At 39.2% G+C, this 72,089-nt stretch overlaps 3 protein-coding genes and 1 long non-coding RNA gene across 10 annotated transcripts in view; 2 read left to right on the top strand and 2 right to left on the bottom strand.

Annotated features, from left to right (window-relative positions):
• LOC112610657 overlaps positions 1-13,581 on the top strand; it is a 37,673-nt gene extending 24,092 nt beyond the window's left edge. Inside the window, exons 4-5 of the long non-coding RNA XR_003116463.1 lie at positions 7,365-7,443; positions 12,333-13,581. This is a non-coding gene — a long non-coding RNA (uncharacterized LOC112610657). The remainder of the gene's footprint in view (positions 1-7,364; positions 7,444-12,332) is intronic.
• Positions 13,582-36,984: 23,403 nt separating this feature from the next.
• Positions 36,985-43,463, bottom strand: KCNRG (potassium channel regulator). Its single transcript, XM_025364052.1, is given in 3 exon segments — positions 36,985-37,702; positions 41,847-41,935; positions 41,938-43,463. Coding segments are annotated over 3 exon segments (819 nt in total). The 5' UTR covers positions 42,427-43,463; the 3' UTR covers positions 36,985-37,461.
• Positions 43,464-44,594: 1,131 nt separating this feature from the next.
• Positions 44,595-61,180, bottom strand: TRIM13 (tripartite motif containing 13). 7 transcript variants are annotated; one of them, XM_025364045.1, is made up of 4 exons: positions 60,684-60,863; positions 60,139-60,234; positions 56,235-56,348; positions 44,595-45,830 (listed from the first exon to the last, which is right to left on the bottom strand). In XM_025364045.1, exons 3-4 carry the CDS (start codon positions 56,235-56,237, stop codon positions 44,604-44,606), a joined length of 1,230 nt encoding a protein of 409 aa, XP_025219830.1. In that variant the 5' UTR covers positions 56,238-56,348; positions 60,139-60,234; positions 60,684-60,863; the 3' UTR covers positions 44,595-44,603. The 7 variants fall into 7 exon arrangements, with proteins under 7 accessions (XP_025219830.1, XP_025219834.1, XP_025219831.1 ...); XM_025364049.1 differs by lacking the exons at positions 56,235-56,348; positions 60,684-60,863 and adding an exon at positions 61,073-61,180; XM_025364046.1 differs by lacking the exon at positions 56,235-56,348 and having other exon boundaries at positions 60,684-60,883.
• LOC112610655 lies at positions 60,487-61,954 on the top strand. Its single transcript, XM_025364053.1, has 2 exons — positions 60,487-60,826; positions 61,471-61,954. Exons 1-2 carry the CDS (start codon positions 60,603-60,605, stop codon positions 61,649-61,651), a joined length of 405 nt encoding a protein of 134 aa, XP_025219838.1. The 5' UTR covers positions 60,487-60,602; the 3' UTR covers positions 61,652-61,954.
• The last annotated feature ends 10,135 nt before the right edge of the window (positions 61,955-72,089 follow it).

Raw genomic sequence — 72,089 nt, 5'->3', positions numbered from 1 at the left:
GGGACACCAAGCTGGGATCATCATTTGAGGCCAGGAGTTTGAGACCAACCTGGCCAACATGATGAAACCACGTCTGTAAAAATACAAACCTTAGCTGGGCATGGTGGCACAGACCTGTAGTCCCAGCTACTTGGGAGGCTGAGGTGGAAGGATAGCTTGAGCCTGGGAGGAGGAGGTTGCAGTGAGCTGAGATCATGCTACTGTACTCCAGCCTAGGTGACAAAAGAACACTCTGTCTCTAAAAAAATAATAATAATACCGTGTTTAGTGAAATTGTCATGCAATTTAGTTTAGACCCCATAACTCAGGCCTTTACATAAAGATATTAAAGAATAGCTATTTATAAATTTTCCATCTGGTATAATACTAACATACTGTGTATTATTCCACTGTCATTGAGCAAGGATAGTCATTCTGTGTCCCAGGCACTGTATATACACAGTTCCTTAGAGCTTCAAGTGCAGAATAGAATTAAGGCATATTTGGAGAAAGTAATTACCATTACAGATTGTGTTGATGCTGGATTGAAAGTAAAATTAAATGTTCAGAAAACCTAAAGTAACGTAGTGCCATATAAGGACATGTCTAAACAACAAACTAGTAAAACCATATTGACGGCATGTATTAGTATCTGAATATCCCTATCGTGTGAGTAGAAATAGTCTAAACTTATAGGCTCAAGGAAATTTTAAATGTAAAATAGTCCCAGTTTGAAGGCATAGTACAAAACCTACTTTTGCAGCCCCCAAGTCAAAGGTAAGTAGAAAGGAAAAATCAAACCGTACCACACTGGGAGGAGATTATTATTGTTAATAAACACAAGAAAAGAAAGAGGTATATCTTCTCTATTGCCTGGAATTGTTCCACTAAATCTTTCAATTTGTTATACATTTAAATGAAGAATTTTCATTTTTTTTCTGGAGTATTGCAATAAATATTTTAATAGTTTAAATGTATCAGGCTTTCAAATATAAATCAGATAGTTAGAAATAAAAGGAAAATAGATAAGGAAAAAAATCTTCCACCATGGTTGTTTACTAAACATCAGTGATAAAATTGCAGCGTTGTTACAGATAGTAACAATCTTTAAGAGATAAAATTATGCTGAGATAAATTGTTGCACATTTGCTGATAGGAATCATGCAACAGAGAGGAAGATTAAAGATGCAGGAGAATATCTAAAGGAATATCCTTAAGTAAGCAAGTGAGGATAAAAGAGAAGGAATTTGTCTTATGAACAGTGATGGTTCATTGATAATAGAAAGAAGGAAAAGTTGTATGCGCACAGATACATGTTAGATCGATTTGGTGGGAACTGAGGAAATCTCTGATGGTTTCTGTTTTGTCAATGAAAGTAAGAGTGAAAGGGAAGGTGTTGGAAGTTTGAAAGAAGAGAGGGGACACAGCTGTCTGATGTTTTTCTAGGAGAATTAGAGAATGAATGGACCAAGATTGCCAGAAAGCCCTTAAACCAATTTTAGATATAAAAGATAATAGTAAAAGAAAAGTTATCTCTGTTCACAGATGACACAATCATGTATGTAGAAAACCGTTAAGATTCCACCGAAAACGGTTAGAACTAATGAGTTTAACAAAGATGTATGATACAAAATCACACAAAAATCAATTGTGTGTCTGTTCACTAACAATGAACAATTCAAAAAGGAAATTAAAACAATTCCATTTACAAAACATCAAAAATAATAAAATACATGGGGATAAACATAACCAAGGAGGTAAAAGACTTGTGTACAGCAACTACAAAAAAAAAAAATTGCTGAAAGAAATTAAAAACAATAAATAAATGGAAAGGCATCCCACATTTATGGGTTGGAAGACTTAATATTGTTAAAATGACAGTACTACCCAAAATGATCTACAGGTTGAATGCAATTCCTATCAAAATCCTAAATTTCATTTAACAGAAATGGGAAAATTTATTCTCACATTCATATGGAATCTCCAAGGACATGAAATAACCAAAACTAATTTTAAAAATAGAGTTGGAGGTCTCACTACCTGATTTCAAAACCTCCTTCAAAGCCACGGTAATCAAAACATTATGTTGCTAGCATACAGTTAGACATATAAATTCATGAAAATAGACCCAAGGGCCCACAAATAAACCCTTGCATATATGTTCAAGTAATTTTCACCAAAGGTACCAAGAAGTGCCAGAGATCCCCATTCAGCAAAGAAAGGACTGTCTTCAACAATTGGTATTGGGAAAACTGAATATCCACACGAGAAAAGAACAAAGTTGGAACCTTGCCGTACACCATATACAAAAAGTAACTAAAAATTAATTTCTAAATCAAAGACCTAAGCATAAGAGTTAAAAATACGAAACTCTTAGAAGAAAACAAAGGGCAAAACCTTCAAGACATTGGATTTGGCAGTGATTTCTCAGATATGACACCAAAAGCACAGACAAAACAAGTAGATCAATTGGACTTTATCAAAGTAAAACTTCTGGCCAGGCACTGTGGCTCACACCTGTAATCCCAGCACTTTGGGAGGCCGAGGCGTATGAATCACAGAGTCAGGAGTTCGAGACCAGCCTGGCCAACACGGTGAAACAACACAAAAATTGGCCAGGTATGGTGGTGGGCACCTGTAGTCCCAGCTACTCGGGAGGCTGAGGCAGGCGAATCACTTGACACTGGGAGGCAGAGGTTGCAGTGAGCCAAGATCGCGCCACTGCATTCCAGCCTGGGCAACAGAACGAGACTCCATCTAAAAAAAAAAAAGAAAATTTAAACTTCTGTGCATCAAAGGACACTATCAATGTGAAAAGTCAGTCTATAGAATCAGAGAAAATATTTGCAAATCATGTATCTAATAAGAGATTAATATCCAGAATGTATAAACTCAATAAAAAGTAAACAACCCAATCAAAAAATGGGCAAAGGACTTAAATAGACATTTCTCCAAAGAAGGTATACAATTAAGAAACACAAGATGCTCAACATCACTATTCATTAGGGAAATGGAAGTGGACAATGAGATACCACTTCATTTTCACTAGAATGGCTATTATCAAAAACAAAACCAGAAAATACATGTTGGCAAGGATGGGAGAAGTTGTAAATTGCTGGTGAGAATATAAGTGTAGCCACTGTAAAACACAGTATGGTGGTTTCTCAAAAATATTAAAAGAATTACTGTATGATCCAGCAATTCCACTTGGGCATATACCCAAAATAATTGAAAGAAGGATTTCAAAGAGATATTTGTACACCATGTTCATGGCAGCATTATTCATAATAGCCAAAGACAGAAACAACCTAAATGCCTATCATGACATGAATGGACAAACAAAATGTATACACACACAATGGAAAACTATTCAACTGTAAAGAGGAAAACTTTGTTGCATGCTACAACCTGGATGAACCTTGAAAAAGTTATGCTAAATGAAGTAAGCCAGACACAAAAGGACAGATACTGTATGATTCCACTTACATGAGATAACTAGAATAGGCAAATTCATAGAAACAGTAGAATGGTGATTTCCTGAGGCTGAGGGGTAGAGGAGATGGGTGGGCAGTTAGTGTTTAAGCAATATCACTTGGAGAAGATGAAAAAGTTCTGGAGATGGAGGGTTGCACAACAGGGCAAACATATGTATACCACAGAAGTATACACTTATAGCTGGTTAAAATGGTGACTTTTATATATATTGAACCACAATTTTAAAAATACAATTGACCCTTGAACAATGTGAGGATTAGAGGTGCCAGCCCCCGTGCAGTTGAAAATCTATGTATAACTTTTGGCTTCCCTGAAACTCAACTACAGATAGCCTACTGTTGACCAGAAGCCTTACCGATAACATAAAGTCAATAACACATATGCTATATGTTATGTGTATTATATATCATATTAAAGTAAGCTGGAGAAAATATATTTACTTTTAATTATATAGAAGTGCATCATCATACAGGCCTTCATCTTCACTGTTCACATTGAGCAGGCTGAGGAAGAAAAGGGGTTGGTTTTGCTGTTTCTGGAGTGGAAGAGGTGGAGGAGGTGGGAGAAGAGGCAGGAAAGGCCAGGCACATTTGATGTAACTTTACAGAAATACATCGTAATTTCTGCCTGACTTTTTTGCTCTTTTTATTTTTCTAAAAAATGTTTTTATATATTACCAATCCTCTGTCCACCCTTTGCTTTAGTTTTAGTGCCCATATTATAGACGGGTCCATGTCATAAAAGAAATCAAAAGTAGTCTTGAATAATTGCAGCCCTTCTGCCAGACTCTCTAATGTCAGTGCCAGTAGTGTATGTCTGGCACTGCTTCTATGTTGTCTTCCTCATCATCTGGCACTAGTTCAGAACCAATCATTTCCATCAAGTTGTCTGTTAATTTATCTGGTGTGGTATCTGTTAGCTATTGAATTTCTCAAAGATCCATATCTTGAAACCTTTCACCCCCCCCCGCCCCCCTGCACCATACCTTTTTTTTGTCATATCCACAGTCTCTTTCATGATTTCCTTGATTGTCTCTGTCACAAATCCTGTGAAGTCATATATATCATCTGGACACAGTTTTCTCCAGGAATGTGTTTAAGACTTGATGGCTTTCACAACTTTTTCTGTAACAACAGTGGCATAATCAGTGGTATAATTCTTCCAGACTTTCATGTTACTCTGTCAGGGTTCTCTTCCACAGCATTGATAGACATTTCCACAGAGTGCAATGTATAATGAGCTGTAAAAGTCCTTATGACCCTAATACAGAGGATGAAATATAGAGACATTGTGGGGGCACATAGACCACCTCAGTGCTTTTGGTGTTGAACTTGTGGTTCTGGGTGGCCAGGAGTATTGTCCAATATCAAAAGAACTTAAAAGGCAGACCCTTATTGGCAAGGTACTTCCTGACTTTGGGAACAAAGCATTGATGGAAGCATTCCAGAAAAAGCATTCTCATTGTCCATACCTTCTTGTACAACCAAAAGACTGGCTGCTGGTGTTTTTTCCCTTTGAGGCTCAGGAATTAGCAGCTTTATGGCTAAGGACAGCAAACTGACGGCATTTGCACAAAACAGTAGAGTTTGCTTATCTCTTCCTGCCTTAAATCCTGGTGCTTTTTTTTCTTCCTTACTAATAAATGTCCTTTGTGGCATTTTCTTCTGGAATAGGGCACATTTATCAGCATTAAAATCCCATCGTGGGCTCAGCGTGGTGGCTCACACCTGTAATCCCAGCACTTTGGGAGGCCAAGGTGGGCGGATCACGAGGTCAGGAGATCAAGACCATCCTGGCTAACATGGTGAAACCCTGTCTCTACCAAAAACACAAAAAATTAGCCAGGCATAGTGGCAGGTGCCTGTAGTCCCAGCTACTCGGGAGGCTAAGGCAGGAGAATGGCGTGAACCAGGGAGGCGGAGCTTGCAGTGAGCTGAGATGGCCTCACTGCACTCCAACCTGGGCAACAGAGCAAGACTCCGTCTGAAAAAAGAAAAAAAAAAAAAATCCAGAAAAACCTATCCTTTCTCCCCAGTGATTTTCTTAGTGGTGTCTGGGAACTCTGCTGCCTCAAAGCTGCTTCTCCTGTTATGTTGACATTTTTAGAACAACACCTCTTTCTGAAACTCAAACCATCCTTTGTTGGCACTAAATTCTTCAGCTTAAGATCCTTCACTTTAAGTTGTCTTATAATGACTACTCTTTCTGAAAAGACACTGTCTATCTGGTATACTACCAACTAGTGTAATAACTGGGACAGTGCCTTGCACATAGTAGGTATTCAATAAAATATTTGTTAAATAATTTACAGGCACCTTTTATGTTTGAAAAAAATTATATTTAAGTTTTTATCTGGAAAATGTACGTGATGAGAGGGACCCTGAAGGACAATTCCTTAACATAATTGATAAATACAAATATACGTTATATATTTCTCAAGTGAATGCAAACGGATTTATCTTGGTTACATGTTAAAACTTGTGCAGGCCAGGACAGGCGCAGTGGCTCACGCCTGTAATCCCAGCACTTTGGGAGGCCAAGGCAGGTGGATCACCTGAGCTCAGGAGTTCAAGACCAGCCCGACTAACGTGGTGAAACCCCGTCCGTCTCAAGGAAAAAAAAAAAAAAAAATGTGCAGGCCAGACATGGTGGCTCTTGCCTGTAATTTTAGGACTTTGGGAGGCCAAGGCAGGAGGATTGCTTGAGGCCAGGAGTTCAAGACCATCCTAGGCAACATAACAAGACCCTGTCTCTACAATAAAATAAAAATGTAAAGAGCTGTGCGTGGTGGTGTGCACTTGCAGTCCCAGCTACTTGAGAGGCTGAGGTGGACACATCACTTAAGCCCAAGAAGTCAAGGCAGCAGTGAGCTACGATCATGGCACTGTACCCCAACCTGGGCAACAGAGTACTCTGAGATGAGAAATAAAACAAATCCTGTAGCTCTTGATCTTCCTATTCCCTACGTATTTCCGGTCCATTTACCAGGTAAGGAAGTATACTCCTAAAGTTTCCACTTACTCAGATGTAGAAATGAGGTTTGGTTTTTTTTCCTCTAAAAGGTACAGAAACTGCTCTCTTTAAAAAATAAAAAAATAAAATGTTGTGCAGAAACTTGAGACAATAAGGAGCAGAGTTATATGTGAAATCCAGGTTGCTTAGATAGGAGATTAGCTACATATATTTTTTATTAATGGGAAAAATACTCAGAAAAAATTCATATGGAATGTGACCCTGTGCTTTGTATAGATAATTAGATATTAGAATGGAAGAACAAATTTTAGGGCTTTGGTTGTGTACATTGCCTTACTGTTCTGTAACAGATGTATTCTAACTTCAGCATAGTCATTTTAATGATGAGAGCATGGGGCAAAAAAGATTATCTAGGCTTGAGTGGTGGCACCACTAGAGTGGTGGCAATTTTCTAATATCTTTTAGAAAGAAGGAATTTCATTTCTACATCTGAGTAAGTGGAAACTAGGAGTGTCTTCCTTACCTGGTAAATGGGCCAGAAATAGGGAATAGGAAGATCAAGAGCTACAGAATTTATTTCTCATCTCAGGGTACCAAATTAACTCATTATCCCAAGGATTCATATTTTAGAATTACTGTATCAAATGATATCCAACTCTAAGGGAACTTCTAATATGGAGATCAATGTTGAAATAAAATATTTAGATTATTAATAAATTATTTAAGGGAGAATTGGTTTGTTTAGAGCTTTTTTTTCTTAACTAGAATTAAAATATCTTAATTAGATGTTTAATAAAATTAACATTTTATTTAGAATTAAAGTATTTTTCTTTAAAAGTGCATTTGCATTTTGCTAGCTTAAGTTTATTGAAACTGAGCTCTTGTATGTCATTTCATGTTTTTCTCTTGGTATGAAGTCTTACCTATTTGATGAAGATGTCTTTTGAAAGGTGTACTGCAAGGAACAAAATGTTTGTAAATTCTGCTTTTACCAAGGTAAAGATCAAATTTTATAAATTTACTTTTTTGTTTATACAAGGAAAAATAACTTCATATATTGAATATATTCAAAAGTTTAAACATTTAATTGTATTGCCCTGTTAAGCTGTCATGGCAGATAAATGCTTTTCTTTTCCTCATTTTATTCTTTGTGTTTCCTAATCTATAGCACTGTGCTGGACACAGAATGGACTTCAGTTAAGTTTTTGGTATAGAAATGTTTTATTATTCTACTTAAAATCTCCTTTAAAATAATTAATGCGTATTACATCAATGTTGTAATGTTTAAACATAGATTTTTTTACATGCATTCTTTTTTTTCTGAAAGAAAATATTTTTTATATTCTTTAGGCATGAATGTGTGTTTAAAAAAAACAAAACCTTGGAGTAAAGTAGCAGCACATAATGGTTTGTGGATTTTGAAAAGGTGCAGGCCATATTGTGCTGCCTCAAAAATACAAGGATCTGATCTTCTGAAGAAAATATGTTTCTTTTTATTCATAGCTCTTATGATAACAATGTCAGCAGTGCCTTAGCAGCACGTAAATATTGGCGTTAAGATTCTAAAATTATCTCCAGTATTAACTGTGCTGCTGAAGTAAGGTTGACCATACTCTACAGTTGCATTTTAATGTATATTAATATTACTGTGTTTTCAGTTTTATTGATAGTGTCTTTTCAGTATTATTGATAATCCTGTTATTTTTAGTATGATTCCATGAAAATAATACTAATTTTTCAGATGTATTGTCTCTTAAAATAGTATAATTGCAATTTTATAAGTGTATTGAATGCCATCAAGAGTTTTTTAAAAGAGCTTATGCAGCATTAGAGGAATTTATTTTAATGTACATTTATATTCAACATAGACATTAATTCAGATTTTTTTACTTGGGATAAAACAAATTCTAGTTTTCCCTTTGTTTTGAAATTACTTTTAAAATATGTCTTTATAGATAAATATAAAATATATTAAGCATTTTGAACAGAGCTTAGAAGACAATATTTAGTACTGTTTCTGAATATTTCTTTATATCTGAAGGGGAAAAGCCGTCAAAATATGTGAATTAAATACCTGAAATTCTGGTTCTCAAAATGCCACACTTAACCATAACTTTAAAGGTAGGAAAACCTAACAAGTGACCAACCCACTCATTGGATAGCTGAGGAAACACAAAACTCAAATAATTTGCTACACATGGCAGATTCGGGTGTTAGTCCTATGTCTTCTAACTTTATAACAGTATACTGGTTTTTTTCATGTTTTTATTAAAATGTTTTCTTAAGTCCTTAGCCAAAGATTTTTGTTTGACAAGTCAAAAATACGGTCTTGTTTACTTTACTTTTTTATATTCAAGATTTAACTCAGAGTAAGACCAAATTATGATTGTAGTTAATTTTATAGATATAAATATGTAAATAATTTTTTTAATTGTTTATGTTTTTTAAAATTTCTATTAAAAGTAAAAGTAGATGGCTGGGCGTGGTAGCTCACACCTGTAATCCCAGCACTTTGGGAGGCCGAGGCAGGCGGATCAGGAGGTCAGGAGATCGAGATTATCATGGCTAACACAGTGAAACCCTGTCTCTACTAAAAATAGAAAAAAATTAGCCGGGCATGGTGGCGGGCGCCTATAGTCCCAGCTACTTGGGAGGCTGAAGCAGGAGAATGGCGTGAACCCAGGAGGCGGAGCTTGCAGTGAACCGAGATCACACCACTGCACTCCAGCCTAGGTGAGAGAGGGAGACGCCCTCTCAACAACAAAAAAAAGAAAAGAAAAGCAGAGCTGGGCACAGTGGCTCATGCCTGTAATTCCAGCACTTTGGGAGTCCGAAGCGGGTGGATGATCTGGGGTCAGGAGTTCGAGACCAACCTGACCAACATGGTGAAACCCCGTCTCTACTAAAATTACAAAACATTAGCCAGGCATGGTGGCACATGCCTATAGTCCTAGCTACTCGGGAGACTGAGGCAGGAGAATTGCTTGAACCCGGGAGGCGGAAGTTGCAATGAGCGGAGATCATGCCATTACAATCCAGCCTGGACAACAAGAGTGAAACTCGGTCTCAAAAAAATAAATAAATAAATAATTTAAAATAAATAAATAAAAATTTAAGAATTAAAAAATAAATAAAAATAGAGACAGGGTCTCACTATGCTGCCCAGACTGGTTTCAAACTCCTGGGCTCAAGCAATCTTGCTTTAAAGCTGCCCACTGTGCTGGGATTACAGGCATGAGCCACCACCCCTGGCCTAATTTAATTAAAATCTGAACAAAAGGCAGGGCATGGTGGCTCATGCCTGTAATCTTAGGCCAAGGCACGTGGATCGTGTGAGGTCAGGAGTTCGAGACCATCCTAGGCAATGTGGTGAAACTCTATCTCTACTAAAAGTAAAAAATTAGCCAGGTGTGATGGCGGGCACCTGTAATCCCAGCTACTTGGGAGGCTGAGGCAGGAGAATCACTTGAACCCAGGAGTCGGAGGTTGCAGTAAGTGGAGATCGCACCACTGCACTCCAGCTTAGGCAACAGAGCGAGACTCCATCTCAACAGCAATAACAACAAAAATCTGAACAAAAATGCTCATTTATGTTCTTCTCCTTATCTGTGGTGTTTTAAAGTCATTAAACTTATGATTAAAAGTCATTAAATGATGTTTAGGAGAAGATGAGTATATTTGTGTAGTGTATTATAACTCTGATGTTATTTTGTACAAGGAGTGTCTTAGAGTTTTCAGTTGTAACCATGCAGAAAATCTACAAAATAAAAGCAGTTGTTAATTAGTCCTTTACAATCAGAATTGTCTATTTTGGAAATTTATGAAGTACTTCAGATTTAATTTAAGAAATTGTATTTGAGCCAGGTACGGTGGCTCACACCTGTTATCCCAGCATTTTAGGAGCCTGAGGCAGGTGGATCACGAGGTCAAGAGTTCGAGACCAGCCTGACCAACATGGCAAAACCCCATCTCAACTAAAAATACAAAAATTAGCTGGGTGTGGTGTGGCGTGCGCCTATAATCCCAGCTACTCAGGAGGCTGAGTCAGGAGAATCACCTTAACCCAGGAGGCGGAGGTTGCAGTGAGCCGAGATCACACCACTGTACTCATTGCACTCCAGCCTGGGTGACAGAGTGAGACTCTGTCTCAACAACAGCAAAAAAAGAAATTGTATTCGAAAGGTAAAGAACCTTTTTGTTTACATTCTAATTTGAAGATAAAATATTATATAAAAACTCTCAGTTTTTATCCAGCAACATTTTGTTCCCAATATACGATACATAGTGGATAGACTAAATGCCAGCATTTACATGGAAACACTGTCTTGGTGCTTTTAAAAATCATTTATCAAGCTCTTAACTTGTTTTCTTTATTTCCTTTCAACCATTGCATGAAAGACTTCACCAAATATATAATTTTTGATTCCACTAAAAATATTCCAGGACCTAACACAAATGCTTAGAATATTTATTGAATGAGACCAGGCGCAGTGGCTCACGCCTGTAATCTCCCAGCACTCTGGGAGGCCCAGGCGGGCAGATCACGAGGTTAGGAGATCGAGACCATCCTGGCTAACACAGTGAAAACCTTGTCTCTACTAAAAAATACAAAAAATTAGCCAGGCATGGTGGTGGGCGCCTGTAGTCCCAGCTACTGGGGAGGCTGAGGCAGTAGAATGGCGTGAACCTGGGAGGCGGAGCTTGCAGTGAGCCAAGATCGCGCCACTGCACTCCAGCCTGGGCGATAAAGGAAGACTCCGTCTCAAAAAAAAAAAAAAAAAAACAAGAATATTTATTGAATGAATTACAAAGTTTATCCAATACTGCCTAATATTTTTCAGAACAACTCAGGAGTTAGGTATTGTTTGTTTCTTTTTCTTTGTATTCCTAAATGTATCTGAAGTCAGGTTTTAGAAAATTATATTCAATCTGTCTTCTAAATGACAAGAAAACATTTGCATTTTACATTCTCAGATGACTCTTTACATCTTTAAGTGCTCTTAAGCATGAAGAAGGATCATTTGGAGCTTTTATAGCTAAATGAAAACTTTTCTTGTTTTTAATCCTGACGGTAGATTTAAGGAAAATTGAAATATTTGAGAAGTAAGGAAAAATGCTTCATTAAAACTTATTGAAGTAGTATATACATTCCAGTCTCTTCTTAGAGAAGAAGAGGTGGCCTGTCGATACCTAATGAAAAATAACATTTAGGAAACTCTCAACAGTACTAGATGTTTTATTTGTAGAGTTGTAATTTTGAAACACATAAGGAGCCAACAGTAAAATGAAAGTTTATACCTTTCAGTGTTAATCTTATTTTGGCTTTTTGTTTTGCAAAACAAACTGCACATAGTTATATGGGGGTATATATTAAGTTTTCATTTTTTCTTATTTGGAAAAAAATACTAATATTTTTCATTTAAGTTTCTTTTTTAATTGATACCAAAGAGTTCCAATATTGAACATCTTAAGTCTGTTATTTGGAGTATGGATTGATTTTGGAACTTACTCAGAGGACTACAGGAGAGTATCCAGGAGGTAGCAAGAAATGTATTTCAGTTACTCTGTTTGCATTTTGTATTCAAGTATAAATCTCTCAAGATCACACAGATTAATATGTGATAGTAGATTTGAAAACTTAGCCTAGCTGTAGACTAAGTTCCATATTTAACATTAAAGATTTTCTTCAGTTAGTTATGGATCTTTTTGGTAAATTCAGAGTTACAGGTGTTTTTAAGCCGCTAAGTGTCATTACTGGTACATGCATCAGTTAGCCCTACTTGGATTAGCAAGATTATACTTTCATAAATTATTCTTTCTCTAAATATATTTATATATTTAGAAGTTGACATTCTAAATCAAATTGTATTTTTTTCCTTTTGCAGGTGGATAATTACTGTACCTTCCTCATGAAAAAAGTTTTATTTAAAGTGTTATTTCTCATTGAATACTATCAAAAAGGAAAAAAAAAATGACCTAAACTTTTGAGATAGATTTGGCTCTAGTAAGTATTCAGATATATCACTTGCATATCTGGGAGAAGAAATAAGAGACTATCATCAATACATTCCCATCTACTAAAAAATTTTATTTTACACATGTCAAGGGATTACTTCCATTTTATTACTAACAGCTTGAACCCTTTTAATGAAGACCTAACTCCTCCACCAGAAATTTAAGTTTATGTTCTTTCTTTGTTTACTTATAAAATACATCTCAGGTATTTTGAATGTCTTTTTTTTTTTAAAGCCTATATGCAATGAAAACTATATTGGCAAAATAAATGTTTAAACCTTTTACGTTAAAATTACTGTGAAAGATGACAAGTTAGCTGCTGTTTTTGTCTACATTATACTGAAATTAAATGTTTATAATTTATATTTGGGGTTTATTTATTTATAAATCATGGAATTTATGCAAAAACATGAGTAGTACAGATTCTCCTCCAATTCTGTAGGACTTTAAATAATGTGATATTTTTCTTATAATTGGACCTTTGTGTTTTGAAGAAATGCCAACTGCTTGAAGAATCTCCTTGTTATTTGTATTATTTGCTATAGGGTTAGATGTTGAGAAATTCTGCTGACAAAAAATTTTAAGCCAGTTTTACACTAAATATTCCTCAGTCTGATTTTTTATTGGATATATTCTGTATCTTTTGTAATTTGTAACTTTTATCCACTTAGCACGAATGATTCTATTAAAGAAAATCTTTAGCAAGTGGTAGAAACATCAAATCGCACCATAGTTTGCCTGTTTCCACATTTTATTATCTTATAATCTTCGGGCATGCTTACACTTATGGAGCTAACATTTTGAGAGATACAGGTTCTCATAGTACCAAGAAAACTTTTTTCCTCTTTGGACTGAATACCTGTGATTATAACTATGTGGTAGTTTAAGTTTCCTTGTGATTAGTCAAAAATACCATTTTAGTATGAAGCAATGAAGTCTATTATTTGTTGTCCCATAATTGAGAAAGTTTAAATGTACCTTGTATTAAGAGTTTGTAAATTTTAGCTTAGTCTACACAGATTTTTATGTCAATTTGTTTATATTTTTATTAATGTCATTTCTGGAAGTGTGAAAATGTTAATGTTCGACAAACAACATTAAAAATAGATTTGAAACATTTATATGTAGAGAGGTACACATTTATTTACTGTTTAGGTACTGAAGATTGTCACTGAATAAAAAAGATATATCCCAGCCCCCGTGGAGCTTGCTAATCTTGTGGGTAGGGGAGTGAGTGATGGAATGAATGGACAGAAAATCTGGTAGGTACTATATTTGGTATGGCAGAGAGTGACCAAAGTTCTGTGGAGAAAATAAGGCAGGGAAAGTGGGAATGATGTAATAAAAGTGTTTGTAAGGCAGAAGAGAGATATTTTTAAATAGTATGGTCAGGAAATACCCTACAGAGATGTCATTTGAACAAAGACCTAGAAATAATGAGGGAACAAACCCATGTAGGTACCTGGGAGAAGACCCTTCTGAGCAGAGGAAATAACAAATACAGAGACCCTGAGGCTGAAGTATTTTGTGTGTGTACATGGAACAGCAAAGAGGCGCATGTGGCTGTGATCAAATGTAAACAGGAAGAATAGTAGCTAATAGGATCAGAGAGTTGATAGGGGCCATATCTTGTAGCTGTTTAAGCTTTTAGCTTGAGCTACAGATTCAGGTTTTCATACTTTGAGTAAGAGTCTCACTCTGTTGCCCAGGCTAGAGTGCAGTGGTGCAATCTCAGCTCACTGCAACCTCCGCCTCCTGGGTCCAAGCAATTCTCCTGCATCAGCCCCCCGAGTAGCTGGGATTACAGGCACCCACCACCATTCCCGGCTAATTTTTTTGTATTTTTAGTAGAGACGGGATTTCACCATATTGGCCAGGTTGGTCTCTAAAACTCCTGACCTCGTGATTCGCCCACCTCGGCCTCCCAAAGTGCTGGAATTACATGCATGAGCCACCATGCCCAGCCCAGTTTTTCATACTTCTTTAAGACAATCTTGACAGGTGTATGTGCCTTATCCTATTTGACGTCTGCAGATAGAACAGAATATTTTTATGACTCTGATTTGAGACCCCCCCACCATCAGACCACTTAGAATACAAACAGAAGGTCAGGCGCGGTGGCTCAAGCCTGTAATCCCAGCACTTTGGGAGGCCGAGACGGGTGGATCACGAGGTCAGGAGATCAAGACCATCCTGGCTAACATGGTGAAACCCCGTCTCTACTAAAAAAAAAAAAAAAATACAAAAAACTAGCTGGGCGAGGTGGCAGGCGCCTGTAGTCCCAGCTACTTGGGAAGCTGAGGCAAAAGAATGGCGTGAACCCGGGAGGCGGAGCTTGCAGTGAGCTGAGGTCTGGCCACTGCACTCCAGCCTGGGCAACACAGCAAGACTCCGTCACAAAAAAAAAAAAAAAATACAAACAATGTTTAAATGGGTGGTTAATAGGTATATGTGTGATGATCAGGACTGCAAATTTTGCATTGTTTGCTTTGAAATTGTTTTCTGCGTGATCAATTTAGGTGGATCCAAAACTAATGACCCCAAGAAACACACTGAATTTGCTCATGTTTGTCATATACCCAAATGAACCACAGTGTCTTTGATTCCTTCATCCTTGAAATTTCTACTATAATTAAGTACTTCGTTGTTTTTCACTTATTTCTATTTAGCAGCATTTTAACTGGTTCTTTTCCTCTAGCTGTTTTGGTGGTGGTTGTTATTTGTTTTTTGTTTTTGTTTTTTTGAGATGGAGTCTTGCTCGGTTGCTCAAGCTGCAGTGCAGTGGCACTATCTCAGCTCACCGCAACCTCCACTTCCCGGGTTCAAGCAATTCTCCTGCCTCAGCCTCCTGCAGATCTGGGATTACAGGCATCTGCCACCACGCCCAGCTAATTTTTGTATTTTTAGTAGAGACAGGGTTTCACTATGTTAGCCAGGCTGGTCTCAAACTCCTGACCTCGTAATCCACCCACTTCAGCCTCCCAAAGTGCTGGGATTACAGGTGTGAGCCACCACGCCTGGTCACCTCTAGCTGTTTTAAACTAACAAGTTCATCTTCTATATAGTATATACTACTATTTTAATCTTCCTAATTTTTTTCCCTATAGTATAAAATTTAAATTTCTAACTTTGATATGTTGTGGTCTTGTCCCAACATTTTCTATGTTGTTTAATTTTTCTTCAAATTAACTAGTTCTAATCCATTTTTCTTTCTCTTTGCCTTTATTTATGCCATTTAATTATTCCAGTTCTCCCCCAACTAATGCCTGCACTTTTTTTTTTTTTTGATAAGGCAGAATTTCTCATGTGCACTGTTTCTTGACCTTAACAGTCTAACATTAACCATCCTTCCCATGGTATGACCTGAGGTATATAACACTTCTATCATTGTTTCTCATTTATTCATGTAGGTTAACCTTTTAAATGTATTAGCAATATGGAAAAAAAAAGTTAAATTTAAGAAACTTCAGAACAGTAGCCTAAACATCAGGTCCTGAGGTTCAGATATTAATTTTATACTGACAAGTTATATAGTTGACTTTTTAAATTCTTCAAATGGTTATGTATGAACCAGTTATGTTATATCCTTAAGATTTATGAACATAAAAGAATAATTATCTCAGTTTTCCAATACTGTAAAAGCAGTTAACAGATCCACTTTTTAAAGAAGTAATCCATGTGTGTGTTATAGTATTGTTTATAAAGCATTCAGTAATAAAAGGCTGATTAAATAACGTTCAGTAGGATACTGTGCAGTTATTTAAAATATCAAGTGAATATTTAATGAGCTAAAAAGTTGTTCATTATTGAATAAGTAAAAGATCATCAAATAGTTGAATAGATTCACCAGAATAATTCATATGCTAAACTGTTTTGCTGGTTTACTCTGGGTGAGAGGTAAATCTTATTGGGGCAAGAGGGATCTTCTTGATTATAAATAAGCATGTATGATTTTTGTGATGGGCAAAGTGTTTTTTGAAAAGGAGAGAGAGAAATCCTTGAAAAATAAAAGTGATTATTTGAAGCAACCTTACCTCCACATGCGTACTTTGGAAATCTATAAAAGGGAGGCCTACTGTGTTCAGGAACTTTAGACATGATAATGAATTAACTGTCATGGAAGAAAACTTTCAAAATCAGATGAGTTTAAAATCAGTTTCAGAGGAACAGCTTGCTCTTAGGTTCTCAAAGCAATATTGAAAAGGAATTCAAGAATTACTTCTTGAGTTTGTGGTTGAGAGATTTCACTGTCCTTTCCCCACTCTTCAAGCCCCCCAGACCTCGAGAAAAGGTAAGTGTAAGAAAAGGGGTATTTAAATCTCTTTTAATTTGAAACTGTATTAGTAAACAAACTAGAGAAATACAAATCTGGTTTATTTTATACTGATAAAGATTTGATAATGCAATGAAACTTTCATATCTAAAAATTTAGCATTTTTCTGTTAAGTTTAATTTTTCTTATAAATTAAAGTACTATATAGACATAGAAACCTCAGGAAGAGCAAAAAAAATTGTATTTAAAAATCATTTTTATCATCCAAAGTCAGTTGTTATTAGCCTTATATATACCCTTCTAGTTGGATATTTCTATTAGTGAATTTATTTCTTAATCCAATTCATTACTGTGCCAGGGACTAGAAAGATTATATTTACCTCTAGAGAAGAGGTTTAGTGCTGTGCTTCTGGCTCAGAAATATTTTCCTTAAATTTGAATTTTATCTAAAAATTACCAACGTTATATATATTCCATAGTATTGTAATGTAAAAATGCCTAAGATTAGAATTTTTCCTCAAGATCGAGGATACAGGAAGATGCATCTTGTTTACTCTGGCTTCCTCCTCTACCATAGCCACATGTCATCCCCAAGGATACCTTTTCATAGTGGAAAAAAAAATTTGAGGCAAGGGAGGTCATGAAGTATTCTGAGCAGGAGGGTAAGAAAAATAACTTCTGAAATACGTGTACTGGTCAGAATTTGCTTAAAGAGAGAAATCTGGCCATGGTGGCTCACGCCTATAATCCCAGCACTTTAGGAGGCTGAGGCCAGCAGGTCACCAGAGTTCAAGAGTTCAAGACCAGCCTCGGCAACATGGCAACACCCCATCTCTACTAAAAATACAAAAATTAGCCAGGTGTGGTGGTGCACGCCTGCAGTCCCAGCTACATGGTGGGGGGCTGAGGCAGGAGAATTGCTTGAACCTGGGAAGTGAAGGTTGCAGTGGGCCAAGGTGGCACTGCTGCCCTCCAGCCTGGGTGACAGAGCAAGACCCTGCCTCAAAAAAAAAAAAAAAGACCTGTATATCAAATTATGAGTTTGTTTCTTGTTTTGTACCTCAATAGTTACATTTATCAAAAAGCTGAGCTGTTATAAAATTGTGGAATTCACATTGGATATTCAAAAAACATTTCTTACTATTAATGACAGCCAATAGTTACGGACATTTCATTTTAAACATATGGTTATAAAATGTAAACATGACACGAATAAACAATAAATGTTTGGCCTATCTAGTATAATAAGTTTTTCTCAGAATGTGACCCATTTATGATGTAAGCGAAAATGATATGTCTTAATCCATTTGTCTCACACACTAATTTTATAATTTAAAAGAGCAATAGTAGTTTCATTCAGAAAGGCCAAGTTTAAGGCCAGGCACAGTGGCTCACACCTGTAGTCCCAGCATTTTGGATCACGAGGTCAGGAGTTCAAGATCAGCCTGGCCAAGATGGCGAAACCCCGACTCTACTAAAAATACAAAAATGTCAGGCGCATGTAATCCCAGCTACTCAGCAGGCTGAGACAGGAGAATCGCTTGAACCCGGGGAGTGGAGGGTGCAGTAAGGCGAGATCCTGCCACTGCACACCAGCCTGGACAACAAAGTGAGACTCCATCTGAAAAAAAATGTTTAGAACCAGAGAAACAGCTGGGCTAACAGAATAAACTACATTATTTTGGAGGTCTAAAAGTCTGGCTATTTTGGAGGGGGGGTGTTTGTTGCCAAAACAGGCCTATGGTTCAGATTTGAAGTCAAACCCTCTGTTACGCCACTTTTGTCAGCATTTTAATGGGTGCTGGGCAAAAGCGAAACTCCGTCTCAAAAAAAGACAAAATGACTCAAATAGTTAAGCTGTTATGCCATTTTTGAATTAATGATTTTTAGATGTGTTCAGATACCTCCAAAACCCGAGGAATTTGGAGCTTTTCCTTTTTGTTTGGGTTTTGAGTTTTTTTCTTTTTTTTTTTGCGGCAGGTTCTTGCTGTATTGGCAGTGCAGTGGCACAATCATGGCTTACTACAGCCTCGATCTCCCAGGCTCAAGTGATTTTCCCCACCCAGCCTCCTGAGTAGTTGGAACTACAGGCATGCACCACCACACCCGGCTAATTTTTTAAATTTTTTGTTAGTGATGTGGTCTCGCTTTGTTGCCCAGGATGTGGTCTCACTTTGTCGCCCAGGCATGTCTACTTCTGGGTTCAAGCAGTCCTCCCGCCTCAACCTGCCAAAGTGCTGATATTACAGCATTAGCCACCATGCCTGGCCTGAATTTGGAGCTTTAAGAATTGATAACTTGTTTTTTCTAGAAAGTTCTACATAGGTATAACCTCAGGAAAAATTTGTAATGATTTTAAAATACTCCTTATATTCTATTAAGAAACCAAGTCCCTTTGATGTTTCTTTTCAATAATGCCAGATGGTCCTGATTTCTGTATACTCAAGTTGGAGAATTTAATTTGGAGTTTATAGGTAAAGGTTCAGCAAATTTCAAAGCTAGCATGCAAATTAGTTATTTATTTGGGTTAAACTGCTATTGGCTGATAAACATTTGTTTCCCCAGACCATTGTTAATTGGCAGTCTTGGTATGTAGCTCGTATCAGGCCACATGTAGAGTATGTAGATGAATGTGAACCAACTAGAGTGGATTCAGAGAATGGAAACTATGAGGTGTTTGAATGTCGTGAGGAGTGGCTAGAGGTACTGAGAAGCCTGCTTGAAAAAGGAAAAAAAAAAAATCTTGAGACTTGTTTATTCTTTATTGCACAAGAGGGCAAAACTGGGCAAATCAAGTTTCAGGGAGGCAAATACTCCAAAGCAAGGGTTTTCTACTAATAGTGGATGTGTACATTATAGAAATGACTGCCTTACAGGACCTTAAAATTGGTAAAATAGGAAAAACACTGTTAGTCAAGATAATAAGGCATCTTTTGAAGTGAAGCAAATCACCATATCAGCTTGAACAAATCCTAGCTTTAAAAATGTAAGGCAGAGCCGCACGCTGTGGCTCTCGCCTGTAATACCAGTATTTTGGGAGGCCGAGGTGGGTGCATCAGGAGGTCAGGATTTTGAGACCAGCTTGACCAACATGGTGAAACTCCGTCTCTACTAAAGATACAAAAAAAAATCAGGTGGGCGTGGTGGCGCGCACCTGTAATCCCAGCTACTCAGCAGGCTGAGGCAGGAGAATCACTTGGACCTGGGAGGCAGAGGTTGCAGTGAGCTGTGATCGCGCGGCTGCACTCCAGCCCAGGCGACAGAGTGAGACTCCATCTCAGGAAAAAAAAAAAAAAAAATTGTAAGGCATTAGTGCTAACAAAAGATGATTTTTGACTAAAGGAAATGGTAAGAAAGTTGGATTTTGTTTAAATTTTAGAATAGTTTTTACTAGAAATAAGCAGAGTTTTAACAGAACTGACAGTATTGAGACCTATAAAACAAAAATATTGGCCAGGCACACAGGATCACGCCTGTAATCCCAGCACTTTGAGAGGCTGAGGCGGGCAGATCATTTGAGGTCAGGAGTTCAAGATCAGCCTGACCAACATAGTGAAACCTTGTCTCTACTAAAAATACAAAAAATTAGCCGGGTGTGGTGGCTCATGCCTGTAATCTCAGGTACTTAGGAGGCTGAGACAGAAGAATAGCTTGAACCCGGGAGGCGGAGGTTGCAGTGAGCAGAGATCGCTCCACTGCACTCCAGCCTGGGTGACAGAGCGAGACTTCGTCTCAAGTATATATATATATATATAATGAAAATACTAGGGCTAGGGACATAATTTTTAAATATCTCTAAAAGTTTTTGTAAGTTGGCGCTTGTCTTCAAGAAGAAGATTTCTTGGAGGCAGTAGGAAACCCAGTATAGAACTGGATTATTAAGTAGTCATTTCCATCTTAAGACCATAAAAGCAAATAAAGGTGAAGAATCTGGATAAACTGGAAGGAATCAATTCCACAAGGATATATAATCATAAACTTTTGATTTGGGGAGAATTGAGTTAATAATATCAAAAGAGGATTTTTTGATGTTTATATTCTAGGACGCTTAGACATTAGTGAGACTACAGAGCCATAGCTTAGGTTTAGAAGTACTACCCTTGGAATTCTTTTTCTGTAGTTAAATAGGAATTTAGCTTCAATTAGAGGTGTGTGTGTGTGTATATGTGTGTGTGTGTGTTTCCCACTACCAGGCACATGCTAAGTTATTGATTAAAAGGAGTGTTCCCAGTAAGTCAGTCTTACTCTGAAATTGACAGTGGGTCAGTTGATGCTGGCATTATATATATGCAGAAAATACTCATTCTGTACTGTCTTTGCCAGTCTTTTGAACCTAAATTATTGTTGAGAGTTGATTAAACAATATCACTTGGTTGAAAAGATTGTTTTTAGTGCATCCTTTAATGCAGGCTCTTCAGTTTTCAAGTACTTTTTAGACTACCTTGGTTCTCTTCCAAATTATAAGATTATGGATATGAGAAAGAATTGTAAATGAACATCAGCCCTGACACATTTGTTAATATTTATTTGCCCCTCTGGAAAATAGGCCAGTAAATTTTTATTATTTTATGTGATTATTATAGTGAAAAGGACCCAAACCATCAAATAAAAACATTTTAATACCTACCTGAAAGGGTTGTTGATTTTTCTAAAGTGTATATGGAAAACTCAAAGTTTATGTGCTATTATTAGCGGTAGAAATAGAACTGCTAACACATTTAGTATTTATCCTTTGCCAGCAACTTTCACATTTATAAGCCCATTTAGTCCTCACAACCACCCTCTGAGAGAGGTCCATTGTTATCCATATGTTATAGGTAAGGAAACCAAGTCACAGAAAAATAGCATGCCTCATGTCACATAACCAGCAAGCAAGGGAGTCCAGATTCAAGCTCAGATGCTTTGACTTCGAAGTTCATGCTTTTAGGAATTATATCTACAGCTTCTATCCTATAACCAATAAGAGGCAGAGGAGACAAAACTACATAAATAAATGCTCAAAATGATAGTGATGCCTTCCTTTTAGGTAGTACTTTTAGTTTCCAAAGTGCTTTTAGTCTTGCTTTATTGTCTTGTTTAATGCTAATGTCTTGTTTAATGCTAGTTTAATGCTTCTTTTATGCCCAGGTCTTCACACATTGTACTGACTGCTTCCATTGAAATAGAAATCAGAGATAGTATGATAGGCTTTTGCGCACTTGTTTTAGAAGGGAAAAAAATATTAGAGACGAATAACACTGACATTTTTACAACTTATTTTTTGTAATGTCTTAAAGATAGGTTTGTATGTGAAAATACTAAGTACAAGTTATCTTCTCATATTCTCTATTGGTCCCACCACCAGGGAGTCATGCAATGAGAAATATATTTGAGTAACATTGGAGATGAGGTGTATATGTGTTCATGTCATGTGTGTATTTGTGATACATGGATGTACATACAGACAAATGAATTTAATAGAGTCCTTAATGTAATGGCATAGTTCCCTGAGAAAACTATGTTCACCCTACTGTCCAGAGTAAGTCTACACAATGTACAGGTCATACTTGGTTGTTTTTAAAGTAAAGCACCAGGCCAGGCACCGTGGCTCACACCTGTAATCCCAGCACTTTGGGAGTCTGAGGTGGGTGGATCACCTGAGGTCAGGAGTTTGAGACCAGCCTGACCAACATGGTGAAACCTTGTCTCTACTAAAAATAAAAAAATTAGCCGGGCATGGTGGTCTGTGCCTGTAATCCCAGCTACTGAGGAGGCTGACGCTGGAGAATCGCTTGAACTGGGGAGGTAGACATTGCACTGAGCCAAGATCATGCCACCACACTCCAGCCTGGGCAACAGAGTGGGACTCTGTCTAAAAAATATGTATATATAAATATATATATATATGCACCAAATGTCAGTTAAGGACACTGTCCCTCTTTGGATGCTTACCAGAATCTAGAAGAGAAAATACACCTTTTGCAACTAAAAGGCTGCAAACTAAATAATCCAAATTCTAGACATACAATTTTCTTAATATTTCATATCAATTTAAAGATTTGGGCTTATGGCAAGGCTTAATAACATCACTAATTTCATTCTACCTCTTGTAGAGCAATCATGGTAGTGTAGCAAATTCCTATTCATCCTTCATTTTCTTAGGTATTACGTCAGAAGGGCAACCCCACCTCCCACACATACACTTGTGTTAAAAATTAATAACTGCCGGCTGGGCACGGTGGCTCACGCCTGTAATCCCAGCACTTTGGGAGGCCAAGGCAGGAGAATCACCTAAGGTCAGGAGTTCAAGACCAGCCTGGCCAACCTGGTGAAACCCTGTCCCTACTAAAAATAAAAAAATTAGCCAGGCACGGTGGCGCATGCCTGTAATCTCAGCTACTTGGGAGGCTGAAGCACAAGAATCACTTGAACCCAGGAGGCAGTTCTCGCAGTGAGCTGAAACCATGCCATTGCACTTCACCCTGGGCAACAAGAGCGAAAGTCCGTCTCAAAAAAAAAAAAAACAAAAAAAAAAACTGCCTTTTCTCTACTATCACGCTTAAAACAGTCTCATTATTGCTTATGTTAAATCATCACATTATTTACATGCTTCTATATTTCCCTGCTATTAGCCTGTAAGGCTACTAGGCTTGAGCCCAGAGACTCTCTTAGTGAACTCAGGTCATTTGGTGACTAGTATAGTAAATAGAGCTGGTTACCTCATATTCAGTAATATGTTAATTCTCTGATTAAAAAATACATTGATACCAATATTGGTATGGGTACTCAGAAATTATATTTTCAGTAGAATTCTCCCAGCCTCAATTAGATCAAATTTATAGATCATCAACATCACAGTTTCATTAAAGGATCAGAGAGGAAAAAAATGAGAAGCATGAAATGGTACTTGCCAAGTACAATAATGTAGTTTCGCATCTAAGATAAGTCTTTGTAAGGGCTCTATTTCTCATTGAGATAATGTGTCAGCAGAGGAATAAATTTTACGCTTCTTTTACCTCTTTGGTAACAAGGACAAGAGAAACCTTGACAATATGTCTGATGTAAATCTTAAGTCTCTTAGCTGACTAAACTGGATTCCCAGATGTTCTTTCTGAGATGTTGCAAGAAAGCACTACAGAGGTCCGGAATTCCAGTTAGTTTTGCTACTAGCTCAAGATACAGGATTTTTTGAAGTATTAAGTTGTAATACTTTCTAAAAGTATTTAATTGCTGTTTTTTTCATTTCATCATTCATCTGGTTGACCCTATGGTTTCTCTACAGTTTATTCTTTAAGACAACTTCAAAATCCAAGGCAACCTTGCTTAGGCTGATGAATTCAAATTAGCTTGTATGTTAGAATCCAATAAGAACAGGAGTTAATAACTTCCTCGTTCTACCTCATTAAGAAACTATTTCATTTGTATCTGTCCCGCCTGAATTGTAAGGCGTGACCCCTTTTCCTAGCATTGCATTTGTGTCTTTCCCAGCATCTGAATTCTACCTGCCCACCCAGACCCACAGTACTGTGCCTCTGGATCTTGCCTACCTAAATCCGTATCTTTAAAATGCTTTGCCCTGAAATCATCTGGCTTTTGGACTACACTGGAAAATCGTCTGGCTTCTGGACGACTTTGTGTAGGGATCCAAGCATATTTCCAAATTAGGCCTTCTATGGAGAGAACTCCTTTTTTAAAAAGTAGTTGAGAATTCCCTTTTTGTTTATTTTGATTTTTTTTTTTTTTTTTTTTTTTTTTTTTTTTTTTTTTTTTTTTGAGACAGAGTCTTGCTCTGTCACTCAGGCTGGAGTGCAGTGGCCTGATCTTGGCTCGCTGCAATCTCCGCCTCCCAGGTTATTCGATTCTCCTGCGTCAGCCTCCTGAGTAGCTGAGATTACAGGCACACACCACTATGCCCAGCTAATTTTTGTACTTTTAGTAGAGATGGGTTTCGCCATGTTGGCCAGGCTGGCCTCGAGCTCCTGACCTCGTGATCCACCCGCCTCAGCCTCCCGAAGTGCTGGGATTACAGACATGAGACACTGTGCCCAGCCTAGTATTATAATCTTTTATATAAAATTGTGCTGCTTAATTTTCATTTTAATGTATTAATTTAGAATGTATAATTTTACAATTTGTGGTATCTATTTTAACTAAACATAATTTTCTTCCATATATAAAGAAAACATTAAAATGAAAATGTCTGACACAGTAGATAATATCTGTTTGAATTAATAATGATTTAATCTGACTTATTTAGCATGGCAGTTTTAAAAGATAAATCAGACTTTTAAGAATCCTATTTCCAATAAACAAAATCTTAGGGCCTTCTCTGTTTTTCAAACTATTTACTTTTCATATTCAGTATTTTTGTATTTAGTTTCTCTCAGTTGAAAAGATAAAAGTTCTCATAGAAATTATAAAGTCAATTTTTTGGATTAAATAATCCTTTTTATAATCTTTCAATTATCTTACTTGCTCTTATGGGGGAAAATGCTTTAACATGCATGTCTAAAGAAATAACTTAGGATTCATTGAAGAATTCATACAAGAATTAAGAATAATATGCAAAATGAAGTAAAATTATAAATTAGAAGTGAAAACATTCATTAAATTAATTTGATGATTCTTATGTTGAGAATCTATAAGTTATTTTCTGCATTGTCCTCATTTTTAAAGTCTCAAACAATGGTCAGTTATGTGTGTACAGCTATTCATTCATCCAATATGTCTCTGTTCAGAGGCACTTGCCTCTGTTACTAGTCTCTTCAGTGTCATCGGGATGCATTTTATTAAGATAACAATTGAGCATGTACAAGAAGCTAAAGCTTACCCACAGGTTTAGAAGGCCATGACATGAATCAGAATAAAAGATTATAATGTGTTATAATAAAATTCATGTTCGTGAATATTGTGATAAAGAAGTATTTAGGTAGCTTGGTAACTTTGCCAGAGAAATGACAGTGTAAACAGAAGCTTAAACTCTTCCTGTCCCAGAAAAGTTAATTGTGGTCATATTCAAATACTTGAAAATTGGCTTTGCCATTGCTTAGTTGAAAGACCTTAAGTTATTGTCTTTCTCCAAGCCTTTAAATTTTAAATAAGATATTGAACTTGGCTTTATCTTGTCCCAGATTTTTATAATCCTAGAAGAGAGTCAGCCTTCAATATATTCATTTGTGAAATATTTAGCACACTGGTGTATTACTTAAAACAGCAGATGGGCAAAATTAAATATAATCTCATAGATTTATGTGGAAAATTCAGTATCATCTTAGAATTCTGGAAATTCTGTTTAACTTTACCATTATAGAAATTGTTAGATTTCATTACTCTTACCCTTTGTCAGATCGACACTTTGACTGTGTGAGACATGATTAACAAAAAGGAAAACTACCCCCACTGGAAGTTGTTAAAGGAAAGGCAATGTAAATGAAAAAAAAGAAGAAGAATTTCTAAAAGTTTTATCAGACAAAAATTTAATTGAATCAATGGGGCAATCTGGAGTTCTGGATGATTCTGTTAACTGAAGTTTACAATCATTTTAATTTTATTTTTATTCATTTATTTACTTATTTATTTTGAGACAGTCTCACATTGTTACCAGGCTGGAATGCAGTGGTGCGATCTCAGCTTACTGCAACCTCTGCCTCCTGGGATCAAGCGATTCTCATGCCTCAGCTTCCTGAGTAGCTGGGATTACATGCATGCGCCACCACACCAAGCTAATTTGTTTGTTTATTTGTTTGTTTGAGACGGAGTCTTGCTCTGTCGCCCAGGCTGGACTGCAGTGGTGTGATCTTGGCTCACTGCAAGCTCCGTCTCCTGGGTTCATGCCATTCTCCTGCCTCAGCCTCCCAAGTAGCTGGGACTACAGGCATCCGCCACCACACTCAGCTAATTTTTTGTATTTTTAGTAGAGACTAGGTTTCACTGTGTTAGCCAGGATGGTCTCGATCTCCTGACCTTGTGATCTGCCCGCCTCAGCCTCCCAAAGTGCTGGGATTACGGGCGTGAGCCACTGCGCCCGGCTGTTTTTTTGTATTTTTATAGAGATGGAGTTTCACCATGTTGGCCAGGCTGGTCTTGAACTCCTGACCTCAGGTGACCCGCCTGCCTCAGCCCTCCAAAGTGCTGGGATTACAGGCATCAGCCACTGCACCTGGCCTAGTTTTTAAAAAATTTTTATTTAACACCTATAAAGCTTCTGGAGTATAATTATTTTAAACCTTGTTTGAATATTTTCTAAAACGTTAATAAAAATGGCACAATTTCAATATATTTTCTTGCCTTAATAAAGTGTATGCTGAATATCATTACATTTTATAAATAAACATGTACCTTATTATCAAGTCTTATGTAATACAGTAATGTCTCCCATTTTCCACGTATTTAGTTACACAGTCAACTGAAGTCTGGAAATATTAAATGGAAAAACTCCAGAAATAAACAATGCTTAAGTTTTAAATTGTGTGTCATTCTGAGTAGCATGATGAAATCTTGCACCATCTTGCCTAGGACAGCAGTCATCTCTTTGTCCATTGTATCTATGCTATAGACACTATCTGCCTGTTGGTTACTTAGTAGCCATCATGGTTATCAGATTCACTATTCCAGGATCACAGTACTTGTGTTCAAGTAATCCTTATTTAATTCATAATGGCCCCAAGCCGCAAGAGTATTTGATGCCTGCATTTTTTTTATTGTTTTATTTTAGTATTATTCTTGTTAATCTTACTGTGCCTAATTTACAAATAAAACTTTATCTCATATATGTATAGGAAAGCACATAGCATATATATATAAAGTTTCATACTATCCACAGTTTCAGGCATTCACTGGTGGTCTTGGAAGGTATCTCCTGTGGATAAGGGTGAACTACTACTGTATTCTGTAATGTAGGTATAGAGGTTTTAAAAATTGTGCTGACTGTGTTTTAAGTCAAGGATGTTTGATCGCAATTTTTCCTAAGATTGACTTTTTTTTTTTTTGGAAGTAGAGTGCTAGTGACTAATGCAAGTTAACTAAAGCTTCAACTTGAATAATCTTCACTTCCTTTAAGCAAAATTTCACTTCATTCCAAACTGAACAAAATTACGTTGTATTTATGATTTCACTACACATTTGAAAGATGCATACTCCAAAGGATTCAAATTACAAACCTTTTCCATTATAGGCCTAGTGGTTGTTAGCAGGCTATGTATTTGTAAATCTCTACTACTGCCAGAAATTGTTTGGTTCAGAGGGGATTGGGTTATCAAGAATGACTGCTGCTTTTGTTCATGGCTGTGTTGTGTATAAGTGATAGAGTTGGACAGTTTTATTCATATGCAAATCTTTTTTTTTTTTTTTTTTTTTTTTTGAGATGGAGTCTCATTCTGTCGCTGAGGCTGGAGTGCAGTGGCACTATCTCGGCTCACTGCAAGCTCCGCCTCCTGGGTTCACGCCATTCTCCTGCCTCAGCCTCCTGAGTAGCTGGGACTACAGGCGCCCGCCACCTCGCCCGGCTAATTTTTTTTTTTCTGTTTTTAGTAGAGACGGGGTTTCACCATGTTAGCCAGGATGGTCTCGATCTCCTGACCTTGTGATCTGCCTGCCTCAGCCTCCCAAAGTGCTGGGATTACAGGCGTGAGCTACTGCGCCCAGCCGCAAATCTACTTTTTAATAGCATGATGATCTGAGGTGATAATTTGAGGTTTCAAGTTCTGAAAAGAAGAATGAATATAGTTTTATTTAATCTAAAATAGTTATTGTTAAAATACTACTTTTAAATGCCTTAAGCATTTTCTGCTTGCATTTTTAAAGTGACATTATCTTTATTATTAAGGGCCTATTCTAGGCCCAGTACTTCACTATAGTCTATAAAAGATAGTCCCTGTCAGCAAAGAACTGTAACCTATATGGGAGTATTATGCTAACATACAAGAAACAAGCAGAGAATAATGGAATGTAAACTCTGGCTTGCTAACTTAAGTGTGGTAGAAGCTTGAAGGAAATGTGGACTTAAACTTATCAGAGAAGACTTATAAGAGGATATGAAAGGCAAGATGGGCTGAAAAAGTGGTTAAGATTGATTATGTGAAATGAAGGAATGATAACTTGCAAGTGCAGAAAACAACATGAACCAAGACATGATGAAGTAGCAAGGAGTAAAGTATATACAGTAGAATGAAGGCAAAGAGTAGGTACTAGGGAATTGAGTAGGGAAATGAGTATAACCATGTTTGAGATTGTTTTCCTTCCTTTGCATAAGGTACCCTCATTTCTAATCAAAGAAAACAAGGGTAGTCAGATTGCCTGCAGCCCTTCGAGAGCCATGGTGTGTTGCTTTGAAGAAAAAAAAAAAACTTGTAGGAAATACTGGAAGGAAACCTAGGCATAAATAAGTTTACCCTAAATAATTGGGGGTCTGTGGCTTTTAACTCAGCAAATCAGGTGAGAAATCTTGAGAGGAAAGGGTTAACTAGGCAAAATGCTATATCTAGGATATTTTTTGCCTTAAGTAAGATTGACTTTACCACTATGAGAGTAATTGTGAATGAATACCATAATACTGTTGTTAAGCCAAAGAGAAATAATACTTTTTCAAACCTCACTCAGATTTTCATACGAGCCTTAGCTCAAGTTATTTACTCCTAGAATGTCCTTTCCCTCATCTTCAATTGTCTAAAACTTAAGCTGTTTCAGCCCTACATGAAATTTTTCCAGTTCACTTTTCCTCCTCAGCCAAAAATACCATTTCTCTCATTTAAACTTCCATACCTGACTTAGAACAAATACATGCTGTCTTATGGGAAGGGGCCATCTTATTCTTTATTGTGTATTCTGCAAGTCTAGCCTAGTGTCTTAAAACATAGTGGGTGTAAAATAAGTGACCATTGATTGCTGAAAATCAGCAGTAATACCTTTATGGTAAAGTGGTAGAAAGGCTGCATACCTGCTAAATACAGAAATATGCAGGTTATTTTCTGATAATTTAGGAGTGCTCTCTACCTTTTACTACTTCACTGATCAAAGCTCTTCTCATTCTATGTCAGCTATTAACATTCATTCCTCAGGTCTCAGGTACCTTAAAATGTCTTTTTTTTTTTTTTTCCCCCAGCAAAACCAGAAACATGTGGGTAGGGGTATGAATAATCAGGCCTGTGAAATTTTGATATCCTTTGGGGGGTCATTAGTGATCCAATTGATCATTTCTAACCTTTCCAATGAAGTGTGAAATTCTATAAAGTTTAACTGTTGTTTTTTGGCCTTTATTTGTGTATCTCTGAGGAGATAGGACGTGGTGGTAGAATAAAGAATCCTTACATTTAAAAATACTTTTCAAGAAACACCATTACCATAATCACAGAAACAAAAGCATTGAGGATCTGCTATAATTCTTTAAGGTAGCTCTAAAATTAATGGAATGTTTTTGAATGCCTAAACTTACTGGAGCCACCTTATTGAGTGATATAGGCTTTCTCATAAACTTTCTTGGACAATTTTGTAGGAGACCAAATGCCTTTCCTCCTCCTCCCAGCTCTGCCCTTCAAAAAGAAACCAAGTCACACCAAAACTTTCAAAAAAATCTAAGAAGGCAAAGAAAGTTGTGCATCAAATAAGTACCATTTGTTTACTGCTATGACATTTAAATCATTTATAATAAGGATATATTTTTATGTACCCTTATACAGCATTTATATAAAATTTATAGGACATTTCTGTCTGTTTTCCAGAACCCAGTGTATACATTACATTGATTGAAAAGCCTGTTGCTGTTGGTTTTGTTTTGGCTTTGAGGGTGGTTGACATATTTGTTATATTTACCTTTTAACCAAAAGTCAGGAATTCAACCAGCAATTAAATAATAATTCCTGTGGTAAAGCACTTTCCCTTCTGTATTGATTTTCTTTATGACCTGTTTTCCAGGTGTAAATTTTGATACCACCATTGCCGCCCTCCCCTCAAAAAAGGTGAGAACTGACTAAACTACTGGTACTTAGACCATGTACAGAAGGAACTGAAAATGGAAACAGAAACACGTCTGTACAGAGCAGAGTGTCAGACAATAGCTCACTTTAGTAGAGGGCAATAAATGCCACATGAGATGATCACCTCAGCAGAAAACTGTAAGTAACGGGGACTTGCAGGAGAATTGAACAGTTGTTTCTGCTGACTCAGTAAAAATGTCTTCATTTTATAATTTGTGGCCTGCATGCTTGTAAATTAAGATGCATTGAGTTGTCAAGTAATGGACTTGTCTGGTTTGTAGGTAGGAATTTAAGCCAAAATTGAATGCAACATTCCCCCAGAAGTAACCTGAGATCTGTGCCATAAAGCCTAAGGCAAAGGTTACATGAATTTGGATTACTAGGTTAGAACTAGGCTATTGAGCCTTTGCCTAGAAAACCAATTAGAGGATTTTAGTCTTCATATAGCAGGGAATAGGGAGGCATTATAGCCTATTGATTTGTTTGTAATTAAGTGTGGCAATACTATATATAGAAATGTCTAAGAAATAAAGTATGGTAGCAAGGAAACTGGGCATGTGACTATTGTAGTAATCTAGGGGTGAAGAAAACCTGAACAGCAATAGTGGCATGAGAATGGAGGTGAAAGAATAAATTTAAGATATTTCAAAGGAAAAAAATTGTTGAATATCATGATGGGTTGGATAAAAGGGAGGTGTAAAAGATTATACATTTTCTGTAATGGAAGACAATGGAGTTATCACTGAAAGAAAGGAGATAGTTAAGAAACTAGTTTAAGGCTGGGTGCGGTGGCTCATGCCTGTAATCTTAACACTTGGGGAAGCAGAGGTGGGTGAATCACTTGAGGTCAGGAGTTCAAGACCAGCCTGGCCAACATGGTGAAACCCCACCTCTACTAAAAATACAAAAATCAGTCAGATGTGGTGGCTCATGCCTGTAATCCCAGCTACTCAGGAGACTGAGGCAGGAGAATCACTTGAACCTGGGCAGTGGAGACTGCAGTGAGGCAAGATCATGCCACTGCACTCAAGCCTGGGTGATAGAGTGACTCTGTCAAAAAAAAGAAAAGAAAAGAAACTAGTTTAAGAGGGGGAAAATGTGTTCCATTTCTGCAATATATTTAAGGTGATATTTAGACATTAAGCTTGAAACGTCTTCATTTAAGGTCGCTGGATATACAGAACTGGAATTCTATGTAAAAGTCAGGCTGGAGAGGTAAATTTGGCCGTTACATAAGGCTGATAAGGGTAGAAAAGCTCACTGAAGCTCTTTATGAAGGACAGTGGGTCCCTTTTAAAAAAATATATGAACACATTTATGTAAATAAACTAGCATTAGGTATGTAATCTTAAACATTTCTAGAATTGAATAAGAACTCTCCCTTTTTTCCTTAGAGTGTCGTATCTCAAGCCTGTGCCTGTTAGAAAACCCCTACACTTACATCAATTATGAGAGTCAATGACTGAAATGTGTTAATACTCTTGAATCTTTCCTTCTCTTAATAAAACCAAGATCTTTCCCAGTTTTAGGCTAAGGGAATGAAATTGAGAACTTAAACTCAAATAATTCAGTCAGTTAAAACTTTATAAAATTGACATTGCTTTAATTTCTCAAATGGAAAGCAAGTAATTGAATTGGGGGAAGTGTGCTAGTCTCCAGTTTCAAGAAACAGTACGGCACAAAGACCTGGCATTCTAGCTGAAGAGCTGAAATAATAAACAGAAATTTGAAAACCAGGAAGACAAGTTTTCCAAGAGTGCAACTGTGGCATTTCAAAGGAGATTTAACAAGAAATTCCGGAAGATGGCCAAAAATAGGTTTAGATAATTGAGATTCTCTATTTGAATACTTGTTTTTGATGGAGAAACACACTTAAGAGGAAATGAAGGTTCTGTCTAAGATCTGAAACTTTTTCTCACCCTAAAGCAGGTTTGCTTCTGAAGAAAACTATTAGCAAAAAAAAAAAAAAAAAATCAAATAGGAATTCAGTGCTGCTTAGATTGTAGGAGTTTAAAAAGTGACCAACGCAACCTTTTTAGAAAATTAATTGAAAGCAAATATTTTTGTTTTCTAGGAGCAAAACCTTGTTTTCTAGGATTCCTATTCGTAAAATTAAAGTATCACTCTGTTTATCCAGTTATTACTTGCCATGAAAAATAGCCTTCCAGCATCAGACAGAAATACGATGTTACTCTACATCTTTAATTGTTTTTTATTCCAGTCATAAAACAGCTTCTGAAATTGATTTTTAATATGGTCTATTTTAATGATATGTAAGGAAACATAAAATGTTAATCTGTGTTTTCAAATTAGCCTTGTAAAACCTCAGTAATATGTCTTCTGGATATATCAGGATCTTTTGGACCATTTTACCTTAATTCTTGAACCACTTGATTAATCCAAATTCAGTAAACTTATGACCTCAAATTGAGTTACCCAGAACTAGGAATATTTCTGTATTTCATCCTACTTACATCTGATTTACATGCCTGGTCTGCTAACTTCTCCTTTCTTTTCATGACTCCTAAGTTATGGAGGTAAGTGAAGATTTACTATCAATTATAGTCATGTGACACTCATTTTGAACTTATATTCTTTTAGTTTTTTTAATTGCTAAGCATTCTGGTAGCATTACATTATTCTCAGTAAATTAAGTATATCCCAATTTTAACTGGACTATTTTACTATGCTTAAACATACAATTTTGTGTAATTTGCAACAAGTTTATATCCCTATATTCATCTATATTTTCATCTCCTTTCCATATGGCATTACGCAAGTAAACTTCTTTTTTTCTTTTTTTTTTAATGGAGTCTCATTTCTTCGCCCAGGCTGGAGGGCAATGGTATAATCTCAGCTTACTGCAACCTCTGCCTCCCAGATTCAAGCAATTCTCCTGCCTCAGCCTCCCCAGTAGCTGAAATTACAGGTGCCTCCCACCACACCTGGCTAATTTTTGTATTTTTAGTAGAGACGGGGTTTCACCATGTTAGTCAGGTTGGTCTCGAACTCCTGACCTCAAGTGATCCGCCCACCTTGGCCTCCCAAAGTGCTGGGATTACAGGCGCAAGCCACTGCACCTGGCCCCAAGTAAACTTCTAATTGAAAATACTCTGGGGTACTTTCTGTAATCTGTAACTTGAGTCAACTCTTTCAGATTGTATTATTTAAATTATCCTCATCCGTCTTTGAATCTACTATAAATCTTGTTTTTCCAAGCATCTATTTACTGAGACTGTAGTTTACAAATGTTTCAGTTCAGCTCACTTGAGCTTGTTAGATGCCCAGCACAGTGGGGGAGTATGAAGACCACTATAGCACAGTGTCAGTCTTCATCTTAAAATAACTCATGGAACCTTAAACATTGCAGCCAGATTTCCTCAGGGTCTCTTATTACAAAAAGGGTAGACCAGGTGCAGTGGCACACGCCTGTAATCCCAACACTTTAGGAGAGTGAGATGGAAGGATTGCTTGCGCCCAGAAGTTTAAGACTAGCCTGGGCAACATAGTAAGACTTCATATTTACAAAAAAATTTAAATATTAGCCAGGCATGGTGGCATGCATTTGCAGTCCAAAGTACTCAGGAGGCTGAGGCTAGAAGATGGCTTGGGCTCTGGATTTTGAGGTTACAGTGAACCATCATAGCACCACTGCACTCTAGCTGGGTGACAGGGTGAAATCCTGCTTTAAAAAAAAGCGTAAAACAAATCTCTCCTATTTGGCCTCATACGCGTGAACCTGAAGAAATTCACATTCTTTCCAGAAGTGTTGTGAGATGATGAATAATAATATGAAATGAAACAGTTATTTGGTATGTTTTACCCTACTGATAAAAAGCCATTTGTTTAATAAAAAGCCATTTGCTTTAATGATTTCTGGATTTTGAGGTGTTGGTGTGAAATCTGAAGGTGCAGAAGACTACTTACCTAAAAGCCTTGTGTGGTTAGACAAGTCTTAAGCACATTTTAGTTTTGGGAGGAAGGTCCTATTTATTTTGCTATCTGTTTAGTTCTGTTTTCATTCTGTGCCATGCTTAATACCGATTTTCCATTTTCACCCATATAAGATTTTAGCCTTTTATCCATGAAAATATTTTTATGATTGGATCTCATAGTTTAGTTAAATATTAAGGTATTTTAGATGATGATGATTTTTGATACAATTTGTACTTTTCATTTACAATAGGCCCAACAGAAATCCTTTTTTTTTTTTGAGACAGAGTCCCATTCTGTCACCTAGGTTGGAGTGCAATGGCATGCTCTCGGCAGAGGCTGCAGCCTCTGCCTTCTGGGCTCAAGCAATTCTCCTGCCTCAGCCTCCTGAGTAGCTGGGGACTATAGGCACATACCACCATGCCCAGCCAATTTTTGTAATTTTTGGTGGAGACGGGGTTCCATCATGTTGGCCAGGCTGGTCTCCTGACCTCAGGTGATCCACCCACCACAGCCTCCCAGAGTGCTGGGATTACAGATGTGAGCCACCTCACCCAGCCAGAAATCCTAATAAGTCTTGAGGTATAGTTCTACAGCAAAGCCAGTGATTGTGATTTTTGTTGTTGATTTTTTTTTTTTTTAAATAGAGAGATGGGGGTCTCACTCTGTTGCCCAAGCTGATCTCGAACTCCTGGGCTCAAGGGTCCTTCTGCCTTGGACTCTCAAAATGCTGGGATTATAACCACCAAGCCCAGCCCAGTACTTATGTTTTTTACTAGGTCATCGATATTCCAGAAATCTAAGTATTTTTAGTAATTTTTAAATGTCCTATCTTTATTTCTGAGCATTTGTTTAAAAATGCTAAGTCTGATGCCACATTGCTGTCTCCCATGAGTCTTTTGGTTCCAAGAAGGTAATAAAATTTCATAAATGTATTTTTGAAAATTTCCTCACAGTAGCTTCTACATTGCTAAACTTGCCATTACAGTCAACTTCCCTAGCACAGAGGAAAAATAGCGGTAGAATATAGAAGATTGAGTGCTCTTAGCAAATCCTTTATTACCCCAGCATAGTCTCTAGTGGTGTAATTCTCTATTGATGTGAACATTTCTATTATTTGTGATAGAGAATCAGTACAAAAGTTTATAAAGCAATGAAGTTTATCACTTGTAAATGGTATAAATGACAAATTAGAAACAGATTATGATTTCCTAAACCATATATTTCTCAAGCTGCTTTCTTGTGACCATTTTATACTACTTCAGGCTCCTGATTTCAAATACATTTTAAAAGCAACCTAAATAGGCCAGGCACAGTGGCTCACGCCTGTAATCCCAGCACTTTGGGAGGCTGAGGCGGGCGGATCACCTGAGGTCAGGAGTTCGAGACCAGCCTAGGCAACATGGTGAAACACCATCTCTACCAAAAATACAGAAAATTAGCTGGGCACGATGGCACGCACCTGTAATCCCAGCTACTCAGGAGGCTGAGATGGGAGGATCACTTGAGCCTGGGACATTGAGGTTGCAATGAGCTGAAATTGCACTATTGCACTCCAACCTGGGTAACAGAGTGAGACCCTGTCTCAAAAAAAAAAAAAAAAAANAGGGAGAACTTCTAATCACTTATAAGGTAAATTATTGAGGTTCAAGAATCATAAGCTAAAATCTTGGTGCCTTGGCTAGGCATGGTGGCTCACACTTGTAATCCCAGTGCTCTGGGAGGCCAAAGTGGGAGAATCACTTAAGGCCAGGAGTTTGAGACCACCCCGGACAACATGTGAGACCTCGTCTCTACAAAAAATAAAAAATAATTACCCTGGCATGGTGGTATGCGCCTGTAGTCCCAGCTACTTGGGAGGCTGAGGTGGGAGGATCACTTGAGCCCAAGAGTTTGAGACTGCAATGAGTTATGGTTACACCAGAACTCACTACAGCTTCCAACTCTTGCACTCCGACCTGGTAACAGAGTATTATATAAAGATTATTAAATAAATAAAATATTTGGTGCCTTGCCAGAAATGAAACTGTGATTGATAAAAACATGCTGGGGCTGGGCATGGTGGCTCACGCCTGTAATCCCAGCACTTCCGGAGGCCGAGGCGGGCAGATCACGAGGTCAAGAGATTGAAACCATCCTGGCCAACATGGTGAAACCCCGTCCCTACTAAAACTATAAAAATTAGCTGGGTGTGGTTTTGCATGCCTGTAATTCCAGCTACTCAGGAGACTGAGGTAGGAGAATCACTTGTACCCAGGAGGTGGGGGTTGCAGTGAGCTGAGATCGCACCTTTGCACTCCAGCTTGGGCGACAAGAGCGAAACTCCATCTAAAAAAAAAAAAAAAAAAAAGCTGAAACAAACAAACATAAGTGGGAAAATACGGGAGGCCCAACTATTTTCTTGTTTACATATAATATTTCTACATATTTATTGGGTACATGTGGTATTTTGTTACATGCATAGAATGTATAATGATCAAGTCAGGGTACTTAGGGTATCCATCAGTTTGAGAGCAATTTTATTTTTTTTTTTTAGACAGTCTTGCTCTGTCACCCAAGCTAGTGTGCAGTGGTGCAATCTTGGCTCATAAGCATTCATGAAGAAGAGTAAAGGAAAGATGTATTGAAGGTAGAACATATACCAAAGCACCAAGTACATGGAGTTGTCTAGAGAGCAGCAAGCATTATGGCTTAAGCACAGTTGGGGCCTGGTTGCCCAGAGGTGGCATGGTAGCAGATGAAGCCAAGAGTTAGGCTGAGTATAGATTTGGCTAACATGTATGCCCTAAATATGTAATGAAACAAGAAAAATGACAATTTCTCTTTAAAAGAGAATAGACAACTTCATTTCTTTATCTGAGATTGCTCTGGTATGATGATAGTCTCTGGTTTTGGTGTTTCGTTCATGATGAGCGCTTTAGGGCTTTTTATCTTTTCAAAGCTATAGCATTCAGTTTTGTCTTCAGAGGATACTGTTCTAGTGCTGACCAAATGAAAGCCTTCCTTTAATAAAGTATCAATCAATAAGCCGAGGACATTTGTTCCATTGGCCAATTTTCAGTTATCAGGTTTTATAGAAACATACCTAGGACACACAAAAAGAAGCTTAATTATAAAGCATCCCTTTAATAACTAGCAAAACTATACACATAAATTTGACTTACAACCTCAAAGGCATCATACCTTCTCAAGACAGATTTTTTTTTTTTTGAAATTTCATTTACAAATCCAAATCAGTAATTTCCTTTTTTTTTTTCCTTTTTTTGACATGGAGTCTCAATCTGTCACCCAGACTGGAGTGTAGTGGTGTGATCTTGGCTCACAGCAACCTCCGCCTCCCAACCTCTGCCTCCCAGGTTCAGGTGATTCTCCTGCCTCAGCCTCCTAAGCAGGTGGGATTACAGGCACACACGGCCATATCCTGCTAATTTTTGTATTTTCAGTAGAGATAGAGTTTCACCATGTTGGCCAGGCTGGTCTCAAACTCTTGACCTCAAGTGATCTACCCCCCTCAGCCTCCCAAAGTGCTGGGATTACACGCATGAGCCACTATGCCAGGCTGCCAAATCAGTAATCAGGTGCTGAAAATCGAGACCCTGCTGTGATTTTTGAAAGTCATTTCAATTCCATATTTAGAGGTAAATGAACACTCATCAATTTGAGAGATTATTTTCTAAAGAAAACATTTGATCAAACAATTAAATTGTCTTATTTTATATAACTATTTCCAATTTTGTTTTGAATTTGCTACTAATTAGTTGATTGAATCAAATATTTCAATGAATGCTATGCACTTACAATTTCCCCTCCAGATTTAATCTTATCAGTTATTAGCACTGACATTATGGATTTTCCTTTGTGACTTACTCCTATCAAATCTACCTTTTTTTTAAGTGAAAATTTGCAGATACGAAATGTCAAGATTTTATTGTCACTTTTTATGCAATAACTCTCCATTGTCAAAGAGCACAACTTGGGGTCAAAAGCCTCTGGAGTGGAAAGAGCAAAATCTTCTATTCACTAAGGTGCTCCACAGAACAAATGCAGTACACAGAACCAATTCAAGAAAAATGCACGAGGAGGCAGAGCTTGCAGTGAGCTGAGATCGCGCCACTGCACTCCAGCCTGGGCGACAGAGCGAGACTCTGTCTCAAAAAAAAAAAAAGGAAAAGAAAAATGCACATGAACTTTTCAGATTAGCTATCTGTTGGCTTTAATAATGTCAGCATAGGCTGGGCACAGTGCCTCACACCTGTAATCCCAGCATTTTGGGAGGCCGAGGCCGGTGGATCACCTGAGGTTGGGAGTTTGAGACCAGCCTGACCAACATGGTGAAACCCCATCTCGACTGAAAATACAAAAAGTAGCCAGGGGGGTGGTGCATGCATGTAATCCCAGCTATTTGGGAGGCTGAGGCAGGAGAATCGCTTGAACCCCAGAGACGGAGGTTGTGGTGAGCCAAGATCACGCCATTGCACACCAGCTTGGGCAACAATAGTGAAACTCCATCTCAATAATAATAATGATGATGTCAGCATAACATATCTGCATGGACACAGCTTTATGACTCCTTCCTTACCTGCCATCAAAGATGTTTTCATAAAACTCTTTGTGTCCTCTCACCATTAGTTTATGAGACGTGAAGAAAAAGCTAACTTAGATTAGTTCAGGCAGAAACCTAAACCATCTGTAGTTTTAAATGGATAAAATGATCCTTGGGGACATCCCTAACCTTCTTCTAATGATCACACTTGAAGTAGAGTGGTTTTTGTAGTTCACATTTAGAAACTCATTCTAAGCAAAGAAACCAATAGTAAAATCTAAGAATTACCAAACTACAATGCACATCTCAAAAAATGTTTATTATGTTTGATACAACAGATTCTCAATATTAGCAAATCATTCCACTTACCCCCAAGCCCCAGATCTTGACTGTATAGTCTAGAAATATTTGTCAAAGAAAAAAATGTTACAGAACATCTCATAAAAGAATTAAGATACAAATAGTATATACAGATAGTAGATAGTAATAAAGCGGAATGTACTTGCAAGAAATCACCTAGCTAAAATACTTGATTCCCTATGAGGACAAATTGAAAAATAAAAGATTTCAAGCACACAAAGAAAGTACAGAATAGAAGAAACCAAAGGAAAATAGAAAGTCTAAACTTATTTTTTAAATTTAAAAGCAACTACACTTTTCCATTTGAGCCAGTTCAAAAAGTCAGATAAAGACTCTAGAATCCTATGACCAACTATAACTTGAGCTTGATAACACAAATAGCCATCTGAAAGATGCAAGCCAAGTATTTCTAGTACTATGACCTTGAGAGATAATAACTGAGCAACCTGCTAGATTAACCTTGAGTGGTAAATCATATTGATAGAACAAACTGAATAAGGTGAATGATACACCAGACAATTAGGCACCAATTAGGCTCACTTCTCCATTTTCCAAACCAACCAAAAATATCTGAATAGACAGATTCAGAGCAGGGAGTGAGCAAAAAATAAAAATGATTGCTAATTAGGCAATTATATACTAAAAGTGGGCCTTTTAAGGCCAGAGTTTTCATCCCAATTACCAGAGATCTCCATAATGTCACTGTATTCAGATTGGCTATCTCTACTTTTAAATTGGCACTGTCTAAAAATTCACAAACATTTATGGAATGGAAAATATTTTGAGCTCCAAACAATTGAATACCATTTGGTGATGCAAGAAAATGCTAATTTTTAAAATAGCTTCTGATTTTGGAATTATGGAAGTCTAAATATGTTTTCTCACTTTAAAATGGAAAAAACTTTTGTGCTGTTTCTAAAACACAAACATTTAACATAAAAAGGGCACTCTGTACACACAGGAACATCCCAGTTTTAGTTTCTAATCATGTTTTTCAAGATAACAATTACTTTCTCCAAATGCATGGTTTTTAAAGAGTATTTCGTATTTCCAGGACATCTTCTTTTGACCTAGTGTGTTTCTTCTTAAAAATCAATGACACTTTTTTCTCTAGGTTTCTGACTTTTTGAAGCATGATCCCCAAAGAGGTCATAATCACTCAAATTTTAAAAACCAAAAAATGTTTCATTTTTGTTAAAGTATCCCATCAATTAAAATAAAGTTGTACAGAGGTTTGAGATAAAGATAAGGTATTAGATTTTCTTCACAATCAGCCTACTAGCTTGACTGGCTCTCTTTTCCCAAAATGACATTTCAACCTCTTTGGAAGGACAGGAAGTTATAAAATGTAAATACTTAAGAACTGTCATACTCGGTTATACTACCTAGTATCCTCCAGTTGGTAAGCAAGACCAAGGGGTGTGTTGTTAAGACAGAGAGACACTGGTATCCTTCCTGTTGACTACTGCTGAAGTTAAGAAAATATCTTAAAATATGTCTACCTTTACCAAAAAAAAAAAAAAAAAAGTATATTTTAAATGCTACCAATAAAGAACACATGCAGGCTTTTCTTTTCCTCCTAAAAACTAAAGCCAGCTTTCACAGTTGGTAAAATAATGGTAGGACAGCATTAAGACATTTTACGGGGGGAAAAAATGTTTGTGACAGCAGAGTGGAAATCAGCGTTAGGATCCAGCCAAGAACAACAGAGGGAGTAAGTGAAGAATTGACTCAGGAGCAACTAACCTTAACATACTGACAGCCTATCCCAATATTTTGAGTTAAGAGCCAAGGCTGTAACAGGATACCAAATTTGCCAGGAGATATATCTGTCTTTAAGGGTGTTTAAAAATACAGTCAGCTGAAGGAAAAACAGTAGTTGAATCATAAGAACTGAAAGAACAAATTATATAGTATGTAAGGAACTCAAGAGAAACCAGTGAGCGAGCCTTTACTTTATATGAACCACTGAAAGAATCTCTTAAAAATAAGGCAATTCTTTTGTAAGTCAAATTCATTATCAATGGAACATAATCTATTAAATTATTTTCTCCTATGATTTGAATGTCCATAGTCTCTGTTTTTTTTTGGGCAGTCTTCATTTATTCCTTTTGTCCCACCTAATAATAGCCCCTTTCACTCTAACAAGTATCCCAGTTTAGAAAATAATTATTTGGTCATTCTACCCAACTCCACTGGTTACCCCAAAACATTATTTTGAATAATCGTGTTTTCCAGGAGAAGTTACAGGCCTGAGGAACTTCAAGTTTTTACAGAAAACATCACAAACTGGTATACAAGAGAAACACTGCAAAGTACAAAATACCTGACTCCAGTTTGGTTATCAGTACTGCTGTCAGAACCACACTGGAAAACCAGGTCATGGTAAGAAGGTCTTTGTGGAGGCAGTGGAAGTTTAAGGTCATCTGAGGAGGGAAAGAGTTACTACTCCAGGTCAGCGCTGAAGGTTGTTCTGTAAACACTGTAATCCTCCCAGTTAGCATCTCAATTGTTTTGCTGCAAAAGCCAAACACCCTGAAAAAAGCTTGAGTGTTCCGGCTTAGGAAATGCACCTCCACAAGAGCAGGTCTTGGCTGTAGCAGGTATGGGTTTAAGAGATCAACTAGAGAACGAAGTTCATAGAAAAGAGCCTCTCTCTGAAGCCTAAGATAGTCTGAAAAGTCAGTGGGTAATAAAAGCTGGTGAGTTCTCAAAAAATCTAAGATGAAACTAAATAAAACACCATCTCTGTCTACAAAAATCTGGCCACCAACCATCTTGAATTCTTGGTCTCTGCCATCTAACATGCATGCCAACCGAGAAGCAGGAAACTGCTTTATCGTAGAAAACCTGGTCGTGAATATCTTCCCTCCCACATTCAAAGTGACCAGTTCCTGACTACTCATTCTTCCCTCACTTCAAACTAGAGGTGACCATCAGCCACACTTAGGAACTATCAACCTATAACCTTAAATGTTGCTAGTTATACATGATTATACAACGGAGAAGAGGGAAGAATAACAAAAACCAGAGACTTAGATTCCCAGGAAACTACTGTAAGGTAAATAGCGTATCCATGGCTGTGTTTGCAAATTTGAGTTGCCTGGGAACTTGCAGTATACAAAATGAAAAAGCAACAGATGAGGAACTAAATAGTTTTAAGGAAAACTGCCAATATATCTGAAGACAGACATCAAATAGATCCCTTTCCTGTCTTACATTTAAAAAATTCTCCATGAAAACCTGATAAATGTAACACTATATAGATTTTTTTTTTTTTTAATTACTGGGAGGGAAAAAGCACTTCTCCCTCCCCATACCTGTCTAGCACGCAGAGGCTAGACTTACACGTTTTTCTTAATTTCTTATGATCTCCTTAGCAATTTAGTGGCTAAATCATGAATTACATGTTAGGAACGCGACAGCCATTACCTCGCCTGGCAAGCTCAATTTGACTGTTCTCATGGCTAGAAAGAAATCATTTCTTCTGTGCTTTAAATTTGGTTGCGACCTTTTATCCTGTCCCCATTTTCATTACCTCCTCTCAACCAAATTAAAGGAAGAGTGAGGTAAAGATCTCTATTTTCAGAAAGTCTATTCCACTTAATGGGCTTTCAAGGAGTATCTTACTCTATGCCAGAAATAAGGCAGACTAGAGAGCAGTTATAAGGTTACTTCTTTGTTATATGAATTCTAAGCAAGGTGAGTTTTATTATTCCATGAGAGGATATCTTTATCTCCTGTGAGCAGACAGAACAGCGTTAGTGTTCAGCTGGTTACTTTGTAATAACTGACAGACTGTTTTATCTGTTGTCAAATTAGCAACTACACTAAACATTCTTTCTGTAAGCAAGTGGATTAGTTTGGTTGTACACTTGCCATCTTTGGAACAAAACAACACATAGCTGCAAGAAAAAAAGGTAGTCTTCCCATTTCCTGCTCTTGCCATGTGTTTCAGAGAGAGAGAGATGTTTTCGTTTTTGTTTTTGTTTTTTGGTCGAGACTGGGTCTCGCTATGTTTACTAAGCTGGTTTCGAACTGGAACTCCTAGCCTCAAATAATCCTCCCTCATCACTGTCCCGGAATGCTGAGATTATAGACATGAGCCACCATGCCCAGCCACCTGATCCTTTTTAACATATCTATGCTTTTGCTTGCATAGCCACGTAACATTTCTAGTTGATCATCTTTGGTGAAAACTACAAAAACAAAGGAGAAAAGGGCAGACTGAAAGCTCCTCTCTCCTAAAAATGTAAACTTATCACAAGAAAATGCCAGGTTTTGTATGTACCATTCACATTTTGGTGATAATTAACTCTGTAGAAAATTTTGGAAATCTAACTCAGTACCCTCAGTTGTCTCCCACGCGTGCGTGTGTGGGAAATCTTCTACACTATCTTTCCTTTTTTAGAGCATGTTCACTGTCAAAAAGGTGCTTTAAGAGTAGTCTTTGGCTGGGCACAGTGGCTCACACCTATAATCCCAGCACTTTGGGAGGCCGAGGCAGGCGGATCACGACGTCAGATCAAGACCATCCTGGCTCAGTGAAACCCTATCTCAACTAAAAATACAAAAAATTAGCTGGGCGTGGTGGCACGTGCCTGTAGTCCCAGCTACTCAGGAGGCTAAGGCAGGAGAAACGCTTGAACCTGGGAGATTGAGGCTGCAATGAGCCGAGATCGCACCACTGCACTCCAACCTGGGCAACAGAGCAAGACTCCATCTCAAAAAAAAAAAGTGGTCTTCACTGCATGCTTGATGACAGTCACTATTATACTACCTATACCTCCATTAATACAATATTAGATCATATGATCTCTCACCTATTTTTATCACAGCATAAATACAACCAATATTTGGGGTGGATGCTTATTTCGAAAGCACTCTTTAAACAAAAAAGGGTTCAGGCCTATACTAAATTTCACTTTTATCTTTATGCTACCTAACATGTATAGGAGATTATTTTTGGAAGGAATACTTTTGGAGGAAAATATGTGACTAGAATCGTTGACCAAATCTGAATGACCACTCTCTATTCTCTAACAATTTCTAACAAAAGAGAACTGCATAATTGAAACAGATTTTATAATAGTTTATATTTGCACACAAATTCTGCCGCATTGTTCAGTACCACCAACGTAAAATTCTTGAATCTTTCATTGAAAATGAAAAACCCATCTGTCACCTGTTCCCAGTAAAAAACTGATTGTTCTATAAAATCGACTGATTTAGTCAGATAAGAACTAAAGTTTGAAAGACAGTCTTTCCAAGTTGCCAGGTCATCAAATAACGACCATTCTAGGAACATGGTAGGACCAAAGAGAACGACAAGGCCAAGCAGGACTAGCAAAAATAACTTATAAAAGCTCCAGGGAATCTTGTTAATGAATGTGCCAGTGTCTTGAGGCAAAGAAAGTTTATCCACATCAACTAGTTTTATGTCTTCCCATTGACTGGTATCAAAGTTCTTCATTAAGGGGCTTGCAGGCAAATTAGAGGGAGGTAAAGGAGTTTCCTTGATTACTTTAATTTTCTCCCTGAACTCCTGCATCTGTTGCAGAAATACAATGGGTTCTGACACATCTTTGAAAGCCTCAGCAATGTTAAAGGCCATCCTTTGCTCCTGCAAGATGGTGTTGAGTTTGTTGATCTCTGGGTCATATGCTTGCATAACAGCAAGTTTCATGGTCTCAAAGTCAGACAGAATTTCATTCTTCTTTTGATCCAATGTGTGTTGTAACTTCTCAAAAAATTCCTTCACTTTATCTGAATCTTTAGTCAGTAACTGTAGGGATTTCCTCTTACTAGTTTCCAAGGTATCCAAGCGAGAAAGAGCATCTCCCCGACGCCAGGTCTCAAAGCTCTGGAAGAGGGACTCAAAGGCATCCCTTTCCTGAGCATAGGCATCTTCAATAGAACAGAAGACATGCTTGGTGTGGTCCCCACGAGTAGCACAGATCCCACAAATCAACTGCATATCAGTCAGGCAGAAAATGTTGAGAGGCTGCCCCAAGTGTCCTTTGCATACTGGCATTTTGGGAGAGATCTTGATCTTGTTATACTTTTCCACAATACCCTTCAGGGAGTAATTAACCTGCAGGCTATTAATTCCAGTAGCTGAAGTTTCCTTACGGCACGTAGGACACTTGAAAGGAGCTGGTCTCCACAAGGAATTCCGCACACTCCCCTCTAAGATCCCTTCTAAGCATTTTTTGCAGAAGTTGTGGGAGCAAGGCAAAACCCGTGGATCATCAAACAGACTACAACAAATAGGGCACGTGAGATCTTCTTCAAGCAGCTCCATCACATCCTACCAGAAAAAAAAAAAATTTATTTTACTCCAATAATCTCACCACTAGGACTATGTAATAATTAGAGGAAACTGTCTTCACATTAAAATGATCATTCACTGAAATAACCAGCCAAACAAAGGAAGTGAGAATTAGTAAGGGAATGCACACCAAAGCAAATTTAATCCGCTGACACTAGAACATGCTCCTTTAATAGTAAGGCATCCTATACACAGGCCTTTGTGTGGGCTTTCCAACAACAGTCTTTGGATAAGACAGACTCAGGACTAGGACAACTGCAAGTTGAGCCAGCAGGACCCAAACAATTGTTTTAAAACAGAGCTGACTACTGACAAAAACAAGGCTATTCAGTGTCTAACAGAATGAGCTCTTTACTCTGGGCCCACAAATATAAAATGGTATGTTATATAAAAGAAAGCAGCACAGAAATATAAATCCAAACATGGACTCTCATGCAGACTTTATTATGAATTGGCATATTTTTCTATTTCAAAGGCAAGATTACAATTTTTAAAAGCACAAGATAAGAGTTGCAATTCACTCTTCTAGGTAGGAGAACTAAATGAGGTTTTTTGTTGTTTTTAAACCACCAGAACAGTAATCGAAGCCATTTTGTATTATCTAGAATCATCAATTTTCACAATGTGGTGGGCAAAAACCTGGATGTCCCTCTTTCGGGGCATCTGTGAGATCAAAACTGTTTTCGTAATAACATTAAGATGTTACTTGCTTTTTGCACTGTCAACATTTGTACCAATGGTGTAAAAGCAATGGTGTGTAGACACTGCTGAAGCCTTAGGGATCGAGCAAAGCTGTAAGAAGCACTGAATTGTATTCATCATCACCACCCAAATTAGGGTTGGAGTACCGGTTTCATTTAAGAATGTTCTTGATGCAGCAGTAAAAATTATTCATTTTACTAAGTCTTGAGCCTGTGTACAGTTTTTTAATATATTGCGTGACAAAATAGGCAGTACACATAAAGCACTTCTGCATACCAGCAGATGTTGTCTGGAGAAAAAGCACTTAAGTGATGAGCTGCAAGCTAAACCAGCTGCTTTTTTTCATGGAACACCATTTTTACTTTCTGAAAGAACAAATGATAAACTATGGCTATTCAGACTTAACTACCTGACATCTTCTTGGAAAAAAAAAATGAGCTTGTTACTTCAAAGAAAACAATTGACAGTATCTCTTGCTAACGAAAAGGCTGGGTTTTATGTAAAAACTGGAATTCTAGAAAACATTTTATATTTATGAGCCTGACAGCTTTCCATTAATTAAAGACTTTTATGATGAGATGGGTAGTGATATTAATGAATGTGAGGATTTTCTGAGGGGAAAGGAGTACTGTATAATGAAATCTGTCAATATTTGGAGATCTGCAAAACACAGTGAATATTATTTCAAGTCACTAATGCATGTTATAAATCAGGCATGGGTAAAAGATCCATTTGAGGTTCACAAAAGACCAACAGGTTCATAAATACAATTTCAGATTCCATACTCCAACAAAGAAACTAGCACTTGCTGAGTTTTTGTATAGTATCAAAGAAAATTCAGGCTGGGAGCAGTGGCTCACGCCTGTAATCTAACACTTTGGGAGGCTGTAGAGAGTGGATCGCTTGACCTCAGGAGTTCACGACCAGTCTGGGAAACATGGCAAAACCCCACCTCTAAAAAAAAAAAACAAAGAAAATTAGCCAGCTGTGGTGGCATGTGCCTGTAGTCCCAGCTATTCAGGAGGCTGAGGTACGAGAATCCCTTGAGCCCAGGAGGCAGAAGCTGCAGTGAGCCGAGATGGCACCACTGCATTCCAGCCTGGGCAACAGAGTGAGACCTTGCCTCAAAAAAAAAAGAAAAAAAAAGATTAACTTACCTGAAAAGGCTAAACAGTATTCCTTCCTTTACCAACTATGTATCTGTGTAAGCCTAGATTTTTGTGTACTTCCTTTTTTGAGATGGGGTGTCTCGCTCTGTCACTCAAGCTGGAGTGCACTGGCACGATCATAGCTCATTGCAGCCTTGGATTACTGGGCTCAAGTGGGATCCGCCCAAGTAACTCAGACTTCAGGTGTGCACTACCATGTCTAGCTAATTTTTAGTTTCAGTGGGTTTTTTTGTGTTTTGTTTTTTGTTTTGAGATGGAGTCTATCACCCAGACTGGAGTGCAGTGGCGCTATCTCGGCTCACTGCAACCTCTGACTCCCGGATTCAAGCGATTCTCCTGCCTCAGCCTCGCAATTAGCTGGGCCTATAGGCGCATACCACCACGCCCGGCTAATTTTTGTATTTTTAGTAGAGACGGGGTTTCACCATGTTGGCCAGGCTGGTCTTGAACTCCTAACCTCAGGTGATCCATCCGCCTCGGCCTCCCAAAGTGCTGGGATTACAGGTGAAAGCTACCATGCCCAGCCATAGATTTTTTTTATAAACTATGTTGCCCAGGCAGGTCTAGAAATCCAGCCCTCAGGCAATCCTCCCACCTCCACCTCCCGAAGTGCTGGGATTACAAGCATGTGCCACCACACCCAGCCTTCTTTGTATATTTCAACCAAAATAATTTATTGCAACAGGTTAAATACAGAAGCAAACAAAAGACTCCAGCTGTCTTCTATTAAATAGCCATTCATTACAGGCCTATATTGCAATGCCATGCTACTCTGTATTTTGTTTTGGAAAATTGTTATTTTCCTAAATTATCTGTTAACTTGTAATGGGTTTATCATTGTTATTTTAAATAAGTATTTTTTAAAAATAGTTTTAATTTATAATAGAGTAAATATCGACAGTATAAAACATAAAAAATTTCTTGGCATTCTCAATTTTTTTTTTTTTTTTTTGAGACAGCTCTTTTACCCAGGCTGGAGTGCAGTGGTGCAATCTCAGTCCCCTGCAACTTCTGCCTCTTGGACTCAAGCCATCCTCCTGCCTCAACCTCCGAGTAGCTGGGACTACAGGCATGCACCATCACACCCAGCTAATTTTTTTTCTTTGTAGTTTTTTTTGTAGACACGAGGTCTCACCATATTGCCTAGGCTAGTCTCAAATTGCTGGGCTCAAGTGATCCTCCCTCCTCAGCCTGCCAAAACACTGAAATTACAGGCCAAGATTCTCAATTTTTAAGAGTGTAAAAGTGTCCTATGACCAAAATATTTGAGATCCCTGATGTAGGCAATGCCATTTCTCAATGCAGGTTTATTATTTTTCATTTTTATTTTGAGAGACAGGGTCTTGCTCTGTTGTCCAGGCTGGAGTACAGTGGCCTAATTATAGCTTACTACAGCCTCAAACTTCTGGGTTCAAGCAGTCCTCCTGCTTCAGCTTCCTAAGTAGCTAAGACTACAGGCATGCACCACCACACCTCGCTACTTTTTTTTGTAGAGACCAGGTCTCACTAGCTGGCCTCAAGCAATCCTCCTGCCTCGGCCTCGCAAACCACTGAGATCACAGGTGTGAGTCACTGCACTAGGCCACAAATTTATTTTAAACATACATTTATCTCTATAGTTAAAACACCAAGAGTACTATATATTTCTACATTGTTTACTCAGGGATATATACACATATCACATTATCACCAAAATAATAGGACTTAGTAGGCCATCTGTAATAAAAAGTGAAATTTTTTAACAGTAACTTCAACAGCAATACATGACTGGACTATATCTAGAAGGTAAACAGTATTTAAAAGACAAGCTGAGCTTGCAGGGTTAATATTTATTGCTTTTTTTTTTGAGACTAAGTCTCGCTCTCGTAACCCAGGCTGGAGTGCAATGGTGTGATCTCTGCTCACTGCAACCTCCACCTCCTGGGTTCAAGCAATTCTTCTGCCTCAGCCTCCAGAGTAGCTGGGATTACAAGCACCTGCCACCACGCCCAGCTAATTTTTGTATTTTTAGTAGGGACGGGGTTCCACCACGTTGGCCAGGCTGGTCTCAAACTCCTGACCTCAGGTGATCCACCTGCCTCCCAAAGTGCTGGGATTACAGGGGTGAGCCACTGCGCCTGGCCTTTTTTTTTTTTTTTTTTTTTTTTTTTGAGACAGAATCTTACTCTGTCTCCCAGGCTAGGGTGCGATGGCGCAATCTCGGCTCACCGCAACATCTGCCACCCAGGTTCAAGCAATTCTCCCGCCTCAGCCTCCCGAGTAGCTGGGATTATAGGCACCTGCCACCGCACCTCGCTAATTTTGTAGTATTTTTAGTAGACACGGGGTTTCACCATCTTGGACAGGCTGGTCTTCAACTCCTGACCTCATGATCCACCTGCCTCAGCCTCCCGAAGTGCTGGGATTACAGGCATGAGCCACCGCGCTGGGCCCTAAGTTTTTATTTATTTATTTTGAGACAGTCTCCCTGTCACCTAGACTGGAGTGCAGTGGCACAATCTCGGCTCACTGCAACCTCTTGCCTCCTGGGTTCAAGCAATTCCCCTGCCTCAACCTCCTGTGTAGCTGGGAATTACAGGCGCCCACCACCACACCTGGCTAATTTTTATTTTTTTACTGGAGACAGGGTTTCACCATGTTGCCCAGACTGGTCTCAAACTCCTGACCTCCAGTGATCCGCCCACCTCAGCCTCCCACAGTGCTGGGATTACAGGTGTGAACCACCACGCCCAGCCAGTTTATGGCTTTATATTAGATTGTAAGATACATGTATTTATAATATATAACATAGGGAGAACTAAAGCAAAGATTATTGTCTCAAATTTAGTGTCATATTGCAAAAAAAAGTGTAAGCTGATATGACAAATCATATAACCTTTGAAAAGCATTGGGAAGAGAATGGCTATAGAGACTAAACTTTGTCTTCTGAAAGAGGTTACCACGCGGTTGTAAGACACACGAACTTTCAGAACAGTGAAGTCAAACTTTTGATGATCTGCCAACCCCAGTCCTGCTGCACACTTTTCACTTCCATTACTGTCATCTTTTGCCTAAGAATTCTACACAAAGGCCAGATTTTTGAGAAGGCAATAGAAACAGGAAAGTGGTAAGGGCAACACTCAATAAAATAAACCTAATTTACTCATCTTTGCAATGTTAATACCTGCAATGTTAATACCAGAGAATCCTATCCAAGCATATTAAATAAGAAGAAAACAAAGAATATACCAAGTGATTGGGTGGGATGAGGAGGAGAAAAAGGACACTGAAGGCAAAGAGAAACTATGAAGAAAATTGAGGATACAAAACAGGGTCCAAGAAGAATTTTCAGGCAAACAAATGTGACCAAAAGTGAAAAGGAAAATGTCACACACAGGAAAACTTAAAATAATAAACAGTCATCCCAAGGTCATGATCAACTTACAGCTCTTAAAATGAACCAGAGGGAAAAAAAAATACCTATTTGGAAAGTCTCTGTTTTAAAAAAATTGCATCAAAATTACAATAGATCCTCTTGTTTCCTTTTTAGTGATTTAACTTACAAATTTTGGTTTATAATTTAAAGATTCTTATTTTCATTCACTTTAAAATCTAAATATTTCTGGCCGGGCGCTGTGGCTTACACCTGTAATCCCAGCACTTTGGGAGGCCAAGGTGGGCAGATCACCTGAGGTCGGGAGTTCGAAATCAGCCTGGCCCACATGGAGAAACCCCGTCTCTACTAAAAATACAAAATTACAGGCGTGGTGGCGCATGCCTGCAATCCCAGCTACTCAGGAGGCAGAGGCAGGAGAATCGCTTGAACCCGTGAGGTGGAGGTTGCCGTGAGCCGCAATCGCACAACAGCGAAACACTGTCACAAAAAAAATAAAATTAAAATTAAAAATCTAAATATTTCCTTTTCTCTTCTTCCTTTAGTTTTATGCCTTCTCTTTTTTTTTTTTTTTTTTTTTGGAGATGGAGTCTTGCACTGTTGCCCATGCTGGAGTGCAGTGGCATGATCACAACTCACTGCAACCTCTGCCTCCCAAGTTCAAGTGATTCTCCGGCCTTAGACTCCCCGAGTAGCTAGGATTACAGGCACCTACAACCATGCCAAGCTAATTGTTGTATTTTTAGTAGAGACGGGGTTTCGCCATGTTGGCCAGGCTGGTCTCAAACACCTGATCTCAGGTGATCCACCCGCCTCGGCCTCCCAAAGTGCTGGGATTTCAGGTGTGAGCCAACACGCCCTGCCTATGCCTTCTCTTTATACTCAAAACTTTCTCTAAGACAAAACTATGTGACCACTTCCACAAGTGACGAATACCTGATCCAAGAAACCTTGGTAGACATCTTTGTTGCCTTCAAAGTTTTAAAGGATAATATAGGTTAAAGCTTTTAATCTCATAAATAAAAGGTACTCTTCACAGCAAATTAACTTACAGAATCTTAAAGTATGGCTAACACAAAATCTGAAATAATCCACCCAGCTTACTCCTTTGACATGAACTTAAAAAGCATACATCCCCTCCACCTCTTTTTCGGGGTTTCTTTTTTTTTCTTTTCTTTTGAGAGGGAGTCTCACTCGTCGACCAGGCTGGAGTGCAATAGCGCCATCTCGGCTCACTGCAACGTCTGCCTCCTGGGTTCAAGCGATTCTCCTGCCTCAGCCTCCTGAGTAGCTGGGATTACAGGTGCCTGCTACCACACCTGGCTAATTTTTGTATTTTTAGTAGAGACAGGGTTTCACCACGTTGGTCAGCCTGGTCTCGAACTCCTGACCTCAGGTGATCCGCCCTCCTAGGCCTCCCAAAGTGCTGGGATTACATGCATAAGCCACCGCACCTGGCCTTTTTTTTTTCAAGACAGGGTCTCTGTCGCCCAGACTGGAGTGCAGTGGCGCCATCTTGGCTCACTGGCAACCTCCCCACCAGCAACCTCCGCCTCCTAGGCTCAAGGAATTCTCTTGCCTCAGCCTCCCGTGTAGCTCAGATTACAGGCATGTGCCACTACCACCTGGCTAATTTTTGTGTTTTTAGTAGAGACGGGGTTTCGTTATGTTGGCCAGGCCGGTCTTGAACTCCTGACCTCAAATGATCCTCCCACCTCAGCTTCCTAAAGTGCTGTTATTATAGGCATGAGCCAACGCGCCCTGTCTGTTTTGTTGTTTTGAGAGAGTATCACTCTGTTGCCCAGGCTGGAATGCAGTGGCCCTAACACAGCTCACTGTAGCTTTGACCTCCCCAGGCTCAGGTGAGCCTCCCACCTCAGAATCATGAGTAGCTGGTACTACAGGCACATGCTACCATTCCCAGTTAATTTTTGTACTTTTTTTTTTTTTTTGTATAGATGATGTTTTGGCATGTTGCCCACTCCTGAGCTCAAGCGATCTGGACTCAGCCTCCCAAAGTGCTAATTATACAGGCATAAGCCACTGCACCTGGCCTCAAGCTAGTTTTTTCCCCAATATAGAAGTCAAAAAACTTTATGTAAACAAAATTAATATTCACTGTTCAAATTTCAACTTTAAGTCAGATTAAGCACATAAAGGCAAACAAGTTTTCCAAAATTCATTTCTTCCTTTGAATGTTTCTGAATACTTAGAAAATTCTCAAATTTTGAAGTACAAATACCTTTTTCCCACTAATTAAAAACTTCCCAAATGTTTTACACCAACAGTTTTAAAAGCTGACAACTTTTTAAAGTTTCACTTTTTAAAGTTTCCAGAGAGGTGGTAGTAGACACTAGTTGCGGGAAAAAAACCTTGTTCTCCTGCCATATTGATATTTTCTAATATACTTTTAAATTTACATACAATGAAATTCACTTTTTGATTTACAGTTTTATTTTTAACATAGTTGCATACCACCACTACAGATTTATTTTTTTTGAACAAATTGTCAAGCTATCCACAAACAAGGATTACAAAAAGCGCTTTATCAATCCTACCTCAATTAGTATTTGGCAACAACAGCTTCTATAAATGAAAACCATAACAGAATCACTAAAATAATAAAAATGGAAAAGCCAATACTTACAAAGTTAAGGTGTCATAATACAGCAGAGTTAATATATACGTATTGGACTTCTTCCTTCTAGAAATTCTTCCAAGAGATCAACCTAAAATGATTATACTGCAAAAGGTACTCATTCATTCACTCTGAAACAAAAGTTAATTTTCTCCTTATAAAATCTATTAGTAAAAGAAACTTTCCTATTGAGGTCTTTAAATTCCATTGGCTGTTAGCAATATAATAAAGTTGTTCAAAATATTACCCTTTTTTTTTTCATATCCCATTAGGGAACAAAAAGAAAAGCCAATAAATATATCATGCTTTTATCTTAAGGATTTAACCCAAATTTCCATCCTGCTTTGAGGCATCTTTGAATGCAAGAATTTCAAAAAGTACCTAAGTATCTATCAGGTGGCTAGACAGCAAACATTGAAACTCACTTCATAGACATTAAATTATGCTAAGCTTTACTGAACTGAGAGTCACAAATGTTACTTCGAAATAATTCCTATAATAAAATGGCTCATTAAAAAAAAATCATTTCCTCTGAGCACACTAATCTTATTTTCAAATAGTGTACTATATTCTCCCATCTCAGCCTCCAGAGTAGCTGGGACTACAGTCATGAGCCACTGTACCTAACTCTATTTCAGTATGAGATCCATTAGGCCAGGTGCATTGGCTCATGCATGTAATCCCAGCACTTTGGAAGGCTGAGCCGGTGGATCATGAGGTCAGGAGTTCAAGACCAGCCTGGCCAAGATGGTGAAACCCTGTCTCTCTTAAAAATACAAAAATTAGCCGGGCACGGTGGCAGGCGCCTGTAATCCCAGCTACTCGGGAGGCTGAGGCAGGAGAACCACTTGAACCCAGGTGGCAGAGGTTGCAGTGAGCAAAGATCGCACCACTATATTCCAGCCTGGACGACAGAGTGAGACTCCATCTCAAAAAAAAAACAAAAAAAGGAGAGAGAGAGATCCATTAATAAATGTTTTCTTGAAACTAAGTAAGGGTCTTATTAACAACTATTAAAATCTAGGTAGAGGATGTAAGAATACTTACTGTAATATTCTCCTGAGTCTTCTCTGTTTGAACATTTTCACAATAAAATGGATGGAAAAACTAAACAGCCAATTATAAGAAAACCATATTGAGTTTAAAAAGTAAAACTTTGAAAAGAGCTAAATATAAGCCTCATAAGAAGTTTAATCTGCTGTAGTTATGGTTTTTGTTTTTGTTTTTAGACAGAGTCTTGCTCTGTCGCCCAGGCTGGAGTGCAGTGGTGCGATCTCATCTCACTGCAGCCTCCACTTCCTGCGTTCAAGCGATTCTCCTGCCTCATCCTCCCGAGCAGTAGCTGAGATTACAGGTGCCTGCCACCACGTCAGGCTCATTTTTATGTTTTTAGTAGAGACGGGGTTTCACCATGTTGGCCAGGCTGGCCTCAAACTCCTGGCCTCAAGTATCTTCCTGCCTTGGCCTCCCAAAAGTGCTGGGATTACAGGCATGAGTCATCATGACCAGCCTATGGTTTCATCTTTCATAAAATTTTTTTTTAAATGTATTACTGGAAGTCTCTGAATCCAGACCTGTGAGGAGACTGACATACTTCTCTGGCTCTCAGTCTGTAACCTCTGACAAACGACTTATACATACTAGTTTCTCTCATTTGTACAGCTATTTTAAAAGGTATATGAAAATTATTTATAAAGTTTTTATTTTAAATACTCTCTATCAATGTGTCATTACTCTTCATTCTTTTAGAGACTGTCCTGGTGACTTATATGATCAAAACAGGACAAAGTAAGATACAGAGATCAGGTTTCAGATATAATCTCTAAAAATGAAAATTAATATATTACATATAGCACCTCTGTGATGTATATGATCAACACAGGACAAAGTAAGAAACATCAGGTTTCAGATACCTCTAAATATGAAAATTAATATATTACACATAGTATCTAAAATAATTATGTGGCTTTTGCAAACAATATAAAAGTTACCTATGTGTCCATATAAGACAGGAAGTAACCAACCTTTTCTGGCATTATCCTAGAATGAACAGTAGTTAAAATTTCCAAGATATTTCTAGCAGGGACCCTGACAAGGCAAAACAGAGCTAGTACAGAAGGTTCACTAGGCTTGGAAAGTTCACCTACTCAGAAAGTTCACAAACGGTTGTCAGACTAAGATGAAATTCTCAAAATATAAACCAGGCCATTCATTACCTCGCTAGTTCAGAGCACTAAGAAAAACTTTTTCCTTTTCCTTCATTCTCTTCTCTGTACCACAGTTTAGCCTTGACTCTTTCCTGCTTGCTTTTTTTTTTGAGACAGAGTTTTGCTCTTGTCGCCCAAGTTGGAATGCAATGGTGTGATCTTGGCTCACTGCAACCTCTGCCTCCTGGGTTCAAGTGATTCTCCTGCCTCAACCTCCCAATTAGCAGGGATTACAGGCACTTGCCACTATGCCCAGCTAATTCTTTGTATTTTTAGTAGAGACAGGAGTTTTACCATTTTGGCCAGGGTGGTCTCAAGCTCCTGACCTCAGGTGATCCGCCTGCCTCAGCCTCCCACAGTGCTGCGATTACAGGCCTGAGTCACTGCACCTGGCCAGGTGCTGTTATTCTAGAAGGTATGATAAATACTTTACAAAAGTCACATAAAAATAAGTTTCAGAGATCTGCTCATGTCTACAGTTAACACTACTGTACTGTACACTTAGAAATTTGTGCAGAGGATAGGTCTCATGTTAAATGTTCTTACCGCAATTAAAACCATAAAATATTGACACCATACTGAAATCGAAGTTATCCATGCAACTAGCTTTTGTGTCTTCTTAAATTATAAAAGCAACTTCTTTTTATTATAGAAAAATCAGAAAATACAGAGAAAAAGCCACCCATAATCACATCAGCAAGAAATCACCACTACTATTATTTTGGTGTCTTTATTCCAATCCCATGTGTCTGTGCATGTGCACACATTTTAACAAAACTGGTAGAATACAATTTCGTATCTTGTCCCCTTATTTTATTACATGCCTTTCCCCTATCATTATATATTCTAGAAAAACATGACAGTCCATGTTGTGGATATGCTTTCTTATTGCTTATTTATGGGTTTGTTCTTCTTCTTGTGTTGTTTTGTTTGTGAGTTTTCTTTTTAATTTATTTTTTGGGTATTGTAACATTTAGATAAACACCTTATAGAGAAAAGCCTTGCTCCACAGCTCTGATTATTTCCTAAGACAATTCCTTTAAATGTACTTTTAGGTCAAACAGTAAGGCTTTTTTTTTTTTTGGAGATGGAGTCTCGCTCTGTCGCCAGACTGGAGTGCAGTAGCGCGATCTCAGCTCACTGCAAGCTGTGCCTCCCAGGTTCACGCCATTCTCCTGCCTCAGCCTCCCAAGTAGCTGGGACTATAGGCGCCTGCCACCACACCCGGCTAATTTTTTTTTTGATTTTTTAGTAGAGATGAGGTTTAACCATGTTAGCCAGGATGGTCTCGATCTCCTGACCTCATGATCTGCCCGCCTTGGCCTCCCAAAGTGCTGGGATTACAGGCGTGAGCCACCACGCCCGGCCACAGTAAGGACATTTTTTTTTTTTTTTTTTTTTTTTTTTTNGTCTCGCTCTGTCGCCCAGGCTGGAGTGCAGTGGCGCGATCTCGGCTCACTGCAAGCTCCGCCTCCCGGGTTCACGCCATTCTCCTGCCTCAGCCTCCCGAGTAGCTGGGACTACAGGCGCCCACAACCGCGCCCGGCTAATTTTTTTTGTATTTTTAGTAGAGACGGGGTTTCACCGTGGTCTCGATCTCCTGACCTTGTGATCCGCCCGCCTCGGCCTCCCAAAGTGCTGGGATTACAGGCGTGAGCCACCGCGCCCGGCCAGGACATTTTTAAGGCTCTTGAAAAGATGACTAGGTTTCTCTCTAGAAAGGGTTTATATCACTTTATGAACTCTAACCAATGATGTATTAGAGTGGTCCACCTCTCGATGCAGTTCCTAACCTTACAAGAAAACCTTACTTTTATAGGACTTAGTAAAAAACCAAGAATAAGACACACCTGTTACCATACCTACTCGAGTTTAAAATATAAAAGTTTAAGGCAGTTAACATTAGTCTGCATCTGTGTCTTACCTATATATACATACATATATAGGCAATAAATGGTAATAAAATTTATGGGGTAGGAATAGAAATACTGGGCTTAAAAGCATCTTAGAAATCATCAAAACACCTAACTTTAGGAGTCAAAAAAACTAAGACACCCCCAGCACTCAAAAAATGGAGACTTATAAGTTGTACACAGCAAACTAGGCATCATAGAGCCTGAGTTTTCTAATTCTTAGACCTTAGCACTATATCTAGAAAGTGACTCAAGAACTCAGTATTCTTATTCATAAAATGAAGAGGTTTATCATAAGTTCTCTAAAATCCCTTCTAAAATTTTGCAATTTTTACAAACTAGGTTTAACAGGCTCTCCAGTGAAGGGAAAAGCACAAAACCTGCTTTTGAGTACCTGTGTTCAAGAACCAGTTTTATCCTTCACAGAATTAGGATTTTTATATCTGGGAATGGTGCCATACACTTGTAGTCCCAGCTACTCTGAAGGCTGAAGCGGGAGGATCACTTAAGCCCAGTTCAAGACACAGTTGAGAATCCCATCTTTTGGAAAAAAATTAAAAAACGAATTTTATAGTATTTACCTCATAATGAAATGGCTCCATTGTCTGGAGGATACACCCGTGGTTGTCTCGAGCCAAGAAAGAATTCAGGACATGGACACACACGAGTGGGTTTAGGAGCGGAAAGTTTAACAGAGAAAGGTTCCTCATGCTGAGAAAGGTCACCCAAGCGAGGGTCTCTGGGTTTGAGGTGAAAAGCAATCGATTTTGTACAGAGCAAGGAGGTGGTGATTTACACAGAGCCCAGGGGATTGGTTTGACCAGGTGTACCATTTACATAGCCCAGCTAAAGACTGACCCTCCCGTCCTAATTTTGTTATGCAAATGTGGCTTCTATCTGGGGCCCCCCATGACACCTGCACCTGTGGTTTTACCTAGTGATCGCCAAGACGCTCACATAGGTGACAAGGAAAAGGAAGCAAGAAACCCCATACTGAATGTACCTGGCTTCCAGATATAGCTGGCGACATTTACATACAAAAGCTTCTAGCCTGCATATTTCTGCTTGCAGCTTGACTTTTCAGGCTGCTTTCTGTTAGAAAATAAATGGTTTGGGGGCTTTTTTTTTTTTGGTAACCAGAGTCTCTGTTGCCCAGTCTAGAGTGCAGTGGCGCGATCTCGCCTCACTGCAACCTCTGCCTCCTGGGTTCAAGTGGTGGTTGTGCCTCAGCCTCCCAAGTAGCTGGGATTACAGGTGTGCACACCCCCACACCCAGCTAATTTTTGTATTTTTAGTAGAGATGGGATTTCCCCATATTGCCAGGCTAGTCTTGAACTCCTGACCTCAACTTCCCAAAGTCACCGGCCGGGAGCTGCTTTTTATTAAAGGAAAATTCCACCGAGAACTCTTTTACCCTTTCTAGCTGCCTAAAAATAATTTTTCAATAACTCCTGTATTACAGTAATGTGTGAGAATTCCATAAATTACAAAACTATACAAACTTAAGGTTTAATTACATATATGCAAACTCTACACATTTAAGGTGTTATTGTGGAGCACCAGTGTATCAAGCAAGAAAAGATTCTAAACTTGAACTGTGATTTCAAGGCAAAGCAAAATACATATAGGGTATCAGGTACAAAGCAGTGTCATGAAAATGAGCATATCTGAACAAAAGCTGTGGCAGAATTAAGGCCAGATAACCTATCATAAATGTATAGAATGAACAGAACAGCCCGGTGTTAGGCAAGGACTTCCCAGGGAGGTTTAGTAAGCCAGCTGGTAGAAAGGAAAAAAAAAATGTATTTTTAGGGAAGGACAGGGAAGCTCCCATTGTGTAAGAAGGAAGTATAGTCAGTTAACAGCTCCATCAAGTTCTACTAGAAGGAGTGCCTATGTAAATAAAATTCTGCTTTAAAAATGCCTATTATATAAAGGTCTCTAGAAAACTCAAGCCCTGTTCTATAAGCCCTAGCAGCCTGACAATTCCCTAAGCATAGGAGAAGGGGAAAAAAACTAGGAAAAAAGTGTGGAAGCTCCTTTCTTCCTTTGCAATATAAATGTTTGGATATATTTAAGACAAATACCACATAAATAGATGCTAAACGTGGATTCTATTTTTCTAAGTTTTAACAAAATATGAAAAGAACAAAGACCACCAATGAAAAGTGGATGGGAACATACGTTTTCTACACACAGTTCCATTTTGGAAGGTTCTGGGGCCTATTGAAATTGGGTGTTTAAAAAAAAAAGGATAACATAGGAAAATTATTGTTGTATTTTACCTCTGTCTCCTATAAGCTGATGTATTTGGCAGGGTTACTATTTCCCAGGGCAAAGCAGGTCTTTTTTTCACGTTTTGACTAACGAACTACAGGCTACTGCAAAGAGAGAAGAAAAAGAACAGTATTAACGCATTTATTTGCACAGGACCCCAATCTTGACCCTCAATTTTTTCAATCGCCCCCAAAAATAAAGCCAGGCTGTTTAGACCTGGTCAAACGCCAGGAGCCTGGAGCTCTTTGTATTAAGCAGCTTCTCGGTTAGGGCGCCCTCCCCCGGCGCCATGCAACCTCTCCAGGTCAGCGCCAGACGCTGGCGGCGCGCTCTAACCTACGGCCCACACCCATCTTTTCTTTTCTAGGGAATGTGGAGACGCTGGTAGCGGGGCCGGAAAGGCTCCGGGCAGCGCAGGTTTTCTGGGCCACAGACACACTGCTCCGGCGCCCACCGCAAGCCGCTCCTCCCCATGCCCGTGACAGTGCCGCGCTGCCGGGACTGGAGCTCAGACGGCCTTCGCCAGCCCCACCCCACGCAGTTCCCTGCTGACCTGGGCAAGTCCCCACCCTCGCTGCAGGTTCGAGGACCACCCCGCTTTCCCGAGAGGAGCTGGGCGGCGGGTACTTATCTCCGACCTCCGGCGAGTGGGAGAGGCAGCGCGACCGCCTGTCCTCCAGCCGTGGGGACCGTATGGTACGCGCCAGGCACAGCCGCAAAATGGACTCGCGGCTCCGGCGAGCCCCGCCCCCTCCCCTCCACTCCCCCCTCCCCCTTTCCCCTCCCCTCTCCTTACCCCCTTCTCCTCCCCTTCCCCTCTTCTCCTCCCCTTCCCCCCTTCTCCTCCCCTTCCCCGTCGCCCGCCTCCCCCCCTGCCGTCCCCCCGCTCCGCTGCCCTCCCCCGCCACTTTCCCCTTCCCCGTCGCCCGCCTCCGCCTGCACCTCGGGCCCCGCCTCCCCGGCCCGCTTCGCTGCGTCCCGCCTTCCCCGCCGCGCCTAGCCCCAGCGGAGGGAGCCGGGAGGTGAGACCGCGCTCCTTCCGGCGTCTCCAACCGCCGCCGGCTCCCGCCGGCCACCCGCGCGGGCCGCCTGGGACGGGGAGGGCCGGGCTGCGGGCTTTTCTACCTTCCAGAGGCCTGCGCGCGCCCGAAACCCTCCCGCAGGGGCTGGGCCGCGGCTCCGGGAAGTGGACGCTGTTCGCCCAGACGGTGGGCTCGACTGAAGCGGCGCCGTCCTGGGTGGGGCCGCCCGGGAAGAAAGTCTCCCAGTTAAGCTGCCGTGCAATTAAGATGGTTGGGTTTGGATTGTTGTACTTTTTTTTTTGTTCGTTGCATTTTTAGGAACAAAAAAAAAAGCCCAACCCTTCACACCACTTCATCCGCATCTCAAGACCAGAAGCCGACCCCAGCGGCTCGGGGAGATGGAGCCCGCACCCCCCAAGGGGGAGGGTGGGACGGGCACCTCCGCACTGCGCGGCCTGCGGAGTCACCGATTCGCGTTGGGAGCGCGCCAGGGTTCTAACTGGGGGCTCAGGGCAAGGCGCAACCAGAAGAGGGTTCAGTATCCCCCATCGCCCCCACCCCCAACCGTGACCCTCTTTCTTTGAGGGCTTTAGGTTGGACACCAGAGACCCAATTCTGTTTAAAATTCTCTTTTAAGAAAAGGAACGCCTGTTTTTGCCTTTGGGGGAAAGGATGAACTTTCAAATTGACTTTAAATTATCCACCACGAGCAGTTACTCAGTCGCTAACCTGACTTCTGACGTCCGCCTTGCATTTGAGGACCTTGCCCAATAGCAAACGTACTAAGCACTTAACTATGAACGGTGTGGAGGATGCAAACATGGATGATGAAGGAATGGCTCCCTCCAAAATTTACAATCTTGGGGGAAGTGAGGCGAGTACAGAATCTCAGAACATGCTGCAGGACTGAGTTCGATCCCAGTTGAGGAAGTTTGGGTTTGGGGAGGAAATAGGTTATTTTGGAGAAACTGTATTCAAGATCTACCATATATAGCAGTTCAGCTTCTTGACTAATAATGCTTAGCCCAACCCCCATAAAAAGCCCCTGGCCACATCCGTCTCCTGAGATTCCCACTTCTCTGTGCATCTCCCTTCCTGCTGTAAGAAACCTAACTTTGCCTTCGTAGAACACTTCTTTTAATTTCCATCATTCAGTCTCTTAAGAACACTGTGTAATAGAAATTATGATCTTCATCCTATATAGATGAGAAAACAGGTGAAGTGACTTTTCCAAGGTAAAAAAACAAGAGGCAGAGCTGAGGCTAAAGGCAGATTCCAGATATGGGTTCTTTCTACAGCACCATAACTGTCAGTGACAAAACTGCACCCCAGTTGCTTAAATTTAGTGTTTTTAGGCCAGGAGCGGTGGCTCACACCTGTAATCCCAGCACTTGGGGAGGTCGAGGCAGGCGGATCACCTGAGGTCAGGAGTTCCAGACCTGCCTGACGAACATGGTGAAACCCGGTCTCTACAAAAAATACAAAAATTAGCTGGGCATGGTGCCACATGCGTGTAGTCCCAGCTACTTGAGAGGCTGAGGCAGAATCGCTTGAACCCGGGAGATGGAGGCTGCAGTGAGCCAATATCGTACCACTGCACTCCAGCCTGGGCAACAGAGCAAGACTCCATCTCACTTAATTAATTTAGTGTTTCTAAAAAAATCACTAAATTATACATCTAAAACTATAGATCTAAAAAAGTGATCTATAGAAACATCTCATTTATTTGTTGTCATTGTTTGTTGATTAATTTTGAGACAGGGTCTAGCTCTGCCCCCAGGCTGGAGTGCAGTAGCACGATATGGCTCACTACAGCCTCAACCTCCCAGGCCCAAGTGATCCTCCTCCCTTAGCTTCCCAAGTAGCTGGGACCACAGACATGTGCCACCACACCTGGCCAATTTTATTTTTTGTAGAGATGGAGTCTCACTATGTTGTCTAGGCTGGTATCAAACTCCTGGGCTCAAGTGTTCGTTGGGCCTCAGCCTCCCAAAGTGCTGGGATTACAGGTGTGAGCCACTGCACCCAGCCATATGGAAACATTTCAGATATCCTAATATTAAATGATATTTCACAAGAGTGGACAGTTAACTCATGTGAAAGGAAAATCTTGGGGCCCCAAAATCACTAAGCTAAAGGAAAAAGTCAAGCTTCCGGGAACTGCTTAGGGCAAACCTGCCTCCCATTCTACTCAAAGTCACTCCTCTGCTCACTGAGATAATATCTGATTGCCTCCTTTGGAAAGGGTAACCAGAAACTCAAAAGAATGCAGTGATTTGCCTCTTCCTAAAACCTGGAAGCCCCCTCCCTGTTTTGAGTTGTCCCTCCTTTGCTTCGAGTTATCCTACCTTTTCTGGACCAAACCAGTGTTCATCTTACATACGCTGGTTGATATCTCATGTCTTCCTGAAGTGTACAAAACCAAACTGCTCTGACCACCTTGGGCACGTCACAACTTCCTGAGGCTGTATCATGGGCACTTATCTTCAACCCTGGCAAAATAAACTTTCTAAATGAACTGGGACCTGGCTCAGATTTTTAGGGTTCATACTCAAAACCCACAAATCATCCTTAATATAATTATGTAATACATATTTATGTAGTTAGATCTCGGTGGTGGTAGATACTAATAAGCTTTTGCCCAACTAAGTGTAAAACACATTAAATCTGTATAGCAATCTCTAGACTATTACACAAATTAAATACTAACTAGAAAACACAGTATATTAAATTATCTTAAGTGTGGAAAAAATGGAGAAGGAAGAATAACCTTTTCTCTCCTCCCGTGGTCCTAACACACAGAACAGCGACTGGGAAACTGCCACAGGTAATGTGACTAGAAAAAGATGACTGTCCAACTAAAACCTGCATACACAGCTACATCCTTCCCTGGAAGAGCACGGTGGAACTAGATCCTAGTAGAGATAGCACAGGGATTGTCAACATTCTTGTCACACTGAAATTCCTTCTTTTGATCTTCAAATAAGTAACTAACAGCTGAAACTTGGAATTTATATATCAGCACAGCACTAAGATTATAGATATATCTAATCTTATGTAAGTTTCATCTTGTGTGATAAATGTATCACCCTCCCCCCACTCCCGCCGGGCCCTCCGAGAAATGTATTTTTACAGGGTAGAATTTCTAATATATATAAAATATATAATATTAAATAATGTTTATATATTATATATTATGTGTTATATATTAATATTATATATAAAATATACTGCATATTATATTTTTAAATATAAAATGTATGGTATTGCATTGATTTACTTCCTGGTGTTTTCATCCTGGGCCTTGACAAAGATAAAAACTTCTCAGCCCTCCTCCCCCCTACCCAGACAGAAGTGATCAGATGTTCCATAATAAAAGGGACAGTGCCAAATTTAGTGTATACTGAAATGTAAATTGTCAGAGTGAGGAACATCTAATAACAAAGCCTGGAGCAACTGTGCATAGGGGAAGGGGTCTGGTAAGCCTCCCCAGATACAGTGGAACTTTTTTATTATTATTCTGTCCTTCCCTTTAGCTGCCAGAGTTACAAATGCAAACCCCAACATTCCCCAGTGAGAATTCCTGCCACTAAAAGACACTGACAGTGCAAGATGTAGAGAAAAGAGCATAGGCTTTGGAATCAGTTCTGCATCCAAACTCCAGCTCTGCCATTTACTAGTTGTTCAAGTTACTTAGCATCTCTAAGCCTCGGTTTTCTCATTTGTAAAATGGGAATCATGATACATTTGATCATGAAAATTAGGTAACATATAAAGCAACCAACATTGTGTCTGACATATAGTAGGTGTTTAATAAGTAATTGGTGCTGTTATCTGCAAAAAGAAAACCTTGCTCATTTGTAAGCATGATTTCCCTAGATTTGTAAACTTAGGACTCAAGTACAATAGTCTTAAGCAGAGCTAAACTGCCTATGCAGTAAAGGAAGCTAGCACCATAATTTCTGCTTTTCTGCATCTAGCCCAGGGTGGCTTTTCAAAAGCATGTATCCCTCTGCTTTTATACCTCTTCCTCTGTGCTTGGAGAAAGGAGAGAAAAACAATAAACATCAAACTCAGTGAAAGAAAGACCTTACTGTTTTTTGGGTTTTTTAAAGTTCTGTATTTTTGGAGAAATTGAACATTCAAATATTCCATTAAAAGGAAGGTAAAAATGTATTTATCACAAAACACAGGAACTTACCTAAGACTTGATGAAATTAAAGGGAATTAGTCCCTGATTTGAGGAAAATTCCAGACTCTGTATATTTCAGTTGCACAATGAAGAGTATGCATTAAATGGAGACAACAACAAGATCAGTTAGCTTTGAAAGAGAATGAGAGACACTTAAGCAATAGTAAATTTGGCCTTTAGTTATACTATTTCTGTAGACAGAAAAACTGTAAGAATAAAGTAAAATAGGTCAGAGGTAAGGTAATACTAGCATATGCTTATAATTTTATACTCACTCAGATTTTGTAATTCTCAGGATTGTGCCAGGCATCAAAGGTAATTCCCATTCGGTTAAGAGACACAAGGTCGGGCACAGTGGCTCACACCTGTAATCCCAGCACTTTGGGGGACCAAGGCAGATGGATCACCTGAGGTCAGCAGTTCGAGAGCAACCTGGCCAACATGGCAAAACCCAGTCTCTACTAAAAATACAAAAATCAGCTGGGCATGGTGGCGGTACCTGTAATCCCAGCTACTCAGGAGGCTGAGGCAGGAGAATCACTTGAACCCGGGAGGCAGAGGTTGCAGTGAGCCAAGATCGCACCATTGCACTCCACCCTGGGCAACAGGAGCAAAACTCCATCTCCTGAGATTCCCACTTCTCTGTGTGCATCTCCCTTCCTGCTTACAGCAGGAAACCTAACTTTGCCTTCGTAGAACACTTCTCAAAAAAGGAAAAAAAGGTGGGGGGCGGGGCACGAGTACTGTTAGTCAGTACATAATAGTGGTTGTTTAAAACCCAAAATAAGTGATGAAGACAAGGCCAGAGGAAGGCACCAGAAGCATAAGGGAAGATTTCATAAGGGAAGTTGGTGGGAGTTGAACTGTAACTTTAAAAATCACAAGATTTGAAGGAGAGAAAGAGGAAGAGCTTTCAAGGTGAGGAACATACCACAAGCTCAGGGTGGAGATGAGGAGCATGGCCTGCTTTGGAAATAAAGTTTGAAGTCAAATATTGAAATGTTTTACATGTCAGAACAAAGAGCTGAACTTCATTTTGTAGGCAGTGGGGAGCCACTGAATAATATGCATGAATGAAAGCAAATTTTTAGAAAGATCGATCTGATGACTAGGTCCAAGATTTAAAGGGAAGACATTTATTTATTTATTTATTTATTTATTTATTTATTTAGAGACAATGTCTTGCTCTATTGCCCAGTTGCAGCTCACTGCAGCGTAGGCCTCATGGGCTCAATGGATCCTCCCATCTCAGCCTCCCTAGTAGCTGGGACTACAGGTACCCTCTGCCACACCTAGCTAATTTTTGTATTTTTTTGTAGAGATGGTGTTTTGCCATGTTGCACAGGCTAGTCTCAAACTCTCAGACTCCAGTGATCCATCCGCTTTAGCCAATCAAAGTGCTGGAATTACAGGTATGAGCCACTGTGCCAAGCTAATAAATTTAGTATTTTGAGATTTGTTATTGAAAATTACAGATTTTTTAAAATGCAACATATAAAAGTACAGCATATATGGTTCAGTCTTATTGAACCATTTAATATATATTTTGTCAAAGTACTCAATTTATAAATAAAATATAATTGTGACAAATATTTTCCTAAAATCTTCCAAAAGGAAATTATATACGTGTGAATACATATAATTTGCTTGTATGTCAATCATATGTATGATTTATCTTTCTTTTTTTCTCAGAGTCTTGCTGTGTTACCTTGGCTGGAGTGTAATGGTGCAATCTTGGCTCACTGCAACCTCCGTCTCCCGGGTTCAAGTGATTCTCCTGCCTCAGCCTCCCGAGGCTTACAGGTGCCTGCCACCACACCTGGATAATTTTTTGTATTTTTAGTAGACACAGGGTTTCGACATGTTGGCCAGGCTGGCCTTGAACTCCTGACCTCAGGTGATCCACCCACCTTGGCCTCCCAAAGTGCTGGGATTACAGGCATGAGTCACTGCACCCAGCCAATTTATCTTAGTAGAATGATTGTAACTGTGTTGTGTAAAAGGCCAGTGTTAATAGATTGCTTAGCTACATTTTGGAGTATGCTCTACTAGAGTTTTAAAAATCATTACATATATATTCTCTGAAATGTATTATACTGCTTTGATATTTTAACAATGATTAATTACATTCAATTATGACAATTAAATGTTTTTCTAAATTCCCATAAATGTAGAATTTTATTTTTTACAAACAGTAACTTTATGAGGGCCTTAAGAAATGATTAATTCAGCTAAAGACTAATAGATACTGTATATTTGCAATTGTTGGAGAGCTTGATTTGTTTAAATGGTTTATTTTGAATATTTCTGAGCTCACTCATCATTATGTGCTAATCTTTACCCTGGGAAGTGTCAATTATGATAACATTTTGGGTTAGAAAACTACTTTCATCCTGTTTTATGGGAGATTTTAGAGCATTTTTAGAGCGTTCTATAAATAAGGATACATCATGGATAGGGGTTCTGCAGTTTTCAGTAGCTGGTAGATACCTGTACCTTAAGCACACTCTCTTTGTCTTAAATAAAGACAATAGACCAATGCATAGAATTTTGGTTCTGAGGATCTAAACTTATCAGATACTTCCTATACAGCACTGCATAAGACATAGATGCTTCATTGTTTTTAACATGAGCCCAGTTGGGTCTCTCTAATATTAAAGCATTGGGTAATAAATGCCTTGTTAAAATGTGTTTATCTTATAATGGTCTTATTTGTAACACTATCTGGACTGTTGCTAGAATGCCCCCACATCTCTAGAAGTGTGGAATTTGATCTAAAGCAACCCACACCCCTCCCAATCAGGCAAAAGATACAGATAATTCAGAAGATGCTTGAAACTAATTATACAATATCAGTGCATTTTAAGCATTTGTGAAGGTCATTGGCCTCCATGTTGCAAACTCCAACAGATATTTTTTCAGTTCTCATTTTCCTTGATCTTTTGGTAGCCTTCAACTCTGAGTACCACTGCCTCCTTCTTAAAAGGCCCTCTTTTCCTCTGCCATTAGTAACACTAAACTCATTCCTGGCTTTTTTTCTTCAGACTCAGGAATACTTGCTGGGTCATCCTTTTCTACTCAGTATTTAAATTCTGGAATTCCTCAAATACTCAGTTTTAGGACCCTTCTAGTAGTTCAGTGATCATTTATTGACTCTTACAATCCCTGTAAAAAACACAAACTGTTTGCCTATTGTTATTCTATTTTTAAATGATGAAAACTGAATTTTAATACTTGAGAGGCATGTCAGTTCTTCCTCTCCCACAATCCTTACTCTCTGTTGGCATTTGGGTTAGCCCTTGTGTTACCTGAGGCTCATACTGCTTCCAGCAGCCAGGCTCATGCACCCTTAGTTCCTTCCCTTACGAGGTCCTCACCAGCCACCTCCCATCCCCATCTTCCAACCATAGCACAACTGACAGTCTCAGGTGAACTTTCCCAGATGTTTCTGGCCAATTAACAGACTCTGTTAATCATCTCATACCATCTCATACTGCTCTTCGATCATGCACTCTGCCGTTCGTTAAATTTATTTGTATAATTATTTGATTAATGTTTGTTTTCCCACTTGACTATAAACCCCATAAGAACTGGGATTGTGTGTGTGTGTGTGTTTGTGTGTATGTGTGTTTTCTCATCATTGCATTCCTAGTACCTAACCCAGTGATTTCATGAATGTCTTAAGGAAGTAAGAGTCTATTTCACAGTATTGATGTATTTCAGACTTCTAAAAATTTGCTGTTGAGACCAGCTGAAATGGTAAGTACTCTGAATTTTAATTTACTCAAAATAGGCACTTCAATAAATTTTATTTTATCAAAACAAAGTAGCTTTCCATCCTTTCTTTACACAGCAAGGTTTACCATACTTCTCCGATAGTCAGACTCTTCCTAGAGTTTACACAGAAGTGCTGGTAGTCTTCATTTTCACAGAACAGCATAGCATAACTCTTAAAATGAGGAGAATTTCCTGAAGAGTCATCAGAGATTTCCTTTTTTTTTTTTTTTTTTTTTTTTTGAGACGGAGTCTTGCTCTGTCACCCAGGCTGGAGTGCAGTGGCGCAATCTCGGCTCACTGCAAGCTCCGCCTCCTGGGTTCACGCCATTCTCCTGCCTCAGCCTCCCAAGTAGCTGGGACTACAGGCGACTGCCACCACGCCACACCCGGCTAATTTTTGTATTTTTAATAGAGACGGGGTTTCACCGTGTTTGCCAGGATGGTCTTGATCTCCTGACCTCATGATCCGCCCGCCTCGGCCTCCCAAAGTGCTGGGATTACAGGCGTGAGCCACTGCGCCCGGCCCTTTTTTTTTTTTTTTAGACAGTCTTGCTCTGTCACCAGGCTGGAGTGCAGTGGTAAGATCTCGGCTCACTGCAGCCTCCACCTCCCAGGTTAAAGCGATTCTCCTGCTTCAGTCTCCCAAGTAGCTGGGATTACAGGCACGCACCACCACACTTGGCTAATGTCTAATGTGCTCTCACTAACGTTAAGAGTCTATTTATGCCTGGGCGATAGAGGAAGCCTACAGTCTGGAAGCCTGAAACAGCGTTCAGGCCCAGCTACTGGAGTATTTGTAGCAAAGTGATGCTAAATTCTCATTTGCCAGTGTTCTCTATTCATGTTTTCCTTGGGCGATCTTTGGTGTGGTTGTGTGTGGTTACAGCATAGAGATGAGATTCTATCATCTTTGTGTTAGGCAGCTATAGTGCCTTTTTTTTTTATTTTGTTTTTTGTTTTTTTGTTTTTTTGTTTTTTGAGACAAAGTATCCCTCTGTCACCCAGGCTGGAGTGCAGTGGCCCAATCTTGGCTCACTGCAACCTCCGCCCCCTGAGGGCAAGTGATTCTCCTGCCTCAGCCTCCCAAGTAGCTGGGATTATAGTTGCATGCCACCACACTTGGCTAATTTTTGCATTTTTAGTGGAGACAGGGTTTCACCATGTTGGCCAGGGTGGTCTTGAACTCCTGACTCCAGGTGATCTGCCCGCCTTGGCCTCCCAAAGTGCTGGGATTACAGACCTGAGCCACCACACCTGGCCTATAATGCCTTCATTTTTTTTTTTTTTTTTTTTTTTAAAACACAGAGTCTTGCTCTGTCGCCCAGGCTGGAGTGCAGTGGCACAATCTCAGCTTACTGCAACCTCCGCCTCCCAGATTCAAGCGATTCTCCTGCCTCAGCCTCTCGAATAGCTGGAATTACAGGCATGTGCCACCACACCCGGCTAATATTTTGTATTTTTAGTAGAGACGGGGTTTCACCATGTTAGCCAGGATGGTCTCCATCTCCTGACCTCATGATCTGCCTACCTCAGCCTCCCAAAGTGCTGGGATTACAGGCATGAGCCACTGCACCCAGCCTTTATAGTGCCTTCTTAAAATGAATAGTACCTCACCCTGATTTTTAACATGTAGCATTTTGCATTGCACTATATCTACTGACAATGTTAGTCACTTCTGCATCTTTCCATAGCTTTCAACATGATACTTTTCAATGGCTGCATAATTTCATTAATACACCTAAATGTAAGGTGTATGTAAAGGAAAAAGACAGTTAAATCCTTGTGTGGCTATTCATACAAGTCCTATTTAGGGAGCAAATGATTATGTGGGGCCAGGATATCATGGTTGTTAAATGACTGCCCATGTGACACTGGGCAGGGAGTGTCTCTAATACTAGGCAGGCTAGAGGTGATGTTTTTGGAACCAGGAGGGAAAAGCTAGAAAAAGTGGCATAAATATAGGAAAATAATAGGAATTTCAATAATTGAGTATAGTCTTAAATGTTGACCAAAAAAAAGTAAATTGAGCCCTGAAAAATGATAGAATTTTCCAATTAGGTTACTAATGATTTTACCAGCCTGGCCAACATGGTGAAACCCCATCTCTACTAAAAATACAAAAAAATTAACGAAGTGTGGTGGCACATGCCTGTAATCCCAGCTACTCAGGAGGCTGAAGCAAAAAAATCACTTGAACCTGGGAGGCAGAGGTTACAGTAAGCCGAGATCGTGCCACTGCACTCTAGCCCAGGTGACAGAGCAAGACTCTATCTCAAAAAAAAAAAAAAAAAAAAAAAAAAAATCAATTATGTTACTAATGATTTTAGGAAAAGAAATTTTATCTCTGTTTTGGGGCCAAAGGTAGAGGAAGGGAAAGGGTTAAAATGAAGTATTTGGCCGGGCGCGGTGGCTCAAGCCTGTAATCCCAGCACTTTGGGAGGCCGAGACCGGCGGATCACAAGGTCAGGAGATCGAGACCATCCTGGCGAACACAGTGAAACCCTGTCTCTACTAAAAAAAAAAAATACAAAAAACTAGCCGGGCGAGGTGGCGGGCGCCTGTAGTCCCAGCTACTTGGGAGGCTGAGGCAGGAGAATGGCGTAAACCCGGGAGGCGGAGCTTGCAGTGAGCTGAGATCCAGCCACAGCACTCCAGCCTGGGTGACAGAGCAAGACTCCGTCTCAACAACAACAACAACAAAAAAATTAAGTATTTACTGGCCAGATGAGGTGGCTCACACCTGTAATCCCAGCACTTTGGGAGGCCGAGGTGGGCAGATCACCTGGGGTCAGGAGTTTGAGACCAGCCTGGCCAATATGGTGAAACCCCATCTCTACTAAAAATACAAAAATTAGCCAGGCATGGTGGCACATGCCTGTAGTCCCAGCTATTCAGGAGGCTGAGGCAGGAGAATCACTTGAACCCAGGAGGCAGAGGTTGCAGTGAGCCGAGATTGTGCCACTGCACT

This window comes from Theropithecus gelada, chromosome 17, assembly GCF_003255815.1.
Source record: "Theropithecus gelada isolate Dixy chromosome 17, Tgel_1.0, whole genome shotgun sequence".
In the NCBI taxonomy this organism is placed as follows: domain Eukaryota; kingdom Metazoa; phylum Chordata; class Mammalia; order Primates; family Cercopithecidae; genus Theropithecus; species Theropithecus gelada.
This window is presented reverse-complemented; position numbering and strand designations above follow the sequence as displayed.

What these genes read in the sequence shown, in the direction of transcription:
- LOC112610655 (XM_025364053.1), top strand. Translation starts at nt 60,603, where the DNA reads ATGCCCGTGACAGTGCCGCGCTGCCGGGACTGGAGCTCAGACGGCCTT. An exon ending in CCAGCCGTGGGGACCGTATG is followed by an intron (nt 60,827 to 61,470) that starts GTACGCGCCAGG and finishes TTGCATTTTTAG; the next exon opens with GAACAAAAAAAAAAGCCCAA.